The sequence below is a fragment of the Apteryx rowi genome, unplaced genomic scaffold (assembly GCF_003343035.1).
Source record: "Apteryx rowi isolate R43461 unplaced genomic scaffold, aptRow1 scaffold_735, whole genome shotgun sequence".
NCBI classification, from domain to species: Eukaryota; Metazoa; Chordata; class Aves; order Apterygiformes; family Apterygidae; genus Apteryx; species Apteryx rowi.
Genome location: NW_020451022.1, coordinates 335,320 through 405,047, shown reverse-complemented (window position 1 = coordinate 405,047; position 69,728 = coordinate 335,320). Strand labels below are relative to the sequence as shown.

The 69,728-nt window shown below is 38.4% G+C and overlaps 1 protein-coding gene across 1 annotated transcript; it reads left to right on the top strand.

Moving 5' to 3' along the window:
* The first annotated feature begins 18,438 nt into the window (after positions 1-18,438).
* Positions 18,439-58,612, top strand: RXFP2 (relaxin family peptide receptor 2). The gene is given in 22 exon segments (XM_026087804.1): positions 18,439-18,450; positions 19,377-19,586; positions 25,162-25,279; positions 27,094-27,162; positions 34,150-34,296; positions 35,769-35,846; positions 36,704-36,780; positions 36,988-37,103; positions 38,113-38,184; positions 39,669-39,740; positions 40,655-40,726; positions 41,064-41,135; positions 42,357-42,428; positions 43,551-43,622; positions 44,635-44,706; positions 46,076-46,147; positions 46,242-46,313; positions 50,367-50,438; positions 53,031-53,260; positions 54,857-55,267; positions 56,798-57,016; positions 58,338-58,612. Coding segments are annotated over 22 exon segments (2,682 nt in total).
* The last annotated feature ends 11,116 nt before the right edge of the window (positions 58,613-69,728 follow it).

Genomic DNA, 69,728 nt, shown 5'->3' with positions numbered 1-69,728 from the left:
TGAAACACAGGAAGTTCCATCTGAACACAAAAAAAACTTCTTTCCTGTGAGAGGGTGACAGAGCACTGGACCAGGTTGCCCAGAGAGGTTGTGGAGTCTCCTTCTCTGGAGATATTCAAAACCCGCCTGGATGCAATCCTGTGCAACGTGCTCTAGGTGACCCTGCTTGAGCAGGGGGGTTGGACTAGATGATCTGCAGAGGTCCCTTCCAACCTCAACCATTCTGTGATTCTGTGATTCTGAGACTTACTTGGCTGACAGTAGTATCCCATAATTATGGGATGTTAGAGGACTTCTGAGGCTGAGAGTGTGATTTTCCCTGCTCCTAAGGCATGCAGCAGAGAGTGGCCAGAACATCAGTGCAACAGATTCACATGGCAGAAGTGACATTAACAGTGAAATGATTTAAAGTTTGAAAAATACATGACAAGTTGCAAGGTGTGCCAATTTGTTATCAATAGATCTTAAATGACTTTTAAAATTGAGTGTGTTTGAGAATAGGATCACAGCACATGTTAAAAGGCTTTGCTAAATCTGTATTTTAACCATAAGCATTTTCATTTAATTTAGATTTGGACTTGAACCAAAAACCCAGCATCCAATTTTGCATGACTTAAATTTGAATTCCTTTTTTTTGGACTTCAGTGGCCCTCTGACCATTTGTATCAGCTAATAGAAGTTGGCTTTGGCTAAACTGTAGTGGGTTATTTATTTTTAATAAGTCTTAAGATTATTAAAATTGGGKTTTTTTTACTGGCTAATCAGGTAATTCAAAGCAGAGACCAATTGTATCTGCCTGTCTCTAGCAGTCTACCTGGAATCAAAAATCACCATAGCACTATGTTACAGAAGAAGGTGTTTTTTAGTTAACATTCATCAATAGGTAGAAGAATTTAAGAGTTTGCTCAAGTCTTTACCAGAGATTACATTTGTGTGCTTTATATTCATTTTTACTTCAAGCTCAGACAATTCAGGACTCTAATAAAATTTGTAGTGATGTTAATGGAGTCTTTGCATTGTATAATGGTATTTTTGAAATCTTGGCTCTCAAAATGTCATAAAACATGTAGAGATGGGGTAACTAGTAACTGATAATAAWGTTCATTGAGAAAATAGCCCTTATCTTGTTCACTCATGAACTGATTGTGATTTCTGCTTATTTGTTATTCGGTATTATTATTAAGTTGGCAGAGCAGATGGTATCTGTCAGTGAAATATCCATGTTGCATATTCTATTCAGTATTTGCAAAGATTTACTGGTCAATTAAGTATAAAGGCTATGTCTGGGTGGCCAGAATAATTAGAATTGCATAATAAAGAATATAAATAGAAAATACCTTTTCGTTCATTACCATCATAACTACTAAACAATCCTGCAGTCATTCCTGAAACATTCAGATAACGATAAAACAGCTCACACAATGTTTGCAAATAGAATGAATAAAGAAACTAATCATATGATCCAAATAAATGTACTTTAGGATTCAAACCCTATTTTTTTTATCCCTTTTTGTATAATTAGTTAGCCATAATGCTAAATAGTATCAAGGAGCTAATAAATATATTAAGTAAAACTCTTTCCTGTAGGAAAGCGGGATCTCATTGAAATTTTCTAGTAGGAAGAATTTGCTTTCTATAGAAATTTATGTCAGAAAAATCCAAATGACATATTATCTGCATAAATCTTTGTTTCTATTTTAAGTATTTCAGAATCCAAGGGTCGTAATCCAATTCCTGCCTTGATTCTGCTTTCCTTTACGGGCCCATGACATGCTCAGCCTCCAATGCACCAGACTCGGCATGGTCCCTCCCTCCCCAAGATATACTGCGGAGGCAAGACCACAGGTGTCTTGAGACCTCAGTGCACCAGGGAGGATGTGCTGCAGCAGGAGAATAAGGCTCATGAGTTCCTCAGCAACGATTCCCAGAAGGCAATGGGCTGAGTCCAGAGAATGCAAAGACGTTTTCTAAAACAGAAAATGTAAAAAAAGTAGGTGTTTTAATGTTTCATATTTGAAAACAATCAGACTTTTAGTCCATTAAAAATTTCCATATTTTGATTTTTGTCCTTGTGACAGAAAATTGAATATAAAAATATTGACATACCCCACACAATGGAAATCTGGAAAGGAAAGGGCTAATCTATTGCAGTGGTATCGTTGTTGGAATATTGAGGATATTTGCTAGGAATATGACTTCTGAGACCTAGAGAAAATGTTCTTAAAAGAAGACTGAATGAGAAATAGCCTTGCTCTTTCCCTTCTGTCTTATTCCCATTATTTCTTCTAAGCGGGATGCGGGCAAGCTGGAGCATATCAAAAACCAGTGTACAAAGCTAGCATTGACAGCTGTACCTGGACCTTACACTTCTGTTGCCAGAAAAAGCAAGCAAATACTGAAAAGAACAGAAAAGCAATAAAACTCATTCCATGGGAAGTATTGTGGCAATGGAAGGAACTGTGCTAAAGGGGTCTACACACAGATATAAGCAAAGCCATTAGTTTGGGGCTGCAGGCAGCTGCAGTGTGGACAAGGTAGGACATCAGAGGCACAACTATAATGACACATTACCTAGGCGGCACAACATGTGAAACTAATAAAGAGGGGAAGGGGTTCCAGCTCCTTTTCTGTAAATAACTATGAATTGATTATAAGCTAATTTCTTCAGATATGGCCTATGCACCATTTCTCAATTAGCTTAACCATATGGGAAGTTTGATGCATCTGTGTTATTCTACTACTTAGCTCATCTGGGGAAAGAATAAAGTCTGACACAGATGCTAAATTTCTTAACGGGCTCAGTTTTCATTAATTTTTGTTCTTAACCTACCTAGCAGATTGCATTGTAAAATCTCAGAAAATTCATTCAGCTCTCAAAAGAATATTAATACTGTTTGGGGAAGGATATACTCATTTCTCACACATAAAAGAGAGAATGAATTCCTACTTTAAGTGAAAAATAGTATTGAGCTTTATAAATCTGTAAAATTTATCAATGGAGTCACAGTATTACTTCCACAGTAATCTGAGGTTGATGGTAAACAGCCAAGATTTATTCTTGGAAGAAGCTGAGCTGAAAAAGTCCAGATTCTTCCACTGAACAAGTCAAAGCCATTTTTCTCTGGAGTATATGGTCTACACATAAACAGTCTCATTTTATTATGTCGTCTTTTTTTCACTTTGTACACTCACTTGCACCTTGTAATCATATTGTGTAATAAAACCACAGAAACTCTACGTTCCTCACAAGTCTGGGTGTAGGACTGTTATTTACCCCCACCCCATTCTTTTTACAACAAGGCACTGTGACATGTATACAAATCTTTAGAAGAAAGATTGCTAAGAGTAGACAGCTTCATTTCTCTGAAACTCAGATCAAGAATCAGATTAGATGACCCTAATACTTTTTTTTTTCTATGTAAAAGCTGCTGCATTTCCTGGTTACCAAACTGCAGACTGGTTTCAGGATGTTCTACATCTGTTGCCACTGAAAGCAGACAAAAAAATGAAAACAACAGAAAAAAATTCCAAGACATTGGAAATGACAAGCACTGTTTAACCAATATGCCTCATGTTGCAACCATTCCTTTTGTTTGGCCAATATGGAACAGATGCAGCTTTTGATTTCAAGGCTATGTGTCCTCACACGCATTGCATGCAGGACAGAGAGCTTAAACTGGAAAGGACCAGCAATACCTTGATTTTGCGTATAGCATTTACTGGTTATGCTTAATAGCTGATTCAGGAGTTGCACAAGTAGATCCACCATTTAGAAGGTCCTAACCCCACCCGTCCATGAAAGGACCCTTTGGGGCTCTGCAAGGGCAGAGAAGGGACACCGGGGCTTGACAGAGACACATGTCTACTGCAAGAGCTGAGTCTCAACTTTTGCACCACTTCAAATACAATGAAGTTTATTTAGTTTTACTGAGTTTATTTACTAGAGGAACTTAACATTAAGGTAACCTCTAGCCACTTTGATATTTGTTATGGCCCTCAAAGGACAGCTGTGATTGAACTAATTAGTATTTCTAGGGGCTTCCTGCTCTGTACTGAGCCTGAACTCACATTTAGCCATTAGTCAATTGTTTTAAACTGAATTTTTATCACATCTGAAGAACACAAGCTTACACATTCCCTACCATGAACAAAAGGTCACATTTCTCTTCACTAATTACTGTATTCAAGACTAATCATAGCAGCTATTATCATGATTCAAAAAACACAAAAAATAATCAGTGTTTAGGGGAAAGCCAGACACAGACACTTACATAAACATGCAAACTAAGTGAAATTAGGAAAGGAAAAAATTCTTCTGTACCGCCTCCGTGAATATTCAATAACACCACAATGCACTCCCCGCCACAGTCACTGCCCCCTTTGAGTATTTGCACTGTGCTGGGCATCCTGCTCCACAGCTGCAGCCTCAGAGTCTATGCAAACTCTCACCTGCTTTGGGAGGGGTGATAGTAACAGAGCTCTGCTCTTAGTTCCTGCTGTATGGGCAAGGAAGTCTCCAAAGCGACTCTCAGTACCTGACCTCAGCAGTGTCCTGTGAGCTGAAGCAAAGCAGTTTTGGTTGCTGGAAGGTTTTGCACACTTCTGCCCTTTCTGTCTCCAGCAAAGCCTGCAGGTCTCATTAGCACAGTTTATCTATTTTTGTCATATAAAGGAACCACAGAGTGCTCTAAACAGAGACTGCATTAGCCATAAACAACAAACATAAGCAACAAGCAAAGCCATAGCATTCTTCATATGCCTTCTGTAAACTTTTTCAACTTGCATTGGCCATCGTGTGTAGGCATGAACGCCGATGAAGTCTTGGACCTAATAAGGAAGTGACTTTTAGTCACTTTTAGTTAGTGACTTTTAGTTTACCTTCCTGATCTTAGTAGAAGACCATGTAGTTCCCAATTTCATTTCAGATTTACAAAGGATAAACCAAACCCAAGAAAAGCTATCTCTGATGTACCAACCTGTTGTCATTTGATTTAGCATATACTGATGTTGCTCAGCAGCTAAGCAGCTGTTTGGAGGGGCTTTCCTTTCTCTGACTCAACTTTTAGCAAATACCATATCCCCAAAGAACATGGCATCTTGCCATACTCAGCATCCACTGTAGACCACCTCCCTCCAAAGAGGGGAGCAGCTCTTCAGGAATCACAGCTCATAGTTACTAGGCTGCATTTCTGACTCTTCTACAAATTGGAGGGGGTTTATGGTCTTTTCRAGAGGGAGAACAGTTTGCCTTCTTAGCAGTCTGACTGTCACATGAATTTGATGCCTGTGAATCTCTGACTGTGAGTCTCAGTGGAGCAGAAGGAGTGTCAAACAAGCAAGAAAGTGGTGGAAATGGAACAGAGCCAAATGGGTGGCATTTAAAGATCTGGTGTGTCTTGATTCAATCTGCAATAGTTCAAATTGCTCTTGCTAAACAGAGGAGATAAAATCCCCTGAATCAGCAGGAGATTGTCTATCAATTTTCTTGTCATCAGGATCTGGTCCATAGCCCACAGCCAGTGCTTTATAAAATAATAAAACAGCAATGGCAACATAATATCTTTTGTACAATGAATAATATTGGTATTGACCACTGCTGTAACTTATCATGCTTGGAATGCTTTTGGCATTTGCTCATTGATGTACTCTGTTGGCAAAAACAGAATATTGATCAGTCGTTATCATGGGGATTGCAGAAAATCTAATCGGCATAAAATGCAGCACATTCTTGTGTTCAAAGCCGTGGAAAACAGAAAGAGCACAAACACAGAATAAAATAACTTATGTCTCATACATACTCAAGAGAGGAAGTTTCTCTGCAATTTTCTCATAATCATAAAAAAATCACTCAACTGTAGAAACAAACCAAAGTAACTAGGAATAGATAAAAAATCCAGTTCCTTATATGTCTATATTAAATTAATTTAAAATTTTTCATTTTTTTCTCCTTTCCATCCCCTGAAGAACATGACAGAGTTATCTTTACAGGATTTTTCAAAGGGCTTCACATGGGTTTAAATTTCAGGCCTAATAGATCCAAAACCTTCCTAAGTGCTAATAGTTTTGTTTGAATTTTCTACAAGGGGGTACTGTGTGACATTACAGTAAAGCAAGAGTTAAAATAAACTGAAAACATATAAAACAGTAAATAGAATGGAGTACTGTGACTAACCTTTAAATAAGAAGTTCTAGTAGCTGAACAAATTTGAGCAGTTATATCACAAATTGTGGATTTTAGAGTAAAATCATTACATTTTTCCAAGTTCTAGGGCTTGACCCAGTAGAGATATGGAGCCATCGCCAACATATGCTATATTGGCTGCAACAGTCACTGTACTATTTCCCTATTAAGCAAAAAAAAGGGTCTTTTATAGGCATCTATATAAGGAATATGTTTTTGTTTGTGTTTCAGTAGAATGTTTTCCTGAAAGAGAAACCTGCCATAAGCTTTTTTAATGTGGTAGAGGGATCCTCTGAAACAGGAAGAAGGATCACCAGTAGAAAATAAGAGAAAATACAGTCTGCAATTTGGTTATGTTTAAATGGGAATCTATGGGTGTAAGCTTCCTTTTAAAATTAATCTGGGACAGATTCAATTTTCTGTAGACAACTCCCATTAGCGATAGAGAAGGTAGGATGAAGCACAAGAAACTACCAAATTAAAACAATGAGAGCTTTGGTAGCATCCAGGCTTTAACAAAGCTCTGAGCTGGAAAGACAAAATGCTCAACTTGACCAGACAATCTTTTAAAAGCATATAAAATGTTTCAAAAAATTCTGAAATACCTTTTAGAGATTACCTTTTATTATTGCAATCATGAAACAAGAAGTGAAAAGAAGCATTAGATCAGTCCAGTTCACTAGTCATAACGCATTTGTTTGAGGTAAACATTTTTAGGGTTTATCTAGTCTAGTAAAGGTATGGATATTGTGAGACTTTTTTCCTGCATACAGAAGATTTCTCCTGTTTGTAACAGACCTTGATGAAAACAGTGTTCTCATTAATGTTCAGTGTACATTTACCTTTTTGTTATTTTTTTGCATTATATAAAAATCCATACCTCATGCACTGCCTTAATTTTTTCCACTCTTTTTATGATTCAGCTACTTCTCAGTTATTTTAGTGTGTGTCTTCTGGTCTGGCCAGTAGTTCTGCAGCTTTTACCCCATAATGCAGAAACAACTGTTACTAGAGAAAAAAACAGTAGTTTTCCACACAGAGAGCCTACTAGAGAAAAAGATGATCAAAAAAAAAACCAACAGAATATTTGCAAGCACTGGATTAGGAGTTTATGAACAATATACAACAAGCTGGAGCGTTACTCTTGGCTAAGTACTTTCATTGATATGATTGATATGTTCACTGATAGCTTCTCACAGTATATCCAGATGGTTGCAACAATTAACGTTGTGCTAAAAATATACCCCAGAGCTTCAATATAGCAGTGCTGATATGATTTATCAAGACAGCACAGGCAGCACTGGCATTCTCTATGGGGTAAATACAGGCATATTACTAAACTCAAGCCAAGGCCCTGTAGGAAAGCCTACCACTGGGTGCTTTCTTATTTTTCTTATTTTTGCTTTTCAAAGATGAGAATGAAATATAGAATATAGAATATTATATAGAATTTAGCCAAGAGAGCTGACCTAGTTTACGTATTCAGCATGGTGTGCTTTTGCCTGTTTTAAAGATGAATCTGTTTCTAATCATTTGCTATTAAAATCTATCAACATAATTTCAGCTGCTCATTTTAAATAAGGGTAACTTTTATTAGCCTTTTCAACATTTCTGACCTTAATTTCCAAAACAGGAACATTTTTCTGAAGCCTCTGGCGTTAGTAAAATGAGGCCCTAGTTCGTTCTAACATCTATGCTTACATGTTACTGTTTCACAGTGGTTGTTTATGTTTCTCTCCTCTCTCTTTCTTTCCCCTTGCCATCCCCAGTGTCACTCACCCCTGCCAGGAGAGATTTTTAACTTCTCAGTTGCTTTATAACCATATCTGTGAAATTTGTGTGTTGAAGCTTGATCATTTTTGGTATCAGGGTTGGAGATTACCCACACAAAGGCAATCAGCACAGCTAGGAGAGAGCAGGCACAGACAGCTTTGGTGGAGGAAAGGTTCACTTGTGCAGCTCATGGAATAGTAACATGCAGCCATTGCTTTGGATACTGGTAAAACAGTGTGCCAGCTATTTCTTTTTTCCCCAGAAAATGGTTGCTAGATGTTCTCTTTTCTCCAATTGCCAGCTAATTTCTATCTAGTATTTAGTTCAGTTTATCAGTTCCCAGTAAAATCATTCATTGCAGCAAATGATGCAGTAAGGTTTATATTCACATTTCACTGGATGGGGATTTATATACCTAGTGCATTGTGCAGTGAGTGACCTGCAAAATGACAACTGATTTAGTTAGCTGTGTGGTGGCCTTCTCCTGTTTTGCATTTTGGCTTATGTACATTTCAGAAAATAATTTTATTGCCTGTCACAAACTTTATGAATATGTCATATTGCTTCAACACAATACCATTTTGGATGTCAGATTGCTTTATGCAGGGAAATGATTCAATTTTTCTTCAGAGCTCTTGAAACTTAGAGATCATGCTATAAACATTGTGGATAGTTTGACAAAAAATCTACTCTGACATAGTATCTATAAAATGTGCCTTATTTTGATGCCTCTGATAAATCACAGAGTACTCTTCTTTCTTTTTCTCTCTTTTATGAGAATACTCATTCAAGAACACAGCCTTGGAATTTGAAAGTGAACTGTACTGAACTGTACTGAACTGTACTGAGCTGAGATTCATCATAAGTATACAAGCAAACTGAAAAAAAAAGAGAATGAGGTATAGCAGTTTAGAATATATTTTCAGGGGAGAGGCATGAAAACTTCCTGACCACACACAGTCACACTGCTTCTGACAATCCCACAGTCTCAAATATTAATTAACATGCTTATTGTCTTTAAGCATCTCCTGTTTACTTCAAGCCAGTTAGGTTGCTCTGTCTAACAGTCTTTTCACTATTTCTTCTGGCAGGTTTCAAAATCTTTTCCAGTAATCTTTACCATATGCTACAGGAGAAAGGTTACTAAAACTTCTTAATCAGAATTGCATTTACATCTGTTCATGTTTCAGTCACTGAAGTGTGGCTATGGAGTCATCCATGTCTATGTAATAATTAAAAAAAAAAAAAAAACTCAAAACGCACAATGCTTTTTATTGTGCAATAGACGCATTCATGTAACTGAAATTTCCAGTGGCTCTGGAAACACAGCCAGAGATTCAATCTGAGTCATTGTCAGAACTGAGCAGAGGCTGAAGGAAGAATTCAGGGTGGAGGCTTGAGGTAAGCATGGTGCCTCCAGAAGCATTGGAGAGCATCCAGGGCAGGGCTTATTGTGATAGCCTCTTGCAGTCTGCTCCCACACAAACATCAGTTCAGGCCAGGCAATGTGCAGGGTATAATAAGGTCTGACACGTAGATACACTGGCAAGAAATGAATTCTCATTGCAGGAAAGTGGCACATATCTACTAATTGCAGCAGAATTTTCAAGGTAGATGGTTCCCAATCCCACATGGGAAATCTCCACTGGTTTTGGCCCTGGACTTCTGGAAAAAACAGGCAATCTTTTACTGCCTCTCATTCAAAACTCAGTGGCATTTTGCACACAGGGTTATTATATTCTTCTTCCAGAAGGTAGTGTATTCTTCTCTTAGAAGCTCCGTATGTTTTCCATGTTTATGTATGTGTTTCAGTGTATTATTAAAGTTCTGTATCCTCTTTTCTATAAGCCAGCTAGCTCTTGAAGGGAGCAGCTCTGAACCTCTTTACCAAACAAAATTGCATGAGACCAAAGGCAAGTGGAGATAAGATATCCAAAATTAGTTGCTGGAGCAACCTTAAAACAGCAAAATGTCCTTTTGCGTTATTGCCTATTGTCTGGGAAAGACTTTCAGCTGACAGCAGTACCACCACTGGCCAAGACAAGTAAGTGTCTGAACGCTAAAAAATGATGCTTTGGCATTTTTTTTTTTTTTAACAAAGCATGCCTTTTTATCTGCCAGCAGAAAGCAGATTTATGTCCAAGGAGCAAGGGTGGGGCTAAAATTAAAATGGGGAACTTGACTGGAAAAGCACAGAATTCATTCACCTCCAGATTTTGCTGTCATAAATAAACACAGTTCAGGGTTTCTCCTTGTATTGTTTGACACAGCTAATTTTTCTCCTTTTCTGTTATAATTCTTACCGCCCTTTTCACTATGAAAAGTATTAACTACAGAGATTATAAGTAGTTGAAAAGGATTGCATATCAGTGTTGTCCTACTACACCATGAGAAAGCACCATAAAAATGCCATATGTCTTTGTACTGGCTATTAACTTCAAGTAATTTCTGAAGGAGAAAAAAGTTTGTCCTGCATCACTTCTGCAGCCTTCCTCTGTCTATTCAGGTTGTTAATTCGAAGGATATGAGATCATCTTTTTACTCATCTAATATATTTGGGATGCGCACCAAGGATTTCTTTGTAGAAGGTAACTCATTTTTAGATATAAAATACAAATAAGTAGCCTTGCTAACATGACATTCCCAAGCCAACAAGGGCAGTATTCCAAAGTACCACCATAATTTTAGTAGTTAATCAAATTACTAAACTAGTTCAGGGTGGAGGAGGAAGAAATCATGAGACTTTTGAGATTCTAATGAAAGGAGACAATGAAAGTTTTGTTTTACATGAGCACATACAAAAAGAGAGAGAGAGAATTTAAGCATGCAAACTGACACATCCAAAGAAATTTTGGTATATGTCCATGTTAAGTTCAACAAATCAGAAAACTGCCCTTACATGTCAGTCATTTACTGTGGCAGAGTTCCTTTCTAATGGAAGTGAGGGGAAAAAAACAAATGTTTAAATGTGAACTCTAACATTATCTTTAGCTTGCATCTAGTTTTAGAAGACGAAAACATGTTTAATCATGTGCTTGGTATGCAAATATTTGTCAAAGGCTTGTGGAGTTAGGAAAACATGACACAAGAAGAGGGAAAGTGTTGTGCTGGGAGGAATGACATGCAGAGGGCTTTAGATGTAGTGGTTTTGAATTACTGCTCTTCTGAGGCCCACAAAGAACAATGAATTTGAGAACAGCCAAAGACTTGCTGGGAGCTAGGGAACTGCTACAGCTATTCTTGCAAATCCCCTAACCAAACCCCTGCTGATAACCTTTTCACTGGCGTTTCTGGAACATCTACTTCTTGTTTCTATCAAAACATTGAAAATGCAAATTACCTACTAATTTCTTATATTGTAAAGTAAAAATGGGGACAAGAATACGTGGACAATTTGCTTCTAAAGATCAGGGTTTTGAGCTTTACTAGGTATGTTTCTAGACATCAAATCAAAAGGCATGTGGTTCAAAGACTCTACACAAGATATTCTGGACAACTGCCTACCTTGTGAGATAAGTAACTTTGAGGCCTTCTGAAGGCCTAACAGATCTCACCTATGAATTTATTTTAAAGCCAGCCTCACAGTCTCAGTCTACCTAATGTTAAAATAAATAGCTGTTTCTTCTATTCATGATAAGGCACTTGTTACTGAGGAAATGGAAAGCAAAAATAAAAATAACCTTATAGGAACGGTATGCTGACCTGGCAGAAACAAAGTGTAATGAATCCACTTTATTCAGCATGTTACTGCCAACCCTGCAAGTACAGCATACCTTCTCCCCTCCCAGTCTCCTTCCACACCTCATATGGACACATCATCCCTCCTCTGTATGAACTTTTCTTTCAATCACATCTCCTCTTGAATATTCTCCCTCTCAGCACAATGCCTGAGGAGTAGTCGTGGCTGGGTAGAGCATTCTCCCATTGGGCTACAGCTGTAAAATTACTACAATCATAAGCAAGATTTGCTCTTTTTTGGGTAGAAGGAATATGATTCTTCAACTACAGGTGATTTGAGTGCTCATTTGGAAGCAAAAAAAAATGGGTTTTCCTTGGGGGGTTGTTTATATATTTCATCTAATCCCTATTACAGCAGAAAGTTCTGAGAATAAGGATGGCTACAACACTGAGGGCCCAATGTGTTAGTACCTGGCCCTGCTACCTCCCTCTCTTTGCCTTCACTTCATTCGCCAGCAGACTTTGAATTTCTCCATGCAGAGAAGCACAACTTTATAGGAGGCATGGAGGTTAGCCTTTATACAGTAAATTAAACAGTGTGTGAGAATGCAATGGTCTGTATTGTTATTTGGAACACTTCTGGCCTGTGACAGCTAGCAGTCTCCTGATTCTCAGACACAGCTAGGGTGTTCAAGCATCTAACAGTGCAGGTACAGTTCCAGGTAGGCAATTTGGACACCATTGCCCTGTTAAAACAGGGCTTACAGAGTAAAGTTTTACTAGCACAGATGTGGGCCAGTTTGTACTAGCTGGACTCAGTGTTCAAGAACATTGCTGAGGGCTGTTTGATTTGCTCGTAGAGACACAGCTGGAAACTGCTCACTGCCTGGCCTATTAAGGCCAATAGCCTTGTGATTCAACACACTTGCGAGAGCAGTAGGTGTCAATCCCTGCATGCTGAGGAGCAAACTGTATAGAGGCCTTCTCCTTCCGATGTGCATGTGCTAAGTAATAGGCCATCACATAAAAGGAGGTCACTGCTGCTCTTCTGCCTCTAGCTGGGTTTTGAAAGAGAAAGTTCAGTTAATTGAAAGGTAGGCTATAAGTGTCTCTCTGCAGGACAGCAGAAGCCTGATGAACAGAGATGCTTCAATGCATCTGAAATAAAGTGCTCACAGACTAGAGGGCCACAGGGGTTCAAATGTTCTTCTGTTCTCTGCATATCCTTTTGAAAGCTGCCTGCTAATCACATTGACTTCGAGTGTGAGTCAGTGAGCTCTGTGTGTAAAAGCTGGGGATTGTCATCCGGGGAAGTCCAAATTTCCTTAAAACCTGTATAAAGCACTAAGAACAGGTGTCTGGATTTCGCTCTGGTAGGCTGGATGCTTCTATGTTAAGTGCTACTTTCTGGGTGGCTGAGACAGAGCTATTGAGGCCAGCCTAAGTGTTAAAGCGTAGCTATTTAGGACCTTCATCAATCTGTACTTCCTTGAAAAGAACCAGAGAAATTTCCTTGACAAATGTCTAAGGCCAGAACTGACACTTAGGCCCTGTAACGTTTTCATATCCAAAAGATACCAATGTCCTTCATCAGGTATATCAACACCATATATCAACTAGAGCTCTGGGTAGTCAGAATGTAGGCAGAACAAGTTTAAATCTCTGAAAGCAAAATAATACAGTCTCTGCTAGAGTTAACCATACAGTTTGTTTTGATTACCTGTTGTGTTAATTTGGTGATCAATTTAGCCTATTGATTAAATTTTAATTGTAAACTCAATATGGTTCTTGCACTATTACATCTTTAATTTGGCTTCTTCAAGTGTCTGTTGATTTGCTTATTCTTTATTTAAAATCCAGGAAAAAGTAAGTCGACTCAGCTTATGCTGATTTAGTCAAGTCATGACATGGATCATAAACTCTGAAGGCACAAGTAACCTCTGGGTAAAAAGTCCTACTTATTTGGTTCTGTTTACAAATAAAATGCAAGTTCCATGGAGTTTCTTTGTACTTGTCAAAAAAATATATATATACTAGCCTGATTACGATAGAGGCAGCGTAAAATATTTTCATTAATATTTTATTTCCATTTTGTAGTGCCTGGGGGCTTTGTGAGTTATGCAGTTACTCAGAAATTTTGGTAGTTTTCAAATAAATATATTTTTAAAGCATTTAGTGTGATATATTTTTTATATTTTAAATCTATGCATATGGGTCTATTGTGTTAAATCTTTCAATAATTCTTTGAATATTTCTTATCTTTGACTTACTGTCACAAATGCTTTGGCTTATTATCATATTCCATAAAAATTTTCCCTCAGGTGTCATATTGATTGTATTTCACATCCCTCTCTAACTCACAAAATTTCTTTTTAATATTTCATGTCCCTTCTTATTTCAACAAATGTCAGCAGTGATGCATGCAGATTTCTTTATTTTTTTAATAATATCTCTATTTTTAATTTTCATTAAATGCCCTCTAGGTAGCTAACCAATACTTATACAAAATTTGGAGGAAAATTGCTGTGATTCAGATGAGATGCTTCTACCCTGAACTCAGCAATTAAAAAAAAACAGCTTTCATTGTAGCAATTCAGCCTTTAGCCATATGATGAAAGTTCATTCTTCCATGTGTAGCAAACACCATTTCCCCAATGTTAGGGTTGGAATTCGCTTCACCTAATCTTGATCTTGTAGTTTAAAATCTCTTTTACTTTTCCACAAGTATTGTAGCACTGTGTTTGCTCTGTTCTCTGACTCTCTCTGTTTTTCTTCTGGCTTCTTGCATGACGACTGCACAGTATAATGCACTGAGTATGGCATAAGCCTTAGCAGGCAACAGCTAAGAGCAGGAGGTACATTATTAGGGAGGGCATCTTTCCCCTTGAATGGTTGTAGACCAGCTTTCAAACAAATCTATTGTAACGCAAGCATATTTTGAATACTTCCATATTATGTGGATATGTGTTATTCAGCAAGTAATTTTGCTTGTGACATTACATCTCTCTGGTTGTCAGTAAACCTGTGCTTGTGTATATTCATGTATTCACTGGACACCACTTCACAGGCTCTGTCAGAAAAAGCAGGTACATGAGCAAAACCCCAAACTGGAGCTGCAGCACCATCTATGCCAGGCCATGAAAAATACTCACTGGCCTCTCTGGCTCAGTACAACAGAGTAAATGTTGTATTCTGTGTAACATACTGGGAGAGGTACTGAGTACTGGGAGAGCTTGGCTGGTTGGGAGAGGTACTGCACACTTGGCTGGTTTCCAGCCACCTCATTCTCAAGGAAGCAGAGGAGGCATTTGCAGTGATTTGTTCTCCTGTAGAACACTTATAACACTGCACCTAATCGGCTCTGACTACAAATGAGGGATGACATGATATTTGGTATGGGATTGATAGAGCAGACTGTAGCTTTACTTGTTTATATATCATGTAAAATTAAACAAAAATTAAAAATCCAGTTCTTGGATACTTGATATCACCTAGTTAGGGATCCCTAAACATGAGACCTGGTCAAGAGAATCTGTATATCTCTACCAACTTTTCAAGGCTCCATATCCCCCTGTCGTTTTGCAGATATTCCTAGCTCATGTCCCACAGTCTGCTCGCACCTTCTATTGATGGCTATGAAAAAAGGAATGTCTTTGTAGGCCTAAACTAGTTCTTCTTTTCTTCGTCCATGGAAATACCAACATCAGCATAGCACTTAATATTTCCTCCAGCCAGCTGCTCCCTTCCTGGAGCTTCCTAGGGAGGGAGCTTACTACTTGCAGCTCTGGAAGCATGAGAGATGATCTCTGGGTATACCAGTGCCATCCAGTCTGTTCTGCTCCCCTTTGCTGACCAGCTTCCCAAGAAAGTCCTCCATCTTCCGTACTCCTTATTTGTACAAGAGAGTAGTCATTGACATATCTGGGCACAGTCATTATCCAGCCTGCACCTGGGACAGCCCAAATCTTGCTCAGATATTGGGCCATCCCCAACTTTGCCAGCATTCCTCTGCTGCTTCACAGCTTGTCATGTTTAGTCTCAGGCACTATTCCTCCCACTGTGCCCCCAGCTTTATATAAACTAGGAGAGGTAGCAGTAAATTAGCAGTAAGAAATGCCTACGTCTAGTGATACAAAAAATGATTTTTTTACTCATCACTAACAAAGCCTGGCTAAAAAATTGTGCTAGAGACTATTTTCCTGCTCTTGTTTGATAATCCTTGATAATCTTGAAAAGAAGTTCTCATGGTGACTCCTGACAGGAGTAGGTTGACCTGCCTGCCCCTACCTGGTCCTGATTGCACATTGCCACCACTTTCCTCGCTTCCCTGGTGCTCAGGAAGCTAAACCAGCAGGAGCTGGAGATGAGGGGCCAGACCAGCTCACCGTCAGGACACCTTGGCCTTAAGAAGAAACCTTACCCTTATCCAGCAGCCTGGTAACACAACAATTAAAGAACAAAACATTTATCAGGGACTTGTGGATACTGCTAATTACTAAGAACAATTGTGCTTCCTGCCTGAATGTCCCTGTTCGAATGTAGACAAGCCGAGCTAACAGTGCAGCTTTGAACACAAATGCCTCTATTGTCTGAAGTCTCAGTTCAGGTCTCTCACACACTGCTTGACCAGACACAGGAAAATGCTCTGAACAGGACCTAGAGGCCATTTAAGTATTAGCATGGCATAAGCTTACTCTGCCAGGATCCATTTTTTGTTACAGGTGAGCCAGGCAGCTGCTGTTTCTTGCTGGCAGGGCCAGCTTAAGCAGTATCGGACGCTCCCCAGACTCCCCATCACTTATCTTCACCCTTATGCTGACCTTCCTGTTGTATTGACAAAGCAATCTGTAGGCTGCATGGCCATTTGGAATGGGAAACCTGCCTGGCTCCTTTGTTGCCAACCTATTTTTCAGCTGGTTCACTGCTCAGCTACACAAACACTGGTGCAGAACCAACAGAAGAGGCAGCCAGAGGGGTCATAAAAAGTAGGCATGGAGAGGAGCTCTCGGACTGCTCCGGCCTGAAGATCTAAGCACAGCCACAGCCTGATCTGAGCGAGCACTCCAGGCCCTGTGAGCACAAGTGCACAGCACAAAAATACTCTCATAACACCAGGAACACAACACAGTTGCACATAAAACTGAAGGAACAGTGCTTTTTTTCCTGCCAGCACACTGTGTGCAGGTGCTGGTGCAGCTACATTTCATATGTGATGCTTTTGTAACACAGGTATTAAGTGTTCCCTGCCAGTAACAATTCATCTCCAAGCTTCTCTGAGTGCTTATTCTGAAAACAACCAAATGGATGGGCTACACCAAGGCTTTTTCTGAGAATTCAGTGTTTGACTGAAGTGTAATGAAGCTGGCATCTTCAAAAATTTTGTGTTTGAACAATGTACATACTACAGTCTGTGAAAGAACCATCAGTGTAACATATAATGCTATGAGAAAGCTGAGGAAAGATTAGCAGAGTTCCCTTTCACCTCCCCAACCTCCCAGAATTGCTATTTGAAATATCAGGTAAAGGGATATGCAACACAGCACAYGTGGACCTGCCATGCTCAAGACAACTGATTTATCATATACCATGCTATATATAAGCAAATTATTTCATTCCTTTTACAAATTATATAACAGTTATCCACAGCTATCTTGGACAAAAATATATATAAAAAAAAAGAAAAGAAACCATCTAACTCTGGGACTACACAGTTAGAATTCCTGCTCCTTGATAATAACCCATAGAAAAACACTTTAGATGTCAGTCTTTAATGGAGCCCATTTCAGTTTCACTGAGATCCCAATTCTCCATGGAGTTCCTCGATGCACTCAACAGAAATCAAGTCAAGATCAATATCTGAATAAACTGTGCTACTGCCTTTAAAAAAAATCTCAAGACTTCCAGAAATCTAGTTAACATGAACTGGCAGGGAGGATTAGATATTAGCGGTAAGATGAGTAAATTAGGTTGGTCCAGTAGATATATGATGAGCTAATAGTCAAAGGCATAAAAAGTGATGATTAGAAAGACCAGAAACTGAATCAGTGAGTCTCCTATGCCAGCAGCGGGTGAAAAGTTACAAGTAGGAGTTCAAGGATAGCTGCAGGTATGATTTTTTTGGCTTTGTTTTTTGCTAAGGAAGATATAGGCTCTTTTAGGTGTACAGGGATAAAGTAACTGCCAGAGAATAAGGTGACAAAACGCTAGACTGTGAAATAAATGGGAAAAATTGCAGAGAAAATTGGCACTGAAATGGTAGCACATTCACCAATCTATTCTAAAGACAGGTTTACTAATTTCTTTCGGGACTTTTTTGGACTTTTTCTCATGACGTGGTGCTTCACAGACATCTCTGTCCTTACAGCCTCCATTAGGAGTTGCCACCCCAAAGCTATTGAGCTGGGTACAGGCTGCAAGCAAGTCGGGTGCCACAGGCTCCATCCTGCCTGAGCACAGGAGAAAGTGGGTCAGCAGGGGCTCCGCGGCCAGCATCGCCCTGGAGCCACCCACAATGAAGCAGAGGGACACTGGAAAGCCACTGCCACCTCCTGTCTACAAACTGAGGGTAAAACCATAAAGGAGAACAGGGAGCTTGTAGTTTTACGTGGATTATGGGAATATTTAGTTTTTAACATAACCTGAGATAGGGGTGAAACACTGGATATCTAAAAGGATGAGAAGGGCTGAGCTCACCCACCCGGTCCTAGCTCCATTCCCCGGCCGGGGCTACCACTCTCACCAGCCACTGAGCGCTCGAATAAGCTGATCCAGGCTAGCCRCAAGAGCCAGTTTTGGCAGCCCGGACCATGGCGCCTGCGGTGAGTTCTAGCAAGTGGCTCAGCCAGCAGTGAGAAGGGGTAGGCGGCCCTGCACCGCCGAGGCTGACGGCCTTCCCGGCAACGCCACCATTTTCACTGAGGTGAGGAAAGGAGGTGAAGGAGGGGCTGACTTGCTGACAGCAGCCAAATGAATCATTCATAACAAAACCCTGAACATTGCATTCATTCCTCCTTTCAAGCTAGGTGACAGCTCTATCAAGCTCTATTTTTCCACAATTCTGGTGAATTTTTATGCATATGGTTGTCACAAACATTACCACAAAGATCTATATCGAATATCTGAAATTCAGGTTGGGAGCATCACGAAGACTGTGTGGGACTGCCTCTTGTTCCCGACCTAGACGGCATCATTATTGTATGCATTTCTGAGCATACAGGTACCTAAATTCAAGAGCATTCATTTTTGTTTTAATACTGGTGTTAAACATTAGCTGTGAGCGCTTCTCTTCGGTGCGATCTGCTGAGAAGGCTGGTCCGGACGCCCCTGTTTCACGCCCGGCGCCCAGCCTGAGGCAGCCTCGCCCTGCCGGCCGGGCGGCCGTGGCCACAGCCAGGGAACGTTCCGGAAGACGCCGGAAGGGTGCGCTCGGGGGGGTGGGGGGAGGGCAGCGAGGCGCCATTCCCAGGGGGCTAGCGGGGAGATCAGTAGGGCAAGGAGGAGGAAAAGGAACATTTTCTTGTGTGATTTTTTTTTTTTTAACAGTGGGCAGTGCTGCTCTCCTCAGGAGCCAGCAGGTGGCGCGAGGGAGCCTGGCCAGGGGCTGAGGGGCTTGGGGCAGAGGGCAGCCATGTTCTCCCAGGCCTCTGCCTCTCAGCCACAGAGCTCATCTTTTACATTAATGACATTTTTAGAATTGATGTTTCCTTCCAGTTTCTCATGCAAGTTATCCCTCATGTTATTCTAGGTCCTCTTTGGCCACCTTTGTTCAAGGARCGTCTACCCACAGTCAAAGCCACGACGGCAGTACGAGTGCTGGAAGTGGCCTGGCCATGGCCTCACCATGCTTGGCGGGGCTGCTCCGCCATCCTCTGCGTGCTGCCATCTGCCCTGGCAGGGCACAAAAGCTGCTTCCACAAGAGGCTTACAAAGAGACTTTGAATTTGAATGTTATCAGGTAGGCCTGCAGGAATGAGGAAGGGTTAATGTGAAACAAAGGTGAGGAATACTCCAAGTTATTCTCAAAATTGATACTGGAAAAGGAGGTGTGGATGAGTGCATCCCGAAGATGCACTGTATATGGGGKTTTTTTTTCAGATAAACATCTGAAAATTGGTGGATCAGACAGACAGAATTTTTAACATTCCACATATATCACAGGTGATTTTTCAGGTGACCTGTCAGCGTCTAATTGGTTTTCAACTTCATGCCAGCAAAGCACTGATGTTCTCAATCAAAAGCAAATAGTTTGTTTCTTTATTTTCATAAAGTCATATGTAGCTAAAACTCTGATTTCATGAACTGAATACAGATTGCAAAGATAATAGACTTGGCAGTACAATTTTCCGCATACATTTATTATCTCGTTCAACAGAGAGACACTGCAGTGTCAACATGGAGAAGCAAAGCAAGTTTTCAAACATGCCACCATCATCACCATCTACAAGAGAAAAAGAGAAAAGACAGATGGCAGCAATTACCGTGGCATATCACTGTCTCTGTGATCAGATGGGACAGTGCAAGTGGCATCCTGTCTAATCCTTCTCCTGTCACAAATGGTAGAAGACCCAATAGCATGAAGGCCCTAATGCCCTCTCACATTTTTACACAGCAATGCTCTGGTACAACAGGAGACTTCATTGCTAAGATTCAGATGCAGTTGATGATCTAGAAAAACATTTATCCTTGGCAGACTCTGGAGCCCCCAAAAGTCTTTGGGGCAATTGTCATGGGATACTCACTAACCCCTGGAAGCACATGCACATACGCATGCACACACACCTCTCCAGGTGAACAGGTGTACCAGGCCTGCTGAGAGTCTTAAGCTCACAATAATTCAGGGAAAAAAAAGGGTTTTTTTTATCAGCTTGCACTGAATAAGTTATATACAGACATAGCTGTTACAGTTGGCAAGACAGTGGTTGAAAAACACGTAAGCATTTTGCATCCTTTTATTGAATTATACTTTCTCACACATGTAAGTGGCAAATCAGATTAGCAGTGCCAATGCATATTTCTTCAGTCAGTTATGAGAAAGAGGTTGGAAGCAACACAGCACCAAACTGTAGACTAAATTAAGGGTCTACTGAAAGGCAGTTCTGTCCAATTTGCCATACCACTGTAAGCAGTGATCTTATTATCAATACCATACATGAATTCTAGAGATTTCCTTTGTATTAAATGCATACCATACTGCACATCATCTAGCAGGTCTAAATGTGCAGTGTGAAGCTTTGGAACTTACCACTGTTTCACGATTGAGGCCTCAGCCAGCACAGCACAGCCATGCTGGGACAATTCACTTCTACAGCGTAACCTACAGAGAGCTGATGCCCTTGCTGTATGCTGAAACGAAGGAAGGAATAAACAACCGAAGAAGACAGAAGAAACATTTTTTAAGCGTTATTCCTTAAACAGTGATACACAAAACACAACTTCAAACACGGCGATGCTGGCAAGCAGCAGTTCAACCTGGAGTGAGTCAGGTTGTGAGGCAATGCCATATTAATATCAAAATAAAATGCAGCACAGAAAGCAGCAACAATTTCAACAAACAGAGGCTTCAGTTTACTCTGACTACACCTGTTTCCAGTTACAAAAGACTACACATTAAAAATATCAACTACTTTGTGTTTAGGTAATACTCTTAGAGCTTTCTTGGATATACCAAAAATGAACATGCATCTTGAACATGCACATGCAACATGCTCATTTTTATATTGTCACTTTCATTTTTAATTGACTGCAAAACCATTTTTTTCCTATTTCCATGAATTGAGGCCTCAGACACCTACAGCACAATCAGTGAACCCAGCCATTTCAACATTCAAAGGAGTCAGAGATTTCAATTATTCCCTTGCCTGATGTTGAAACATCAGGCTTTATCTAGAACTTTGTGTTGTCTTTCATGGAAACAATGACTTGGTGATCTGGCCTACTGTGGCAGCTGAACAGTTATCTGAGCATATTATTGACTTCTTAGAAGAAAGGGTTCCCCCTGTGAAACTCTTGAAAATGATGAACAATAATTAAATTTTACTTCCTCAGAAATCACTGATATCTGTCATATTCAGCATTGTGTTATTCTACTTTCCCATTTAAAACAGCAATGTATTTGGGGTTTCAACGACTTGTGTTAGATAAGTACAACTACAAGTGAATGGAGTAAAACAACATGGTTTTAAGGGTACATGGCTCAGCCTATAATAAAGCATGAAAACATATCAGTTATTGTCCCTGCAAGTATAAAGAGTTATTAAAATGGTAAACCAAGAAAATGCAGACAGCATCATCTCATAGCCTGCCTGAAGCCAGTCCAGTACTTTTTGAATAAGAAAAGTACCTGATGACAGCACTGTGGAATGTCTCTTATACAAGGAGGGCTGACCTGATAGCACGTTCATCAACTCAGAAAACTCCATATTACAAATGTTGCCAGGTAAGATTTTAGCTACAGGTAAAACATGGATTTTTCTAAAATGGTATAGCTCCCTAGGAAAATAATCATGAGACATTCCCTACAAGTCTGCTAGCATACTGAAAGTGTTGGGGGGAAAAGGAAAGCTGGTGTTATGAGCCAGAAGAAAAAAGCCAAATAAAATATAGATGTCAAAAATTACTTCAGGAGAATGGCAGTAAGAGTACTGAATATCAGGTGTCAAAACCCATTTATTTGGTTTATCCAGTGGGAAGAGCTGAGTAACCAGATGGTAACTCAATATTTGAATAAGGCCAGAAAAAAATGAATGAAATGTCAGAAATATTTATATTTGCCAATACGAAGAGAAATAGTGGGAGAAATCACRTGAGTTGTCCTCTCAGATAGTTGACAATGACGGAACCTGATAACACTGTTAGGCCAGTTCAAGACTGTGTGCTTTAAATGTGCTGTTCATGCTTTACAGATATCTGATGCTACCTACTCCTATCTGCTGTTCAGAAGAACCACAGTATACAGAGACACATTTTCAAGGGAAGCTTTGAAAATCACAGCAAGACAGGGCCAAAAACAATATTCCTATTCCAAAAGGTTTTTAGTTTGCATTGGTTTCTTTTTCAGTTTTGATGAAGAATTCTCTCCTGGAGCCAAGAAAGATTTCCTGACAGAAATTTAGTTGAATAAATATTTAGCTGACACAAGTCTGAGAAAAAAAAATTCACCAGTTGCAAATCAACAGTTTTGATGCTTTCCCTTAAAAAAAMCCTAACTAGCTCTAGTCACATCACAAGAACATGATAAACAATGTTATTTGAGAAAATAGACTCAGAAAACAGAGTTAAATGAGATCAAAACCCTGCACACCCCTCTCACTGTACCAGGAAAACCCTGCACAAGAGAATGCCTTGTCTTGTCCACACTGCTATTCCAGCCATGGTGATGGGTCTACAGTGCTGCCTGAGATTGGGATTTTTTTTTCTGTTTGGGGTTCCCTGTGGCTTGGCAGTAGAGAATGGAGGAAGCAACTATTTTATATTTTTAAAGGATTGAAACAGGTATAGAAATAATTTCTCCCTGTGACTGTAGAGCCACTGTCCTGATGCCAGTTTTTAATTAGCCAACAAACAGAATATCATCAGAAACATACAACTGTTCCTCACAGCCTGATGAGAAATAGCAGTGACTCCAACACAGCAACATTCAAATATCACTAAACAGATTCAAAAATGTCAGAAGACTGACCTGAAGTCATGAGTTTCCATTTTCATTTTTTTAATCCTATCTTGCAGGTCCATTTCCTCAGGAGGAATCTCATGTCTGTTTCAGGGATTCAGTATAAAATGTCTAACATTCATGGGGGACCTCCTCCCTTCTATTTTACCAAGGTTCTTCTTCAACATCTCCCCTTATCCTCCTGAGCGTCCTCTTACACTTTTACCACCAGGAGCACCTCAGTTATTGTCTGGAAACAAGGGACTCCTGCCAGAGCAATACACTGCCTTTACTCCAGTATCCTCCCTTGGCCTTGCTTTTGCTCAACCTCTCCTGCAGGTGGGCTCAGTTCTGTCATGCTCTCTCTGTAACCAGGAACACTGGTGTAACCACTGTCCTTGTTGACACCACAAATGATGGATGCCCTTTCTTCTGGTTTTCTATTCTTCCTTCCAATTAGCTCAATTTTTATATCTCCCTTCTCCAATTCAGGACATTGCATAGCTTCAACCATCTTATTCATCTGTGCTGGCAGTAGACAGGACTGCTGTCCTAGTTGCTGAGCCTGCCAGCAGCACTCTCTGCAATCTAGATGACCCATTGAGTGGGGAAAGGCTTCCTCTGCACACCAACCTTTTATGACTTCAGTCCACACCTTTCCTTCATATCCAGAATGCAGTTTAAGAACCGTTAGCTCAAAAGCCATGCCCCTGTGTTTCTGGGCACAGTCTTATGTTGCTTTTTCACACCCCTATCTGAACACTAGCTGACAGGATCGAAGGTGAATGTCTATTCAGTTCTCAGTAGACATTTTTCCCTTGCTCCCTGCCTGTTCTGCCTGACATATCAGCAACTTTGAAAGGGGAAAAGGGAGATTACATAAAATTGAGAAGTGTTGGTAGTGATGAGAATCTAGGCAAAAAAAAACAAAAAACAACACCTAAAAGGGCTGAGGCCTCTACGGAAGTCCCCTGTGCAGAACACTGCATATTTCATCTGTGCAGAGACCAACATTTAGGCTGCATGTGTCATCTAGATAATACTATACCACTGTTCAAAAATGCAACTCAGTAAGTACACAGGCTCAAACCAAGTATAGCCAGGTTCTTCTATACTGAACTCTAAGGCAGAGCTCTATGTCAGGACAGCAAAATCAGCCATGACCTTCCTTAATAGGTATTTGCCCTTTTCATCATTGGTGTGATGGTAAGCAGAGGTATAAAAGATTCCTAGGGATTTCATCAGTCTCACCTCTACCGTGGACATGGTGTTTATCACTGTTACTTTTGTGACTGACACATCCCTGAAGGCCTAAATTTCTGTGTGCAATCTGTAACAGAGTCCCAAAAGAACCTGAGAAGCAGCGTGGCTCTTTTCCTTTTTAGCTAGTGACTTGTAGCCACACTGCTCAGGCAACTTGCTGAGTATAAACTAGGAACGGGATGGCAAGAACCAACAAGGAGACTTATCAGTGTTATTTCACTTTTTTCATGGGATCCCCAGATAGGTCTGCATGACTACTATTATCTATTACACATGTCACTTCCATGTGCTGAATCTAAATGTTGCCCATCACCCCTCTTAGGCTAGGAATTCTTCAAGTGCCAGYGTGGGGAGGGTAGTTATGTAGGAAACAGAAGGAGAGCCAAACAGTGCCAAGACACATGTGAATTTAACATGCTGGCTAAGAGCCTTTAGACCTTTCCACCAACTTTTGCTTCACACGTCTGCCTTCCACATTGCAATGTTGGCAAATGTACATATTTGCTTCTGTTGTCTCAGAAATTGCGGAAAATCTGCAGTGCTATACTGCAAGAAGAAAAATGTGTGTGTGTGCTGTGTACTGCTCCCACCTTCATTCACCTCCCATTCTATGTTGCAGTGTGTTGTGATCTCAGATGAGGCAACAGCCCACTACAGAGTAAAGTCCCTCCTCTCCACTCTGCTCTTCCCATCGATCCAATTGATATCAGATCTGCATATATACCTGGTTTTCAAGTGGGCTATACTATAACATTCACAGTTATCACATGATGTGTGTTAGAAGAGACTTAAAACTAAATGCACTTCTGTTCAGTCCTCATCAGGTCTACTCACATTATGGAAGTAAGGAAGCAACAGATGCACATTGGATGAGGAGGCCTATGAGTTACTAGGAACAGGAGGATGGATGGCATATTCAGACAGAAGTGGGCATACTCTTTTACCATTGGTGCAACACAAAGGCATTGATCTGGATAAATTTTCCCTTCAGTTCCTGCTAGGAGAACTCTGCACATGAGGGCTTGTGGCACAGGTGACTTTACATAGCCGCTCCTTTACCTCCCTTGCTAGCACTCCCAGACAATGTGTGGGTTAAGTGCAAGAGGTGGGTGCATCACAGCACTCTCCTCCTACAAGCAGGCAACCATCCCCAGGGTCTTCCTTGGTTGGCACAACTTAACACAAACAGGAAAACCCCCCAAACCAAGGCAAGCCTGCAGCTGGGCTGCAGAAGCTGGCTCGGCTCCTCAATTCTGCCCCAGAGTGTGCTTTCAGTTCGCTTAGAGAACAGTTCAGAGCAATACAGCCAGTTTCTTATGCACCTTCTCTCATGCTAGATTGAGTTATCTTTTTTTTTTAATTCAGCATAGAGAGATCCTAACTTTTATAAAATATCCACCATCATGAGCTGGGATGGTAAATGTATCCCAGATATTACTATTACTGAAGTCAAATACTTTCTTGTATGAGTATCCCTCTGTATTTTAATTGTTGGCTGCCTTGCACAGATGTGAATGGCAGGCTTGTAATTTATGCAGTGGACCACTTGTACGATTTGCATTTCCTAGCCCCTATTTGGGGAAATTTTTGCATCCCTGGTGTTATCCCATTTATTCTCAAATATCCTAGACAAAAGCTATCAATAATTTCTGGTGAGATTTTATGCAAATGCATTGTGGTCTTTATGCATTTGCTTTCCCCTTTTAAATCAAAATACACCGTGGAAGAACATGGAGCCACTAGTCGGACATCTTAATGAAATGCACTGAAAACTTATACCAAATGACATATTAATGCTATGGCAATGTGTCTGGCCTATTTAATTTTAAATGCAGATAGTGATGTAGGAAAAGATCTTCTAGATGTCTGTAGTATCCTCTTTTGGTAAAAAAAAGGTTTCCTTAAGTGAGGGGCACATATAATGTAAGGCTAGCATAACATGGGGCAGAAAAAGTGTAAACTTTTCAGAATAGTAATTAGGGAAAAAAAGGTAATAATCCCTGTTTGAGAAATTCTCATTTCAGAAATCACTCTTGAAGACAATTAAGTAACTGGGTTCAGTGATTACCAACTCTACGCAATGTTTAATTRCATGTTTAAATATTTGGATGCTAATACTTAGATGACTGTATAACTAAAATCAAAATGTAATGCCAGTTGCCAAATAATAACAGCAAGCTGTTTAGAGATTTTCATCTCCATTACAAAAGTAATTTACAATTATTAGAAAAGAAACATCTACTATATCCCAAAATTACCCTGTCAGAAATCACGCATGCATCCAGTAAAATTAAAATCCTTTACACCCTTTCTCAGACACAGCCTGTAGTAACCCAGAAGCCCAACAAAACTGTTACTATGGTTTAAATAATTGCTAACAACCTGATGGGTGACAAGAGACTTTTCCCTTAGAGCTGGTAAGCAGCAGGCTGTGAGCGTGCTCAATGGCATAGGTAGCCGAACCGGAGATTTCGTTATGAGAGCAGCTACTAAGGTGTCCAGAGCTTAAGTATCATTCAGTGGCCGTAAACATACTGTTACTCCTCTCTCAATCTTTTTAACTTCAGACTGTCTGCAATGTTATTTCTGCTCCATCTTGTTGTTCTGTTAGAAATCAAAGGTAAGACCACTTCCTTCTTAATTCTTTGTTACCTTTGCGGATCAGTAAGGAATTTTCATTTACAGTAAGAAATCAGTAAGGAGTTTCATTTACAGTAAGGAATCTGTAGGGAATTTTCATTTATATGATTTTGTAAAACACAGTTCTAGAAAAAAAAATTGTTTAAAACAGATGAAGAAACTTGATTTCATGAAATGACTGAATTGTCCAACAAGATTACTCTAAATTTTGATGAAAGGAAATTAATCGAAGGCAAGACTAAATGATAAATCAAGCCTTTCTGAAAAAATACTTTAATAAAACATTACRGTAAACAGCAAGCTTCATACCACTAGCATAATGAATTTTCTACATATTTTGTGAAAAAATAAATGTTTAATTTAGCAACTGAGTTTTCATAGATATTAATTCATTATTTCTCCAATTGCAACAAAATTTGTGGTAATTTGGCCATGAAATCCTTTCAGCATAAGCACATTAAAAATTAGAATTATATATTTGAGAAAGAATTTTGAATATCAGAAGTAATTGCCTAAAAATTTGCTTCTATGAGAAAAGTTCTTTTTCATAGAAACACTGGTTTAATAATAACATACAAGTAGAAGCACCAGTATTTCATTTAAACAAAATTTTCAAAATTAAAACTTTTCAGTTCCTGCACAATTTCATTTTTAATAATGAATAGTTTCCTCATACTTAATCATTCCTGAAGCATTACAAAAAAGTGAGTAAATGGTTCTTACTGTAATTAGCTCATGAATGGTAATTTCTCTGCTTGTGAAAAGTTCTTTAATTAAATAGGATTTTTTTTAATAATGCATAAAGGTCTGGATATAGTGTGATCAAAGTTAGAAACTTAAATAGTAAATACATTACTGGGAAGAAAGGGAATTAAAAAAATTGCTGGCCTGTTGGAAATAAAAAATAAGTATTGGAGAATAAATTATTTGTTCTGTGGACGCCCTGTTACAAGGGAGTGGAATATACAGGAGGCCATTGAATTTTATTAATTACTCTTTCATGAGAACTATTTTTAAATCACTACATTTTGTTATTGTTAAAAGACATTTTACTCATATAAAACTTTTATTTTAAAATACACTTTATTTTGTTATTCCACATTTGCTTTAATAAAGTGTGATTAATAAAGAACATATAATGGCACACCTTTTCATTACACAGATCAACATATTCTTTCATTGTCAGAAGTTTGATTAGCAGAAACAAAAGTTTGAAATAATTTATTAACAAAACGCCTCTTATTATCTTGCCTATTTACAAACCATCAAACATATGTTTATTTATTTATTACTGTGATAGAGAGAATGAAAATATTCACCTTACCATTCTTTCAAATTGCTTTTGCCATAAATAAAACTGCAGAGAAGGAAATAGCTGTGTTACTGAGAGCTCAATATTTCTTATAAGCTTCCCAGTCAATAATAGAGGAAAAAGATCGAACCAATTTTGCAATAAATTATCTTGATTTAACAACAAAGTCTTCATTGACATTAGCCAAGTCAGACTAGTTCAGGCTGCACTAGAGGAGGAGTGAATCCAAAATGACCGGGCACTCAGAGACATTGCAGCCTCCATCCTAAACAGGTCGCAGCTCGAATGCCTTGAATAACCACAGGTACAGGCAAAAGTCAGGGAGGAAGATCTGTCTCAGAGCAATTTGCCTGTGTGGACAAGTCCTTGTGTAACTGTGCTCCAGGAGGTACAGAAATGCAAAGGGAATGACTGCTCAGCTCCCACGCATTTTTAGTCTTGCCCTCTCCCCTTACATATAGCTAAAAAATGTATATGTTAAACATAGCAACTTTGGGAGTGTCAAAGGACACTGTTTGCGAAACCCACATCTGCATGTTTCAGGGGAAAAAGTCTGTAATATGAAATGGGTATTGAATATGGGCTGTTTAGGCTTTAGATATGTACTCTAAAATTCCTAGCACAAATATATGATCCCACTCTAAAAGAGTGGAAAATATCACTTGATTATAAATGCTGTTGATTGAATGGCTGGTCAACCTTCAAAAGGTGCCCTTAGAATTTAGTGCTAGTAAACTGAGGAAACATAAAAAAAAATGGTATTTTACTGCCCTCTAATGGCTGGCGATAAACAACTCCGGTTTGCATCGTTTATGCCCCAAAAACTCTCTCCACTGTGACACAAAGTGTTCCAGCCAAAAGGCGACTTCACAGACGGCTCCCGAGCGTGCCGGGACCTGTGGAAAGTAGTTACACCGCATCCAAGGCATGCTGGAGAAACGAAACTCGGGTGCTGCTGAGTGGGAGGAGAGCTATGCGGATCAGAGCCCTAACTTTGCCATGCTGTGTCATGCAGAACTGTGGCTAAGACGTCAGCACCTGAGTAAGTCTTATTAGCCTGAATTGATAAGAAACTCAGGATGATCTTCTGTCGTAATTGAGAGAATAGGTATCTTTAACACTGGTTTCAGGCTTTTTTTATCACTGCCTAGAGATTCTATGCTTGACAAATTTAAAGATAAGATATTTAAACACCATTTTTAAGCCTTTTCTTTCTTTGGTGAACTGCTGTTCACAGCAGCTATAGGACTTCTTCAGTGAGTAACTGCTTCTCAGTGTCAGGAAGGGATTTACAGTCTGGACCTTAATAATTATGCAATATATTATGGTTAAGCAATAATACCAGTACCAATGCAGGCTAGTGATGGGTTATGTTATCAGTTCTGGTAATAAACAACTGGCTATTATAAATGTGACAATGAACCATTTCTAAGTGTCATACATCCACTGAGCATAAATTATAGTGTGACTGACTTTTCCACCAGGGGAAAAGAGTAACCTGGTAAAGGCTCAATTTATTTCAAAAAGAGAGTTCATGTATGTTGGTTTACTGTGGAGTCCTGCAGATGAAAAGTCTGCCACTGTAGTAAATGTAGGAACCCTAAGGCAAGCATGTTTTAGATTAATGCACACTCAGATGACTAGAGCCAATTTTTGCAGATTTTGTAAAATTCACAAATGGGCAATATCTAATTTGCATTGTCATTTTAGTCCTGCTTACTGTTCAGGCCATTACATGGACAATCAAAAAATAATTCTCAAAATTCTGTGACACAAGAAGTTCTGGCAGTTCATCAGACATCATTTTAACATGTAGTTTGAATCTATGGAGTTGTTTTTTCCAAAGAAAATTTGATATAAAAACAAGTCTTTCTTTCCCTAGCTAAAGAAACATATGGGGGGAGGGAAATATTCATGAAAACTTAGATTTATGCACAAATAAATAATTTTTTGTGTGTTTTAGTGTGTGTCTGCATTGAAACCGGATCCAGAAATGTGAGGATTGCTCTCTTCATTTTCCAATTTTTTCCATCAATCCCATGTGTTTATAATTCATTTTTAATCACTTGATTGTTTTCCTTCTTTTCCCCTCTGCCTCTTCTTGTACATTCCTTTCTAAGCAGTATGTGAACTAAATGATAGCTGGGCTCTCAAGATACAATATTTCAGTGATTTTGAAGCTGAGTAAAGCAAACCGACCTGTCTGCTCTCACTGTGACCTTGGAGAAGTGACAACGGGATCAGAAAAGAGTCTGTTGTCATCTGAAATGTGCCTTATTTACATCTGTTACAATGGCTCAAAGCTATTAGCAAGGTGCTCTCACAGTACAGATTTTAGCCTTTACTGAAACATCTGGGTCTGTCTTACTGCACCAGAGAGCAGCATATGTTTCAGTTTTTCTGCTTTAACCAAAACTGTTCTTAAAACCACAACCACTGAAACAGACCATATACCTTACTTGCACTATACTAAATTTGCACTGAATTTACAGACTTGTTCCATTAAAGCATGCTGAATAACAATGACATGTTTGAGAGCTGTGCACATGTTGTTTGAACCTCCCTGAGCCTCAATGGTGTGTAACATGGTTTGGTCTGTTTCAGTTCCTCAGAAATTTGAGATGAGATTAGAGAATTGGAACAACTCCATCATAGGCAGAAATCTGAAGACTGAATTTTATCACATAGTGAATGAAAACTGCTTTTATGGTATTATTGCTCTGAAAGAGAAGCTGCCGCTTTTATCTGTGTGTATTCATCAGCCCAAGTGCTATCTGTGGGGGAGTAAGTCAGGAGTCTTACAGACAGCTTCATATACTACTCCAGACGCTGATGAGAATGGATGCAGATATCCAACAGATGACACAACTGTTTGTGTGTGATCTTTAATGGAAAGTGTGTCAGAAACAATTGCATCTGTCAGTTCTGTAACTACACTGTGCTTGATAAAAGAGCAAATTAAGACAAGTTAAAATGAGTTTGGAGACTCAAAGAGAAAACTAAAAGAGCAAGCCCCTTCTGTTGGGTAGTAGCTGATATCTTGTCTATAAGGGCAATTAAATGAACGCTGAGAGTGAAGAGGCTCAGGATTAATTTTCAGCTTCACTACCACACATTCATTCTGTTGTATCTTTACTTTTCTTGGGAATTAATGCATACACTCAGTTGTTTTGAAACTGGCTGTCAAGCCACACTGAACATATATGTGAACTTTGAAAGAATGTTTCATAACAGTGCTTTTTCTATTTCTGAATTGATACAGAAAGAAAGGGTTCTCCAGTACCAGAATACCCTGCGGCTTAAATACAGAGCATGGGGCCTTCCCTTAGTTACTAATCTCTACAAATCTGGCTTTAAACTGCCCTTCAGTTTGGTAGAAGCCTGCCATTCCAGTATATATTTCATCTGGGAACTAGTCATAGTGAAGTAAGTTTTATGGTATTCTTCTCTAGGAATGCATCGGTAAAGTCATTCATAAACAGTTGCAGCTGTTTTATTCCGTTTTCCCCTCTGTTTTATGCAATTAATCTATTTCAATATCATGGCAAATCATGAAATGGTTTACTTCCCCCACCTCTTGCTGAGCTGTAAATTGCCTATTTTTGCTAAGTTATATTCATTTATATATACTTTTAAAGATAATTCTTTTTTCTTCAACCTACTTATATACATATTTTATATATAATTTCATATGAACAGCTTTGTAAAGTTTTATTTCTTCACATTATGCAATACTTACAGACATGCACAGCATAAAGCTCTTGGTAAATAGCTTTGTTTATATGATTGTCTTTACCACAACAGTGATTAGAATGCAGTATATAATAAGAATGAAACCTTTTCCAACAACTATGCCTTTTTTTCTTTGTAATATACCCAAGGCTGATGTATTGTACAAACTTATAAAGAAGTTTAGACTATTTTACTCTAAGGAAAAATCTTTCTCTGATATGTGATACATGAAAGCATAGGTCCAAAAAATAAAAGTGCTGACAGTATCATAAGGAATTTGATGAAACCAGCTAACTATCAGAATCTAATTGTAACATTATTCTAAACACTGATATACAAAGATCTATAGCTTTACCAGTCTAAACTATCTGTTTTTATTCACATATTGAATTCCAGCAAGATCTTCCAGAAAAATTAGTTTAAAACTCTTCCTCAGTCTGTAAGTGTTGTAGCAAGAGAATGTTAGTGGTATCTCACTTTGAAAGGCAAGGTGTATCTTGACAAGATTTTTTTTCCCCCAAAATGAATCTAGTATTGAAACTCAAGTCTGTCTTTGAAACCAACTATATATTTCATCTCCTGTCATCTTGTGCCCCAACCTCAATTCTTTGCATCATGCAAAAAATAATATTATTAGGACAGTGTTCGTTAGATAAAACTAAAACATACTCACTTGTTAAAGATTACTGTTTAGCTGAACTCCTACCCTTTCCATATGTGCAGATATTACATAGCTCCTAATTGTCCATTGGCCTCACAGGAATTAGATTACTTCCTTTTGTTTCTGTCACTTCTCCCTGTAATTTTATCCCATATGCTTCACTTTAATCTTGTACATAGTCCCAAAGGAGTCTTGTTTAAAGTCAGCCTGTCTGTCTTTGCAAGGTGGGTCCATAGACCCATCAGTTCAACAAAGACTATATTTGTTTGATCAAATTTGAACTTCATTTTTCAAAGAAGTCATTAATGAATAAAAACCATAATAACCAGTTCTGTATGATGGGGAGAGCTTTGCTATGTATTGTTTGTTTTGCTTTTTTGCAGTTTTAAAGTTATTTCATTAGGGTTTTTTTCATCATAAAAGCTCCTGTAGACTTTGTGGAAAGGAAAAAGTGCTTTTGAAATGGACATATTCTTCATAACTATGATGAAAAGATATAGCAGATTTTCAGCAAATGTTCTGCAGAATTCCAGTCATCTGTGATGTGTGCTATACAGGAAATAAAAACCATTCTCCTGCTTTGAACATCTTGTCTAAATGATTCACAAGACTATAAATCTAATTCCATTATTGTAAAAAATCCCAAAAGAACAACCATAAATCTGAGACCACACTTTGCAGATTCGTTCCAAGATTTGACTTGCAAATTGCCCAAAGCTTTTACTGTAACTGGGAGCAATGATGATTTTTTTACAAGTTGTATCTCTCTAATGGTTAAGTGGATATCTCTCCATCACTCAGCYGCCTTCAGCATGGGAAATGGCTTTCCACATGCTCCATCTGGAAACTCTCTTCGCWTGAGACTTCCATTACTCCACCTTAGGAACACCAAAATACCACTACCCTGTTCAGCAGCTGCCATGCAGCAGGGTTTTGCTACTTCATGCCCACACCATCGAGGAATCAGTCTACCAGGAAAGTGCACTGATGATTTTTTTTTCTAGCTAGCAATTTGTTTGCAGATGATGGAAAAAGAGAAGAAAAACAAACAGAAACTTTAAGCTGTCCTTTCTACATTTCAGTGGTGATAAGCCATTTCTAGCTGATGCCATAAAACAAGTGCCAAAATTGAAATGACATACAATGTACATTAAAGTGAGAATGAAATTATTCCACTGCTTGCTGTGGTTGCAGTTTTATCAGACCCTTCTAGTTCATAACATGCTCTCATATACAGAACATGACTTCCCATATTTTTTCAGCATCCTGGCTGATGGAAGGCATTTCTGCTGGTGCTGTCCGCCAAAAGGGTTATTTTCCATGTGGAAATCATACAACATGCCTCCCACAGGCATTTCATTGTGATAGTGTAAATGACTGTGGGAATGGTGCAGATGAAGAAAACTGTGGTAAGTACAGCAATATCTATAGTATGCAGAAGCCAAATCTGGTTCTGGGATGTGTTCCTCCAGCTAATACACACTGCATCACAAATAGTCTTCAGAAGATCTACAAGCCTGAGAAGTCTGGGGTTTCAGTGTAATTTCTTTATATCTTCATTTCTTCAATGAATGAAGGAATTACACTATGCTGGGCAAGAAAGAAAACAGAGTGTTTAAAGGCATGTCCCAGGCAGACTCCAGTGGTGAAATTTCTGTGGAGTCCTGGCCACATTAGTCTCTGCTGGTGGACAGTGGATAATCACCCATGTCTGTGTGGGGAAACCTTCAAAGTGGGTGCACTGACTCCCATAGATAAATAAGGGTACTTCACTCCATAAGGCTCTCTACTAGTGAAAGAGAAGAATTTTTATTATACTATGATTTCAAGTGTTGTAAGAGTCTTAGACTTAAATATGTCAATATATATGCATGCACACATATGCACCATTCCTCTCTGTCCTACTGATCTCCATGGCCACCCTCAATCCAAAAGAGCAATGAGTAAGTCAGAGCAACAAGACCACTCTCCTTTTTTGCCTAATAAATGATCCCTATTTTGGTGCATGGTTCCCCCTGCATTATATTTGACTTCTTTTGTGACTCTACAACATGTTGGGTCAGAAGCTAATGTGTCAACTCTACTGTTATCTCCTGCTCTCAATCCTCCCTCTCCACCTACTTCCTAGAGAAGTTACAATTCTTTCACTCCTTTGCGCTAGATATCTCAAATCCCCTCCATATGCTTCTTTCCTTCTTCATTACTATCATCTCTCAGCTACTAACTTTGGATGTGTTCATGTGTTTTGATGGCTTTCCACATCGTACCTTCTCTGTTTACCATTCACCTATGTACTAGCTCCAAACCACACCCTGGTGTACCAACAGTAATTGCTCCAAAGGCTGGTACTCTGCACATGTAGGAGAGACTCCCATCTTCTGCCAATCAATTTAAAATAATTTTCCATGCTTTATAAATTTTAACTGATTTCCTCTCTAATCTCATATAACTTGTAAAATTGCCAATTCATTTAGCTATTCCAGTCATGATATGGCCTCATTATTTTCCATTGTTTTGCCTGAAATTTGAGGTCTCCATGTGTATTCATTCATTGAGTCCGGTGCAAACTTTCTGTTTTCCCAGAGTCACTTTCTGTCTTTCAACCTTATTCTAGATCATCTCCATTTTCATATAGATTTTTCATATATTCACTGCAATTTCTTTCTAACTCTCTGTGCTGCAATACCAGTTTCTCTGCTATATTAATCATCCTGTTTTAATATTCAGTTATTTTTGTAAACACATCTTTTAATAATATTTTGCATCAGCTCATTAACTTTAGATTTCTCTCCCTCTCCCTCTTTCACCTTTGCTCTGGTTTTCATTTATAAACTGATATACAATTTAAAGTACAGCTGACAAATGGTAATACTTTTTATAGGAGATAATAGTGGATGGGCAAGTATCTTTGGTATGGTTCATGGAAAGCCTAATTATCTGGATTTAACAAAAGAATGCTGTAAGTAATTGCTGTCTTTCCATTTCATTGCCATTCTGACTTAATCCTAAATGCACTTAAATGCCTTTATTAGTATCCTTAATCTATTTTACACTTTTAAGACTTTTCACTGCATATATGTATATATATTTGTATACATTTGCCATAATTATAGAGATATCTGGAATTTTAGATCAGCTCAGGGAACCTCTTTAATTTCCCAGAGCTTTGTACCTGCACACCGGAGCAGAACAGAATGATGCAGTGTGGAATGTACTTGCTACTGGCAGGTTGCTGCTTTATAGAGTTGCAGGAAAATGGTAATTAAATTTCTGGAAACTTTTAGAAAGTCAACATTCCACTCTGGAACGATAGAAAAAAGAAAGGCTTCTCTGTGAAACAGCTTTTTAAAAATAGATTTTAAAAGCTTGAAGTGGTTTATGTTGATTCTTTCTAAAATAGTCTTCTTGTCTACTGATGAAGAGTCATAAGCCCAAAAGCCTAAGCTCAGTCAAAGTATTACAGCTCTGAGACAGGTGTCCAGATGGACTGCCAAGCTGGGGTACCCAAAAAGCCCTTGCATGAAATCCCAAAAAGCAAGGACAGTGTCATGACAAGAAAGTGGCAAGTTTAGTTGCTGTGCCCCTCTGGTCTGCACTAAAATCCAGTTTCTCTGTGAAGTGTTGTGACTTTAAGAAATCTGCATTCTCCAATGGAAACTGTTCTCAGATGTTCACATTTGTATAGGGGGGTGTACACACACACACACACAAATACACATGTGTGTGTGCATATATATATACACACACGTATATATATATATATATATATATGTACATCGAGCACATATTGTTTTTCACTTACTTACCCTTATCTAGCTGGTATTCTGCTTATGGAGAGCAGGATCTTAAATTTAATTTATCTTTTACTTGTGTTTGCTTTCACTATGTTCAAAGTACTGCAGTCCCAGAATGTGCAACATCAGTGTTTATAGCCTTCCTGATAAGTGAACCTTACTAAGGTAATTCTGGATGTTTTTTTGCATCTAGATGTTCAATCCCTTCTATGAAGAGATCTCAAAATGACACTCCATCTGGTCAGAAGTGCTTGGCCACTGATATGTTAGATATACAATCAAGAAATCTTTCATCCCTTTTCCTAGGTCTCCACCAATACCCAGAAATTTGCAGAAGGTTGCAGCTGCATAGAAACAGAACTAGAATGTGCTGCTGTTAATTTAAAGTCTGTTCCACTTGTTTCAAGTAACGTAACCCTCCTGTAGGAAGAGCTCCCTCTGCTCTCAGACATAAAGCTGCTTTAGAAACGAAGAGATGGCTAAATACACTTTGCATACCTCTGTACTACCAAATATGGACCCTCAGCTTTCACAGAGAGATTGCAGAATGGACCAGCCCACTGTAGACATTTACTAGGTGGCTTGAGGATGTAGTGACTGCTGTGAGTGCTTTGCTACAAGGTTCACTTTAGGGCAGGGTTCATCTGACCAACTATATGTGTCAGCAGTGTAAACCAGTCATCTAATACAGGTCATATGAATTGCACACAGAACATGTTTATTTCTCTCCTCTAAAGAGAATTTGGGGTGTTAGCTGAGATGTGGGTATTTGTACTGCAGATGTTTACAAATAGGTAGGCTGAATGCTATTCTTTGGGTTTGCCATTCCTGTTGCTTAAAGTTTGTCAGCCCCAGGCCACTCACTAAAGATCACTGGTTGCAACCAGAAGTTGGGTAATGGGCAGCCACCAAAATGTACCGAAGTTACCAAAGAGGGAATTTCAGGATTATTGGTTCTTAACAATGACTAACAGCTCCCTATTTCATGTTGCCAGCTCCTATTTTATAAGTTGTCAAAATTTACATAAGGCTGAATACTTGTTAGTTTGAGAAGTTCTCAAAGATATATCTGGATGACAGAAGCAAGGAGAATATTTAAAAGAGTAGTACTTGAAATTTGCTGGCCTTCAGCTAGCTTGTTCAACTGTCAAATACATTTACTTTTCAAATAGACTGAAGGGAGGACTGTCTTCTCTCAGCTAACCCTGGGAGGGCACTCAAGCCTGCATTCAGGATTTGAACAACAAGAACTGATGATGGGGAAGCTGATGTTACCCAGGCTTCACAGGCAATGTAATGCACCCAAGGGCCTTTTCAGGCTCTGATCTTTTGTCACTTGTGCCCAGATCTGAGGTCTAATTTTTGAAAGCTGCAACTCTGACCAATTAAGACCTAGACCTAATTTAAATATCGGTTCCCAATTTTTTTTAGGTCACTTAAACACAGCCAGATCCATTTTCTTCCAGATGAAGTTTTCAGCAAGTATACAGAAGTGAAGAAAATGTAAGTATTTTGACAGTTTATTAAAATATTGCATGGGTACCGGCATATATGGAATGCATACAATCAACATACAGTCACCTGGGTGATCACCTTTTTAGCTATATAGCACTGCATTTGTTTTTGAAATTGATGTTTTGATCATGTTGGTCTCCCTGTCTAGCCAAATGTGCACAGATGCAGGCAGTTTTGTAAGCAATACACAGAGATCTGGTCTCCCTCCCTGTCACAGAAAAATAAGTAAGGAGAAAATAAGCTTGTCTTATAAGTAATACTGCCATTTTGTGGTGAAACTGCAACTTACTGTTTTAAAAGGTTAAATAATGCAACCTTTTCGGTTGTTTCCTTTTTTCTTTTTTCTGGTGCTAGGCTACCACAGAAACTAATTGCAAAATTATGCAATAAGCTGTAAACACGGCAAGTTCTCCTGTGTAGTCAATCCTCTCATAGACCACTGGTACATTTTTTCAAGCTGGGTGGTGTCTTCCACGTTCTTTATATAGTAAGATGGCCTTTTTATTGGAATTTGACTTGGAGAGCTTTCAAGTCAGCTTCCTCTAAGTTCCTGTAGGAACCAGTCTGCCCTTCACCAAGTTACAAAGAAGGGAAACATTTGTATATATCACATTGTGAGGCAGAATGAACTGTGTTCTTTTTAAGTACAGCTGTTGCTAATAAAAAATCAATGATGTGCTCCGTACTTGGCATCTTTCAGATAAATTCTTACAGAATTAAGGCACACATACAAAACTAGCAGGTATGTCATCTATATGAGAAAACAGTGAAGAGTAAGAATTCATATACCAGGCATAAAATAAATCCTCACAAATCCTCTAAGCACACAGTATCTGAGTTTAGCTCTTGATTCCTATTTGAAGGTATATGCCTTTTGTTAGACAGTTCCTAATGACAGCTCAAACTGCTTTCCATTCAGAACAGATTAGGAGTCTTCAGAATATAATGTATAATTTGAAGAATGGGCAAGAACCAAGTGGGCAAACCAAATGCGCTAGAATCAATTTTATTTAATCAAAATATATATGCCACTAATTTTCAGCTGAGGTGCATCACCAGGCACAATCTACATTAATATAAGTGTGCCAAGAAGGACGGCTAACGATTGTTCACAATTCAAAATAATATACCTGTGTTCTGGAATAGTATTGGCTTTTCTTGTCAGCCTCCAGTGCTTTCTATTTTATATCTTCTTTCTATACCCTACAATCTTCTGTTCCAAAAGTATAATCAAGAAAAGGGAAATGACACACCCTGGAGACAGACACACAGAGAACAGCTTCAAAAGAAGTCATTAGAACATTCTGTTCTGGTGGAAAATATTGAATCTGACTTCCGTGGTGTTACACCAGGCATTAATTTAGTAGTGCGCTTAAAATGGCAGAAGGGGATAAAAGTGGGATTATGAAACATCTACAATTCTAAGTTAATGAAGCATGATTACCCTGGCCTTCTTATCTTATCTGTACCAGATTTCTATAACATAATTGCTTTCAAACAATATCAAGGAAAGCATTCTTTGGACTATACAAGCTTCAGAAGCTGTGAGTACAATATTGCTCTATTTTGCCTTTTCATATAATTGATTGCCTCTAGGGCATCACAGAGGAAACATCCTTCCACAAAAAGGGGGAATTGCATCTACACTTCAGCCCTTCAAACATTCATTCAATCACTATCCAGCATAATCCAGTAGCTCGAGAAATATGTTAGAAGTGAGCACTTCCTGGATTTTTACTCCTACTGTTACTCTACTTGTACTTTGGGGCAAAGACAAACCGTGGAACTTTTTTTCATACCATTATTCACCCATCATAAACTTCGTTTAGTATGTTTACCTGACAGAGCCTCAGTAGTTGATATTCACAAAGCATATTGGCCAATTTTTTTTACATGATTATTAAGCAGTATTTCTCAAAATCCAGGTACCTCTACTACTTCCAACAGCTGATACAAGCTCAATGCCTTTGAAAATCAGACTAATTTTTCAGGTTTCTTATCAAGTTTTGAATAAAAAATAGTTATTGGCATTTTGATAGATTAATGTATGTAAACACAAAGCATTTTTATTATGTCTGTCTTACTCTAAAAAGGATATGTTTAAGACCTAGGCAGAGGTTGTTCATTGAATCATCACAAAAAACCCTGTGCAGTCCAAAACTATTCATAAAAGCACATTTTTCTAATGCATTACCCATTATCATTCCAAAAATAAAATATTTAAAAGATTAAGTCAAATGCTATTGCCCTAGCAGTAACAGACAGCCTTTTATGAGCCAAAAAGCTTAAAATGTTTTCAGTCAGCATTCTAAAACCAAACGTTGCTTGCCATAGTTCCTTTATCTTTCTGGTTGTTCTCATCAATTATCTGAAAGCTTTCTGCTCCCTCCCATTAAAGTTAGTCTATCCATTTTTAGACAGCATTATTTTAGTTTCAGCATTATATTCTTTTCAACAGGTATCTCAGTCATAACTGTATCACCAGTTTGAAACCTGGGGTATTCAGAGATCTGCACAAATTGAAATGGCTGTACATACTGGTTTTCTCTTCATTTGTAAAAGCACTCCTCATCAGTGGTAATGTATGTCTATGCTATTGATCTAAGCAGAAAGGAACAAAGCAGTAAATCTGTGTTTGTAAATGGCTGTCTTCGCAGAATCTTGTAAATGACTACCACAGCTTGCAACTCCTTATCATTGTTACAGAGACTACGTTTTAATTCCTGGAAATAATATGTAGATCTAGTTATTTTGGAAATGCAGAGGAGAAGCTGTCATTTAGCTTCCTCATGACTTGTTCATCTGAGCTGTTTTTTCATTGTTTTTTTATATTATTGTTGATTTAATAAATTATTATTTCTTTCCAGAATTCTAGATTATAACCCAATAATGAAAATTTCGAAGCAGTTATTTACTGGGCTAAAGTCTTTGTTTTTTCTGTAAGTATTACTCTTGCACATTTTCATATTAGTATTGTTCAATCTCCAAGTAGCTTTCTTTTCTTTCTTCTTTTTCCTCTAAGTTCTTTTTTTTTGCTAAAACTTTCAAACATTTTCATGAAGGAATTGCACCTGTCAACTCCCCATACTTAAATCATCTGAATTCAGATTTGGATTTGGATTTCTCATATGCATCTTTCATGCTATGACAATCTTTACTATGCTTCTGTTAAAATTAAAGTACATCCTTGAAGTTGTAAAACTGTTTACAATCATATCTCCTTTCTCAGAATGCCTACCAGAAACTCATGATCTAAACTGAAAATTCTTGGGTATAACCAGGAGAAAAACCTATCCTATCCTTTTAGAAAACAGAAATAGTATTTAGGCACTTAGACAGTTCTCCACACAGATACGGCTGTGATGACTGTAACAGAAAAATCAACATTGGGTGGAGCTTATCATAGGTAGGAAGGAGAAGATGTTAAGTCCTATAAGCTCTTTCCACCATCCTCATGAAGTAAACCGGCACCTGAAAAGTATGATCTCAGTTTCTTAGAAAATATAACAGCTCTTTATCCAGGGAGATAAATGACTGGGTTTTGCTAATGGAAAACAAAGATTTCACTACTAATCCATTGGTTCAGGGCAGAGGAGATGAAAAACTTTGTGTCTTTAATGAGCCAATGAGTCAGCTGTCTCACCCAAGCTTCTGGAAGGCAGTGGCTGACGTCACAGCTGTCTCCAGCAGCCTTCAGACCAGACTCCACAGAGCCAGCACTGAAACAAACTGGGGAGGAACCTTCCACCCTTACCTGCTCCCACCAGAAATGGGTTGAGGAAGGTCATAGAGTGTGTGGGAAACTCACAGTGTTAGTACTGAGAATGTAAATTTTTCAATGGACAACTTTTTTTAAGTCGGTCAATTTAGCATCTTTCTCAGTCGTTCAGTGTAATCATTCCTTAAAAATAAAACACATTAATAAGCTAGCATCAAAAGATAATATAATATGGTTTGTTACTGTAAACTTAAGAAATCTTTTTTCTTGTGTAGCTTCTATAAAATCTAAATTTACCTCAAATTTTAAAGTAATATAACTAAATCGAATCCCAGCTGCTTTTCTCAAAAGCTTTCTTTTTCATATCTTTGTTATACTTGCATATTTTGCTATAAAGTATGATAAAATGTCTTGTTTTCTAATCATGTTTTATTTTATGAAGGTCAATGATAAACAATTCACTTGAGTCTCTTCCCAAGAAAATCTATACTCAAATGCCTCTTATTAACTGGATGTAAGTAAATTATGCAAAAGTTGCCTTTGATAAATAAATATATCTTTTCGGTGAAGATAAAAATTCCACATTTGTTTATTCTGTTAGACCAAATCACTTTTAAAGGTGTGAAAATCTAAGAAGTATAACCTTGAAAGTTGAACTCTACTGTGTTTCAAATGATGATCTGAAAATTATCAATTATCTGCCAATATAAATCCTTAGAGCTGCTTCTTGTTCTCATGACTCTCATGTGTTTAGCAAAATTCCGTCTTTCACTTTAGTTTTCCAATAAAAACATCAGTTACTGCAAATATATGTTTATCCTAAGTAACTCAGGATAAACAGACATACATTGCAATGGACTAGTATATAAATATATGTTGAAATCCCACCTGGAACAATTGTATCAGAACTTTCTTCAAAGTAAAATCAGATGGAATAGGGAGCACCAGGAATTCAAAACGTCAATGTTGGCATTTCTAAATACCAGCATGTACCAGAACATGCGTGTGTAGGTACATATCATATATATGCACATACTAGCATAATACCTGGGGCAATCACAAAAAGCAGGTGGACAATTGCCTTTTTATTAGTCATAATCTATACCCCAGCTCTTGAGAATCCATTCTGCCCTGAGAGCTTCCTCCAAGTAGACAGGGTAAAACCAGGCACAAAATGTGTGCCTGAATTAGCTTTCCCCCAGAGTCTATGCATTAAAARTAGTAATAATGTAATGTTCTTTTATATTACTTAAAATATTACTTCATTCTAAGAAAAAGAACAAAAAATTAAATGTAAAATCTCCACCTAGTGTTCTCTATTTTTCCCTGTATACAGACTACACTTAAGAAATGCCACAGGTATTGGCCTATTATTGCTGAAATAGGGGGACAACGGGGCAGGAGGAGGGAATGGGTTGGTGAGCTGAGCCATAAACAGAAACAAAATCATAACAAAGAAAAAGGCATAATTTGCTTTGTTTGATATTTACCTTCATGTTCAGAAACTAGGTAATGAACTGGGGCAAATTTGAGAAGAAATAAATAAAGGAAGATCCTAAAAGACAAGATGAGCCCAGAGCTTAAACTCCCTCCTTTGAAATTATATTATAAAACCACTTTGCTTATTGTTATTTAGGGATTTTGAAGGCAATTGTATTAAGGCCTTAACTAATACCACTTTCCTGGAATGTGATGCACTCACTGTATTGTAAGTAAAAAAAAAGTATAAAAATAAAACAATAAAACCCTTTTCAATATGTGTGACTCACAATGCTCAACACAGGATTTGTCTCAATTTATAAACTTTAATCAAAATAGTTGTGCTTTTGTCAAGGAGGTATTCATTATAATTATTTAAATTATTGTATGGAACTTTTTGGCAATTGTCATGATATCACATGTTCCAACAAACAAAATAGTTATACTGTATTATTTCTGCCTTGTGATCAGATTGTGAGTTCCAGAGTGCTTTTAAGCTCTGCTAAGTCCTTTTACTTGCGTTCTGATCACAAAGCAGAAACAATATAGAGTGTCTATATCTCAACCTGCAGATATTTTTTTTGTTGAACTAGTACCTCCTTCAGAGTGTGCTTTCCCCATGTAGGAAACATGAGCAAAAAATCTTGTTCCTGATAAAATTAAATATATTGGTATATGGTAATAACATTCTATCATTTTAAAAATTAACTGTATCCCTGTATAATTACACAGGACAGGATAAACAGAGATTGAAAGAGGATCATGTTCATGAAGAAAAAGTTCTGCAGATTAAGAAATACAAGATGTTCCTTGGTGTTATATATGTGATGTTTTATCAGTGAGGAAACAGAATTCCCTAAAGTAGGACTGTATGAAACTCAGCCAGAACAAGAGCAAAAAATCTAAATTTGAACATGTAAAATTTCTGTCTGGACAGCAAATCCCAGGGCCTTTAATCAAACAAAATTCCCTATTGCTCTTTTACTTGTTACTTATTACTTATTGCTTACTTTTAATTAAAGTTAAGGAAAGTTCTACTTAACTACTTAGCCCTGTATAGGTTTCTTTTACATTGACTACAATAATAGGCCCTGTTACAGCTTGTAAAAATTAACTAGGGTCCTATGTAACTTCTAATACGACTAGGAAAAGTAAAAAGCTAAGCAGTCATACCGAAACATTAAACTCTCTATTAAAGTGAATCATTAAATACTTATTCTAATATATATTTAACTTTACAGGTTTCTTCATGGAAATCAAATACACTTGGTGTCTGCAAATACCTTTTCCTCATTAAAAGATTTGGGTGAACTGTGAGTTTTCTAAAATCTATTTTTATATTATAGAGTTTGAGCTATTACATATCTGTAATTTGTGAGTGTATTTCACCTCTCCTGCTAAAGCTGGGCCAGGAGGCCATGCAGAATCACAGGCACAAGGCCAGAAATATACTGGGCCAGGGCGAGCTATAGATAGTAGTAGGGCAGTAGTAGGGAGAGAAGAACCTTATAGTTCTGATTATAAGACCGCCTGTTTTTTACAACAGACACAGTCCAAAATGCATAGGCTGAAAAACAAGGTCTCTCTGCATCCAGGTGAGAATCAGGCTCCCTCCCTTCCGGGCATATAGTTTTTCCACACCTAGAGTAGCCCAGCTTCATTTGGGTCCTCTGGAGCCAATGCTACGTTTTTAACTTCTTTTGGATCACTTGCTGTGGATACCTAGATTCCTTGTACAGCCTACAGAAGGATATGTAGGGCACCCATGAAGCCCTGCTGTGCTTTGGAGGTGAACCAATCTCTTCCCCATCAGCTGTCTGGGGAACTTAGGTACTTATTTTAAGATTTGAGACTGCCGCTTCCCCCCAGGGATAAGCATGTATGCATTAGCTTCATCTGCATATAAAGTAGTCACACAGCATCTGGGGTTTGGTTACCTCATTATCTGGCATGACATGTTTAGGCAGAAACATAAAACGGCTGCAGAAGGTGTAGAAACCTAAAAAAAAAAGAGAAAGCTTAAAGGAGAAGGGGAGCTGTCAGTGACTGCAATGACAGGAGTGACTGAAACAGGCTGTTACTAGCTGTTGAAGGAGGGTGATAACTAATGTGCCTTGTTAAAGGCACTGGTTTGCTGGGTGAAAACTCCCAGGAAAAGAACAGGTCATTCACTAATGCCAGTTTTCAGTGCTGAATTTACTGAGGAATTTTTGATGGGTGTTTTTTGTTGTTTTTCCATATTCTACCTATATTAAATGTGAAAACTTCACATCTATGTAATTAGGACTTGCATCATCTCACCTCTTAACAATGATTAAGTTCATAAATTATAGAGGAACCCTCAGGCAACCAGGTTCCCAAATTAGATACCTCAGCTGAATTAGTTATGATGAATTAGAGCTAAAAGATCCATGTTTAGCAAACACCAAACATCAGTGCCTATAGTGGCTGGCTTCAAAGTGACTTATGGATAAAATTAGAGCAAGAAAGTATTGGATGAACTGAAGTAATGATAAAAGATAATTTTTATGCTACTGAAATGTTAAGTGAGATAGCTTGCCTCCTTGCCTATAAAAATGGAGAAAATTTGTGTCTTAGAGTTCTTCAAGTTTGTAAGTTGAAATGGATGAGTGAAACACTGATAATGAAACTGATTGCTTTTGTTCTCTGTATTTCTCCAAGGGATCTGTCCAGCAACTTGATTACAGAATTACCACATTATGTTTTTAAAGACCTGAAGTATTTACAAAAGCTGTAAGTTATAAATGAGAGTTCCTCATTGAATTTTAGAATATAACTTATCTTGCCTTTTTTTCTTGAAGTAAGAAACAGTTTTGATTTCTTTTAGCAATCTGTCTTTCAATCCACTCTCTCACCTCTGTGAGGATCAGTTTGAAAATTTTCAGCAACTTCAGTCATTGTAAGTAAAAATTGAAATATTTTACTAACATAGTACACTAAATAATATCAGACATGTGAAGGCATGTGAAGTATTGATCATCATTCTATGAGATGCTGGATGTACTTTTAATTTTTATTCTTACAGGAGTGCTCAACACACTGAGGTAGCAGGCCCAAATGCACAATGTACAGTTCACTAAATTTTACTGTTTTTCGCAAATGGTGAGCCTAGGAGCAATCAAAACACATTAAAAAAGAGCAAATTATATAGCAAACACAGTTAGGGTACTTGGGCAGATGAGAAGGACATAAACAAATATAACAAGTATTTTAGAACCTCGGTGAACTTTTCTTTGAGGTGGTTCATAAAATAATGACTTCACAGGACTGATGATTCAGCCACTTTATTTTTTTAAACTAAGTATTTTACATAAAGCTTGAATTCAAAAGTTTTCTTGTTTCTTCTTTAATTTGCATCACTCTGGTGGCTCTCTAGTAAATGTGTGTGGCTCTCTGCGAAGATTCACACTCATCTAAAAGAGCATCTTCTAAATTCACTGGATTCAGTGTTGAAAAGCAAGAGGATATCATCTTTTTTAAGATTAACTGCCATCCTGTGCTATATGACTTTTTCTGGAAAATCTCTTGAAAGGAAGAACCAAATGTTGTTTTTAAATACCTGGGCCTCAATTCACTCCACTTTTTATTAAGCAAAAGACAAATAGCTTGAATTAATATGAATGTTCAAAATGTTCTTTGAGCAGAAGTCAGGTTTTCACTGGAAATACTCAGATAATTCAAAATGGAGCTGATTACCCAAAAATTGTTCTTAGTAGCTTTCCTGCAATGCGTTGTTTGATATTTTTCTCCTATGCCACACAGTGAAAAACACTGATGGTGTTTAAGTATGTGAGGAACTCAACACATAGGGTATTCAGCTCCTCTTTGTAGACCCTTATTTGTAAGTGCCCAAGGGTAGCAAGGTGAGCAAGGTGTCTTAGGTTCCCATTATAGTAAGAGGAAATTTAGGAGATCAGCTCAGTGCCACAGATCAGATGTCTAGTGCTATGTGAGATCCCTAAAGTATTTTACCTGGCCTCCAGCTGCCAGTCCAGAAAGGCTTTGGTCTCTCATAGGTCCTGTGTCATATCTGCCTGCCCACACAGACATCTCAGATACCACAGGACATGTCAAATAATACTAGACACCCATGATCAGATAAGTGAATCAAGCCCTAGTCAAAACAGAGTCTGGAGAGTGATTCAGCTAACCAAAAGCCAGTCTACACTGACATGAATTGTTCTCCAGATCTCACTGACTGTGTTGACCACTGGCTTGTTCAGCTGCCCACATGTGGGTGCCTGGTGTCATTTGAGGTGCCTTGGATATCTATCCCACCTGGCCATCAGCTGCTCCTCCAGGAGGCCACAGGTCTCCTCTAAGTCCTGTGTTGTACCAGCCAGCTCCATATGGATGCCTCAAATACTCCAGAAACTCAAATTATTCTTGATAGATAACTGAATCAACCATGTGGCACCTGCGTCAGATTAACTTTTCCTTCTAGATTCTTTTTGAAGAGCATTACAGCCTTTTGTCTCATTATTATTCACAGAATTAATGCAGCAAATGTAACTGTTACTATCAGTATTCCAGTCCATAAGCCACCACAGGGGCAAGAGAGTAATCATAAGACAGGACATTGTTTTGAAATACGGATGGGATGTGCTTTGTTGCTATATAAACCTTGACCAGCTAGGAAAAGTGCAGTTATTTTTAATCTGAGAGCACATTAACTGTGATAGATATGTTACTGCCAATGTAATAGTACCACCTGCCTGCCTGTCAAAATGATTGTCTGATCTGCGTATTCAGTTCAGAACATGCAATACAGGAACAAAGAACACAAGACAGACATAGTGTCAACCTCCAAAAAATCTAACTGGGCTAGAATTAACCAGGACAAAGTGATCTCAGTAACCATTCATTTTTCCAGAAGCCATGTTGACAGGATGACAGGCATTTTTATTTCATGGGATAGACAGTATATAATACAAAACCAGAACTTTTAAAGTGAAAATCTCATGAAAAGAAGTGAAGCCATGTCACTTGGCAAAGGGCAGAACAAGAGCCAAACCAAATCTCAGTCTAATCCTCAAATAAAATTTGAAATTCTTGTGCAACAGAATCTCCCCTGTAGCTTCCTAGAACTGAGACAAACAACACATCAGTTTCTCTAACTACAGTGACAAGAGCCTTAATTAAGTTATCTTAATTTCATAAGGTGTCTTCAGTGGGTGCTGGGAATAGCTGAGGCAGGAGTATCTACTAGGTCTTTGGAAATATAGGGATTCCTGGTCCTGGATTAGGTTTCAAATGCATGTCTGCCCTAGGGCCAAAGTTTTTCTGAGGTTTATGGCTTGGGGTTTAATCTTTTCTTATATCTGATATGAGCATTCCTATGGTCTTCTTGACACAGCCGCAACYGTGTTGGTTATAAGGCCTTGCTAGATGCTACATGTACACTGTCTTGCCATTGCTGTGAATCAGTTTCAGGTTATGCCAGCAGTATCTTATGAATAGAACAGTTAGGTTTTTGTTTTTCATGTTGCTAGAACATCCTTGACAAGATTTCAATTCCTGTCCACGCTTCTACTATTTCATGCACTTTTTTTGTGAAATATCATTAGTGCAGATAACATAATCTTTTGAAAAGCAATTGTCCAACTGGAGAGGTGAAAATGATAAGCTGCGGGCCAATATACCAGTACCTGTACTGAATGTCTACAACAACGGACACACTCAATATAGTAGGTTTCTATATGCATTTTCATCTCTGTCAGGTGGCTATCTGTCACTTTGCTTATTCTCTGCCTGTTTGCATCACAACTAATCAAATAATCCATTCAAATGGCTTCTTTGCTTTTTCCATTATAGCTAAATATATAAAATAATGAAGTTGTGTTGCTATTTCTGGCCTTACTGGGTTTGCTAATCCTCACAGCACATGCACTCCTGACACTGAATTTGTAGACCAAACCTCTTTCGAGATGTTGCAGCATGAAGATTTGCTTTCAAACACTTCAGGAAATCGTTACTGAATATATTCAAGTACACAAAGTGTCTTTTCATGGCTCTGTCGCCATTAGGATTTTTATCAAGTTGAATGCTTTTAAGGCTGATATTGGTTTTGCTTGCATGCATTTAATAGAAAATATTACAAAGACCTTTTCTTTTGCTGATATTTAATAGCGTATTTCCCTGTATGGAGTGTGTGTCCTCTCTAGTCAGCAAGTCCCACTGAAGTCCTTGTCACAGGCAGGAGGAGGGCTATATTTCTCCAGTATTTTGTTTTTGCTGTTCTTTTTAATTGCCATTAGCATTCGCTCAGGATCTATTCAGATAGTTACATACACCCATTTCGGTSCTGTTCTTGTTTGTATTACAGCAAAACAAAACCCAAAACCCTGTATAACTTTTCCACTTACAGGTGCCCTCTGGCTGCTTGCCTTGCACCTCTACACCCTGTGCTTTCTTGTTGGCCTGCTACATGGGCAAAGTGGGTTGCCTCATGGCATGCCATACTAACATTTCTGAGCGCTCAGCATTTCTCAGCATTTCTCTTGCCTTGTGTAAGGCAGTCTACATCTGCTGTGAACATGCCACATCCACCCTTTATTACGTTCTTCTGGTCTTTATGTGCTTCTCTGGCACTTGTGGGAGTTGTGAGCAGCTAAGCTCAGCACCTGAGGAAAGAGACCAAAAAAATGCCTCTGCAACTCACTTCTTGTGTTTCTGTTAATAGATAGCGCATTAGCTGTTGAATAGCATAGCTAAAAAGGGAGTTTAGGCTGAATGCATATCCCTATGACACAATCTTTCATTAAAAAACTCTATGTGATGGAAAGTAGTAGGATCGTTCTTACTGAATATATATGGATTTTGCCATAAAGGAGTTTCTTTGAAACCTATGATTTAAGAAAAATACTTGTTTGTTTAATTCAAGATATGATAACGACAGAAAGCCCTGTTTCATATAATTTGTTTACATATTATGACATTACATATTTTCCAGAGACCTGAAAATGATTGAGATTCCAAATATAAATACAAGAATGTTTCAACATATGAAGAACCTCTCCCACATGTACGTAGGCAGAATAAAAGAAGACACCATGATAATTCTACCATTTAAAAATGTGCAAAACTGTTCTGATGCGTTGCTTTTCCATATTTCCAATATTTCCAATATTCCATATTGGGAGCCCAGTTTCTTCAACATCAGATTAAATGTTTCACTATTTTAAGGAAACAGGAGAAAGGAAACATGATCCTCATTTAGTTTCCTCATTTAGTTTCCTCATTTCTGCATTGCATCACATCACTTCTTTTTCTGCCCATTGCATGTTTTTTTCTGAGTGAAATAGGATAAATGCAACCCTGCTCACTTGCTTGGAGATACTGTGGCCTTAAGGCGAGCAGACAGAAATAGAAAATCACATTCAGGTGCACCAAAAATGGGAAATGAGTTTAGAAATAGAAAAGTGCTTATATTTTGGACATGAGTAAAAGCCATATAGGTTTATAGAGAAGATGAAATGTGTTCTACATAGCCATTTTACTGTGCTGTCATAAAACATACCTTGTTCCTTCATAGTATCAGGAAGAGTGTTGCYAGCAGGTCGAGGGAGGTGATCCTCCCCCTCTCCTCAGCCCTGGTGAGGCCMCATCTGGAGTACTGTGTCCAGTTCTGGGCTCCCCAGTACAAGAGGGATGTGGCACTACTGGAACAAGTCCAGCGAAGGGCTACAAAGATGATTAGGGGACTGGAGCATCTCTCTTATGAGGAAAGRCTGAGAGAGCTGGGCCTGTTCAGCCTGGAGAAGAGAAGGCTGAGAGGAGATCTTATCAACGTGTACAAGTATCTGAAGGGAGGGTGTCGAGAGGATGGGACCAGACTCTTTTCAGTGGTGCCCAGCGACAGGACGCGAGGCAACGGGCACAAACTGAGACACAGGAAGTTCCATCTGAACATGAGGAAATACTTTTTCACTGTGAGGGTGACAGAGCACTGGAACAGGTTGCCCAGAGAGGTTGTGGAGTCTCCTTCTCTGGAGATATTCAAAACCCGCCCAGATGCGATCCTGTGCAACGTGCTCTAGGTGATCCTGCTTGAGCAGGGGGGTTGGACTAGATGATCTCCAGAGGTCCCTTCCAACCTCAACCATTCTGTGATTCTGTGATAGTATGCCACAGCAACATGTCAGTAATACTGAGTGCCTCTGAACTTTAGTCCCTGATTTAAGGCAAAGGGCTTTTGGAGTGTCATATTTTTGCAGTTAATGCCAGTGAGGCTATATACTCAAACGTCTTTCACCTCTCTAAAGTAATAGTTAAAAGGTCATTCTTGATGATAAATCTTAAGGCTTTTTTTTTCTTTTTTCTTTTTTTTTGATTTTGGTCTTCAGTATAGAATCACTCCCAGATATAAATATTTACTTCTTCTACACAATGAATAAGCATCTTGATCAACAGTGCAGCGCTCTTTCTGACTTTATTTCTAAAGAGCTCATATTATACTCTGTTTTCCATTCTTTACTACTTCTTGAAAAATAAAAAATAAATCAGCTCCTGTCCATCCCCTTATCTACCAGCAGAGGGTGGATAAAATCAATAGGACCACACCAATATGCAAAATTTGATATATAATTGTTCAAATATTTCAGTTGTAATTATATCACATTTGAATTTTACCTGCAGATCCACTCTTCTTTTTTTTATATTCTTTTTTATTTTTCATCAGCACCATTTCACAAATAAAATGAGAAGTTTTTGAACTAAAGATAAATACAAGAACAGGATTAAGTATTTGCTTTTTGATTCTTTTTTGTCTTTAACACTGAGTCACTACACAGCAGTTTCCCAGTATAAAAAAGCATCATTTATAGACAGGCTTAATGTTAGACATCCTTAAATCCAAGTACTGAGACAACACTAAACCATATGTTTAAACCTGGCAGAAATCAATAGGATGTAAAGATACATTTTAAAAGAACCATGTTCTTGCAGGCTTTACTGTATTAGAACCTTTATGTCCTGTCCCACAAGCCTTTATGAATGCACTTCCACTGAAACAGAGGACTATGCTCAAATAGTGAACAGGGAACTAGGACACTTAAGATCTGATACAGTGAGATCCTTAAATGTTAATTACCAACTTTAAGTCATTCCACAGACATTCCACAATCTGTAAATGTAGGCAAAATCCTTCTGCCAAGGGGTGATAAAAGATCTGCTTCTTAAGCACCTTAGCATGAAGCACAGCAGCCTGAACACACCAACAACAAATTAAGAGTAGCAAAGTCCTTAAAAGGCTGGTGAAAACAAAACTGACCATTCCTCTCCTGTCAGGAATCAACAAACAGCAATGCCTTACTTACATATTACACTGACCTAAAGGAAATCAGAGGCAGTTGCAACCACAACCATTATAGCTAAGCTTCATTATGGGGGACCAAAAGGATATGAGCTGTTATAAACCTCCTAAGCTCCACCTTAATAAGTCCTCCCTTGATTAAACACCTCTCACATCATACCTGTTATATGAGGCATGAGGAACGGTTTTGTTAAAGTTTCTTCTCTTCTAATTCCTTGCACCTGATTGCATAACTGATATATAACTATGACATTGGCTTGTATTTGACCAAGCTGTATTACATGTTCACTTCTTTACTTTCAGCTACTTCAGAAAGTTTCAGTATTGCTCCTATGCTCTGCATGTGCGAATATGCACACCATTAACAGATGGTATTTCATCATTTGAGGACCTCTTAGCTAACAATGTTCTGAGAGTATTTGTGTGGGTCGTAGCTTGTATTACATGTTTTGGAAATCTTTTTGTCGTTGGAATGAAATCATTTATCAAAGCAGAAAACAAGATTCACACCTCGTCTATCAAAATTTTGTGTTGTAAGTATATACTAAAGGGATTTATAATAAATTGATGAGATATATAATATTATGTATGCTCCAAAACTATATATTATATAATATGTATAGTACAATATATGATATTGTGTATATTCCAGTATCTTCAATCTGCATTATGGATACAAACGTAAGTGAATATACTGGTATCAAAATTTTAATCCTATGTATTATTATCTATTTTTGCAACATCTTCTTATATTCTAAATGAAAAGGAGTGTAACAAAAGAACTAAGGTCGTTCAGTTCCTTGACTTCAGATAGTTAAGATGTATACAAAGAGCCTACAAAGCTTAAACATTTTTATTTATTAATTATTACTGTTCATTTTGCCTTAAAGATTATGCCCAAGCTAGCTAGCATTAGACTACTTACTGTTTGTATTTATTGTGTGATGTGTCAAATCATCATAGTCTTTTTTTGACACAGGAACTAATAAATCCTTCTGTGATTTTTGAATTGAATATTTCATAATTATCCAGAAAATGCGATTACTTCCAAACGGTTGCACAGTATTTTGTCCAGCAGTCATTTTCAGATTAAGAGACCTGGAACCAATAATAATGTAGACCAAATTCAGACTTGCTGAGACTGAGTCCTACTTCATTGCAAGTTCATGATGTGATAGCGTGATACTGTTCTCTGGTGATTAACCCTTTAAAAAGATATGGGACCTATTACTACTTCCAGGTTAATATCTCTTTCTTGGTTCAAGTAGGCCAAGCCTATAAGCTTTATTTTCTGACTGTATGTTAACTTCACGCAGGAAAGGTTTGATTTTGCCTCACTTAATGATGCTTACAATGCAGATGTGCATATATGAACTAGTCACCTTGAGCTCTCTTTATAGTCAGTGGAAGATGTAATTTATCTAATTCTAAACAAAGATATTTAAAATAGGCCAGATGAATCATGTCCTAGAAGTATCTATTGACTTCACTAACTGTGAAAACAGGCAAGGCATGACTGGCTCAGATCCTCAGCTTTGTAAATGGCTGAAGTCAGGTAAAATGAATTCACCTTGTTAGTAGTTATATATTGTGGACGCGTGAAATTAGAAGAGGTGAATCCCTGGCAAGGTGTCTGAAATCTTCTGTGTATTTATTATAGTGCCATAGACCTGCCAGGTCTGCACTGCCTGAGACTCCTCCAGTTTGCTCCTGCCTTACACTCTGCCACTGTAGTGTCTGAACCATGAGTGCTGCCCACGCTCTGCTGCAGGAGTGCTCCAGGGCTGCAYGCTTATGTGCCAAATACAGCCAGTGAAGGGGTTCAGCACCCTGCTCTCTACAAAAGCTGCAGTACTGGCTACAGCAGGGAGTTTTACCCCAAATTATTGCGTGCTCACGGAAGTCCCATTAGGCAACACTTCCTCTCCCCACATCCTCACACCAGCTTCCACTCTCCTATTCATGACCAGGGGACATGTAGCCCCATAGCACATGACTTCTGATGCTGCAAACACAGGGTTAACTTATTTTTGTATACCAGCTAGAGTTTGGCTAGGCATAGAAGTATACTATACATGAAGCATTTCACTGCTATTTTCAGTAAACTGTGAAATCTGTTTCTTAAATAGGTGCTGGTTTTCTAATGGGGATGTATTTGTTCTTCATTGGCGTTTCTGACGTTAAATACCGTGGACAGTATAAAAAATATGCTGTGCTGTGGATGGAAAGTTTACCATGTCATATCATGGGGTTCATCGCCATGCTATCTACAGAGGTCTCTGTCCTTTTGTTGACATATCTGACCTTGGAAAAGTATTTAGTGATTGTCTTTACCTTCAGTAATATCTGTCCTGGAAAGCAGCAGACAATAGTGATTCTTATATCTATATGGATTGCTGGATTTTTCATAGCAATAATCCCATTTTGGGATGAGGACTTTTTTGGAAATTATTATGGGAAAAATGGCTTTTGTTACCCATTGAATTCTGACTGAATAGAAGAAATTGGAGGCAATGGGTATTCTCTTGGTATTTTTCTTGGTAAGTTGAATTTTTATCAGGTTATAATTACTCATTACACTATTACTGTTCATATTGTAATACTTTCCAAAGGCACAAAACAGGACCACAGCCTCATCTGCTGGGTGCTGGCTGCACAGACACTTACAAGGGTCTGTCAAACGAAGAGTTTAGGATTTAATTTTAACAAAATACAAGTGAGTGTAAGAAAGAAGAAGAGAAAACATTGAAGAGAATTTGGATAACAACAGTGAGGTCATGCAATTACTTAGCTGTACTGGGTGCACAGCACAATGGTTTGAAAACTTTTCATTTTAAAAAATCAGTAAAATCAGCAGCCTTCAACTACCACTCAGAATCATCTTTATTGTGTTGCAGCGAACTAAGATAATATAAATAACATGGGATGAAATTATAAAAGTATAGCTTTATGTGCATTATAGTGACACAGAATAATGACTGATCAAATATATAGAATAACCTGGAAATAAACACAATAAAAAGCAGAAATTCCATCCTGAAATATGTATGAACTGGTTACGTTCAGCTTCAGAGCACTCACTCACAGCAAAAACTGAGCATTTTTCAAACTGCTATAAAATGTTCTTCTCTCTGACCTGTATTTGCTGTGCTGTGTGGGTTATGTAGCCAATACATATACATTTAACCATTATTGCTGGTTTTGTCTCTTGATATCAGAAAGGCAAAAATCCCTACATACCAAAAGATAAAACTGTTTTTTGTTTAGAATTATACTGACTAGAAAGTAAAAAAGGCAACACATATGTCAAATGATATTCAAGCAGCAATTTCCCATCAATCAGTAAAATTATTGTTATACTTTTCAATTTGTTTTGTTTATTTTCATCCATACTTCTAAGTAACAGCCTGTTTTCAGGTGCTAGGATTTTGACATAAATGGTTTCTCCAAAGGCTACCACCTATTTATTGAAGATCATTTTATATTTGACAAATGGGAGCTGCCATTTGATGAGTGGTTGAAAGTCCTGTTCTGAAACACAGTGTAGGGTGATTCTTAAAACCCAAGCTGCATAGCTCGCTTTGCATATATTCTTCCACCAGTAATTTGGGATGGATATTTTTACAAAACTGAAGAAGCCGATCTGATATCAACATATGCTTTAGATGGGTTTGTCACTTTGATAGGGAATGTGTCATTCTTTCATTACTGTGAGAGTCCTACAGGAAATTTTGTTTCAGATTTATTGCAGCATTACTAGTCAGGACATTAGCTCTCCGTGGAATCATGAGACCACCCACACTGTGCATTAACTGTTTCTATAGTAACTTCTTACAACTTATTCACATCTCCCTGTGTAACAGATGGGAACACGTGGCATGTGAGTAGGCTGTGTGACTCTTGACAATATTTAGCATCTATTTCTAACATAAAATTGGTATCTATTAATGTTTATTGGTAAAAATTACAATAAAATTACAGAAGAGAATGAAACAGAAAAGTGGTGGGAGAGAGGGGAGAAAAGAAATATCATTTTAATGCCTTTTGCTTTGAATCTTGTTTCCCCACAGGTGTGAACCTGCTAGCCTTCATCATAATAGTGTTTTCATATGTCAGCATGTTTTGTTCCATTCAAAAAACTGCCCTTCAGACATCAGAAGTAAGGAGTAACATTCGTAGGGATGTTGCTGTTGCCAATTGTTTCTTTTTTATAGTATTCACTGATGCCATCTGCTGGATTCCTGTCTTTGTCATTAAAATCCTCTCCTTATTCCAGGTGGAAATTCTAGGTAATGCTGCCTAAGAGTGTGATTTTTTTTTGTTAATGATTCAGTTTAAACCGGACTGATTCTGCCAGCAGAATTCTAGCTAATCATGGTGGGGGTGGGGGGGAGGAGAGGAAGTATTGCCCAAATATTTAACTTTTTCTTCATTCTGAAATTGAGCTTTAAAGTATACGCATATCACCTCAAATCCACGTGTGTATCTGAGAACCAGCACAAGTTATCCAGTGAAGAGGTTTTCCTCTGCTACAGCTGCAAAATCTCCTTGTATTATATATGAATAAGTCCATTAGTTTGACCATTTGGAAAACAAAACTGTAACAAGAGAGTTTTTAAGCAACCCAGATTGCACATACGTAAGCGCAGGCAGTGATTTGCAGGGGGTCCTGAGGAGGCCACGGGCCCTCCCTCCTGCCACACGCAGGGCACGCTCTCAGCTACCGRACAGTGGAGGAGTCGCACAGTTTCGCAGCTCTCCATCACTGCTCTGCCTCTGCAGCCCTGCTAACCCTGCAGCTGCTAAATGATAACACTGTAATAAAGGCATCCTGCTTTCCTGTTATAAGTCTAGAAAATGTATATTTCATGTTTGTAGAAAATTAGGTAAATAATTCCCCATAATATGAAAGGCATTAAAGAAATGAAGTACATCACTGTCAATTGTTTTAATGTAAAACCTATTTACCCTCATTAGTAGCACCAAATTCTGTTTGTGTAGCCAGGTGAAAGAGATTACATGTAGGTAGTTAAAAATAAAACATGGTTGTCATGAGAGTGTTCAGATGTACCACTATGGCCGGAGCGGGATTCAAGGTGCCTAGGCCCTACACACAACTCAGTCAGGGCCTTCTGAACAAGTCACTTCGTTCCTCAGTGCTCCAGTTTCCCCTTTGTGAAGTCAGAATAATGATTGCTCTTTGTAAGGCATTTTGAAACCTACTGATGAAAATGGCCATGTAAAATATAGGTATTACTGAAGTTGGTTTTATGACCAGGTTTTACTGAGGTATGGAATTTGAATTTATATTAAATATGATCATAAAGAGGGATAGACTTTAGCTCATGTTTAGTGCTTTTATTAAATTCCAGTAGACAGAAAAAAAGACATACTCTGATCAAAGAAAAGGTCCTTTTTTTCCCTTCTCATGAAAACCCATTGTGAGCTTAATGAAAAATACAATGAGTAATGTTGAATTCAAACCCCTTTCTTGTAAAAATGATATTATGGTAGAGTTCTGCAGAAATGACAGAAAGCAAAGGCTTTACATGTTTGTTTCTTTAGCATTCCTACAAAAGAACATACTAAATATCTTACATTTTTTCCTAGACACTGCCACTTCCTGGATAGTGATATTTGTTCTGCTAATAAACAGTGCCTTGAACCCCATTCTCTATACTCTCACAGCTACTTTCTTTAAGGAGAAGTTAAAGCAGTCACTGGACAGACGTTGAAGGAGGGCAGTTTTCAAAAATGACAAAAAAACCTTGGCCACTTCGGTCCTGTGGACAGATGATTCCCTCACCCATAGCTCTTCATTTAAGCTTGGATTAAAAAAAAAAAAAAAAATTCCTGAGGATGGTACTAACTCTTATAATCTCTGAGTGGTTGTTCCTCAGCAAGATCATGGAAACCAGACCTAATTGCATTACAGCTGTATTAATCTCTTTCTTTGACATTTATATGTAGTGTCTTTTTGGCCATTACCATCTCTGTATTCATCTTCCTGGAAAATAAAATGACAACTGTTGCATTTATCATGTGAGATTTGTGTTACAGTTTGAAACACAGGCATACTGTGTACTGGGGCTGAAGACAACAATACTTCTGTACTATTCATCCAGCTTCCCCAGAGGGTCAGTGTACCTGTACTTGCCAAGAAAGAGTCTTCTTAACATATATTAAGTTAAGGCAAATGACATTTCAAGAGCATTTGTCTCATTAGGACTGTACTACCAATTTCAGGATATATCCTTGGGGAGAAGTATTTCTCCTAAGGTTGAAGGTTCCTGGGGGAAAAGGCCAGAACATTCTGTGCAGCATGAAAATCTGTATTAATCCTGTAGGATTTAATATGTGGGCCCTGAAGAGAGGTGGATGTCTCTTTGTGCACATAAAGTCACTACTCAGAACTGCAAGACCCGAGTAGTGTTGTTATAATTTTTTTAAGGTACTAAAAGTCAAGTGAAATTTCCTGTGCAAGCAACAGAACCCAGACTGAAATAAAAATTAAATAATGAAACTCTCAGAATGATCCTTGAAAGCAGTCAATTCAGTTTTCATTGCATCAGTTTTTACCAAGCATAGGCATGCTGGCAGCATGGGTAAGTGCATATTTGGGGGACCATTTATGGGACTCAAGCACTTTTAAGGAAGAACAATTCACCTTTATTAGTTATGTTTTCATTACCATCTCAGCTGTATTTCGGCTTATAACATATGAGCTGCCAACCTACTACAAAGAAAAGATTCAAGATTTTAGAAAAAGAGTAAAGCAAAACTTTCAGCAAACTTTAACTTTTTTTTTAATATTTACTAAAGTAAACTTCAGTAAAAGTTTTAGAAGCTCCAGTTCATAAATCATTCTGAAGTGTTATCAGACAAAAGGAGTTCGGTGCATTGATGATCAAGAAAGAGAGAATAACCCCAAAGTGTATGGATATATCACTGAAAATAATGAAGAGCCTGAACAGTTAACATTTCTCAACTGAGATGAAAAAAAATGAATATGTGATTCAGGCCCACCCAGACTGTGAAATTAAATGTATACGTGTGAAGGCAGGCGGTCAAGTCCAATAATAACGTGATGTACTGTGGCAATGAGCCCACCTTTGAGGTTTGCACCCATGCATTTGCACAGCACACATTTCAGCATGGGATTCTGCCTGATGAAATCTAAATTAGCCTTTAGGCATCTGAAGATCCCAGACAGTGATACAGACCATCTACTTTCCAGTACTGCCTAACCCATTTGGCTCCCTAATTCACTACGCCATCCCATTTGGCCTGAACGTTGCCCGGGGCCTTCTGGTTCAGCATTTACCTGGTGATGGCAGAGCAGGACTCCAAGCAGCTACAGCAGCTTGCAGGTTCGTAGTGGTGGTTTTCTGCTCATAGTTGTGCAGGCGAAGTAGATTCTGGCTGCCTTAAATGCTGTAGGAAGAGTCCTCAATAGAGGCAGCAGCACTTTGGATATGCCCGTGCTATTACAGTGGATGGATATCCCAGGAAAGGAGCAAAGCAGTCCCACTGTTGGTGCCACAGAAAGGGTGGTCGCATGCTGAAGTCAGAGGGGAGCACCCAGTTAGGCCGCTGTGCTGCCTGAAATACATATTGCCTCTGCAAACAGAGGTGCTGCCAGTTACGGATCAGCCAGATTTCTTGTGGCTGCCCTTGAGAGCTCTGTAGAGGCAAGTCCCATCCCTACATACACACTCCTAGCATCCCAACTCTTGCCCTTCTGGAGCAAGCCATGGGCATTTCACTAGATAAATAATGTGGAAGAAAAGGGAAATTGGTCTTGAATATGCCTCTCAGGGCACATCCTCTAGAATAATATAGACATAACTATGATGTTTTCCTCACCTCGACAAAATCTTCACTTAAACACAACTGGTTCTTTCTCTTGAACTTTGGGTTAAAGTAGAACTTGACCTTTATCTAGCCATGAAGCTCCATCTAAACTTGCTCTATATCACTGTCTGGGATCTTCAGATCTGAAGAAACAGAAGGATATTTTTCTACACCCATTGGTAATCTGTTCCAACAGATTTTTAAAGTACGCCATCTATCAAAAATAAGCAAATCAATTCAAGTTTGTGTTTGCTGTTTCCACTTGCAGTAATTGAATTTCCTATGAATGTGAAAGACTAAAAACTTCTCACTAGCCTAATTCTCATTGTTGAAACTTTATTTCATTTTATACATTAAATGTTAAGGGTGTTTAAATTAATTTTGCAACACTAATACTCTTTTTTATAGGTTGTGAAACTTAATGGCCATGTCCTCCTCTGATAAAATGTGAAAAATGAAAGACAAACAGTTAAAAGGAAAAAAAAAGGAGAAGTTATACACAGAATCACACAACTGAATGAGATTCCTGTTTGCCCATTTTGCCAGATTTGAGGTCCCTCTGAACGGCAGCACAATCATCTGTTGCATCAACCACTTCTCCCCATTTTGTACCATCTGCAAATTTGCTGAGGGTGAACTTTGTCCCATCGTCCATGTCATTAATGAAGATGTTAAACAGTATTGATCTCTGTGATACACCACCAGTGACTGGCCTCCAGCTGGACTTTGTGCTGCTGATCACAACCCTCTGATCCTGGGAGTTTAGTCAGTTTTCAGTCCACCTCACTGACCACTTATCTAGTCCATATTCCACCAGTTTGTGTATGAGGATTTTACGGGAGACATTTCTGAAAGCCTTACTAAAGTCGAGATAAACAACATCCCCTGCTCTTCCATCATCCACCAAGCCAAGTCTTCTCATTGTAGAAAGCTATTGGGTTGGTCAAGCCCTTCATAAATCCATGCTAACTACCCCAATCACCTTCTTGTCCTTCATATGTTAGGAAATGGTTTTCAGGATTAGTTCCTTCATCACCTTCCTAGGGATGGATGTGAGGCTGACTGTCCTGTACTTCCCTGGATCCTCCTTCTTGACTTTCTTGAAGATACAGGTGACATTTGCTTTCTTCCAGTCCTCAGAAACCTCCCCTCATATGAACTCACACAGTTTCTTAGTATATAAAATATTGTGTGGGGCTAAGAAGATTTGTAGGATTTTTTTCCTTTCTTACTGTAACTCTTTATAAATTTTCCGTGCCTTTTTGTCTACTTTTTAATTAAAAAGAAAAAAATAGAGTAGAACAAACAGCTGTGCCTGAACAAATATTGTTCATATAATCGCCCACCATGAAGAACTGAAAGGAGAGTTGCCTTTGTACTGTGTTAAATATTTTTACTCTATTGTCACTGGCATGTGTTTAACAAGCAAATAGAAAAACCTAATGGCTGACTTCAGAAGAAAATGTTTTTGACAAATCACAGTGGTGAATAAAATCATTTCTTGTCCTTCACAGTCAATAAGTGATCAAAGACAATGAAACATAGGAGCAGGAACTGAAGACAAATAGTGAAAATGCCAAGTGCAGTTCAATTGACTGCAACACAGGGAAGTTTTTTAAGGTTCTGTGTTACAAGCYTGGTAGAAGCAAAGAACAATCCCTTGTAGCTTTACCAGTGAATGGCTGACCAACATAACTTTTCAAGTCTTGGAAATCCTAACAGCTGATACTCAAACGCAGAGCCAGATCTTTTAAACTGTAATAATTTACATTATCTCCCTACTTGAAAGAAAAGATAAAATGGATCAGACAGGATTGGCTGCATGATACAAAACTGTGTCCAGAGGATGATGTATTTTAAAATGGAGATGCTCTTAGATGAACCCATTTTATTCAGTATTTTCAAAGTTTAGTGTTTTACAGTAAGTATGTGCCCTTAGGATAGTTCTAATAGACTTTGCATTATTCATTGTTTGTCCAGGATAAAAGTATTTAGTTTTCCTGTTCTGAACGAAGATTGTTCATGAGGCGTACTGTAATATAAACAAAGGTCTCCTCAGGACAACACATGAATAATGGAACAGAAAGTAAAGTCAGTCACCTTCCTGTCTGCATAAATCTACAAAATGTACTTCAGTATGATAGATGATGGTGGTGGTGGATTAAATGCTGAACCACATCTCTGCATTCAAATACACAGATGCCTTAAATAAATTATATCTCAAAAGAGAGTCTCTTAATTCTAAAGAAGTGTTACATCAAAAACATATTCATGACTTAGGCTGCTTTTTCCTATTATTCTACTCTTTAGAAATCAATAATATCAATAGTTTCTGAAAGGTCAAACACAATACATTCAGTGGTGTGAGCAGCATTTCAACACTATTTGTTTTGTAGCCTAAAAATGTAAGAAAAACAAAGCACTGAAATAGCCACTGCATATATGGTAAAATGTTGATGTGCTGATGGTACACATCAGTTGACAGTTATTTTTTAAACTAATGTGTCTGTTTATGATTCAGTATTCACTAATAAAAGCAAAGGTGTAAATAGTAAAAGCATCTCCTACATAACATCCCTCCTTCCTTGAAAAGAATAGTAAAGCCCAACAATATTTTGGGAATTTTGCCTCCACCTAGACGCAGAGTTTTAGGGATTGTAACCAACACTGCACATCCTGAAGCATGGTGTGATTGAAGCTTGTTATGATGCTACCTATCTGTTTCATCATGTTATTGCAGGACAAGAAAGAAAAATAAAGTTTACTGCGAAGAGGCAAGAAGCTCTCCTCTTTTGAAGCTTGTTAACTTTTTTTTATGCTCCCTGCTCTTTACTGTCTTTTCTCCATCTGCATTTTATTCCCGTATTATTTTTCAGCTCTCTGCTTTTTGTGCACTGATAATAACATCATGTAACTGAATGAAATACTGCTTTTCAGAAGCTGACATTTTAGGTTCTTTTGCTTTGCTTTTGCTACCACACATAGAAAGGGGCAACAGAATGACAATAGAGGAATTGGCGAGTGAATAATCCTGTTTGTAAAGGTTCACCAAGCAGTACAGCACAGATAAATTAACAAGATGTTCATGGCAGCTCTGCTGGCTTTGCTACAATAGCTCCTTAATCACGTCTCTAACATATGGGAGATCTCCACTGTGAGGGAAAAGGTATCTCAAGAAGGGAGTTCACTTTTAGTAGAGATAACTTTGCCCTTCATGATAGCACTATTAAAAATAACAGCAGTCCCAGTATCTTATTGCAACTTAATACGTATCATATACTCTCCCAGAGACTACATCTGTAGGGGTGTCTCAGACATCTCCATGTAGACTGTCCTGAACAAATTTACCATATCATTTATCATTTAGCATGAGAGGCCCTCGGGCACTAAAAGTGCACCACCAGGGCTTGTGGCATCCATGACATGTCCCATCTGACATCAGCTCTAACTCACACTCCTCATCGTGCCCTGGGGTGCCTCCATGCAGCTCCAAGGAGCTGCTTCTGCTGCAGTCTCTCAGCATCCACACTGATCCCAGAGGTCACCACGTGACATACCCATGAAACTGAGAAAAGGGAAAAAGGGGTGCTGGGTGCTTCAAATAGCTCTAGGCATTGGCAGAAGCACCATCTGTCGCTCTACAATGCCAGATGCATAGAATAACTGAGGCGTCACACCACCATAATTGAGACCAGCCACAGTTTGGGTGAGGCGTTCCCCAATGCATTGTGAGTATGGCCGAGGGTTATCCAAGGGCTAGCAGGCAAAGGAAAGAGGCAGGGAATTTATTCTTTCGGGAACTGGCATAAGCAGTATAACAAGACTGTAGACATAGCCAGTTAGGGTTTTTTTGCATCAGTCAGCAGCAGCTGGTCATGCAGCAAGGAGAGTTCCTGTGTACCTATCAAAAGGGTAAGAAGAGAGCTATGACTGCAGCGTGACATCCCTGAGCACTGCAGGAATTTGAAGTCCTTTGCCACAGTCTGGTCTCTCTACACAGGACTGTGCTGGTCAAGAACAATCCAGCTCCCCAGGGACTGCTTGTTGTCTTGCTTTTCAACACAGGCAGTATTAAATTTAAAAGCATCAGAGGCATTTGGATTATGAATAATATCAACTGTAACAGACTAGAAGAAACTAAACTGTAGGTAGGGAGTGATTTTTAAAGTGATATATGTAGATACAATACTACAATACCATATACAATTTAAGTGCAAAGAAGTTATTGAACATTGCATTTATCAGTATCATTATAGTGAAAAGTGTTAATGACATAAATCTTATAAATCTCCTATACATAACCACTCAGACTGAAACTTGCTTTTCACCCTAACAGCTACTGAGGGAATAATGTCTGGGTAAAGCGTTCTTTGTCAGCCCATGTAAATATTTTCTGAAGATTCTTTTTATTGCAGAATAGTTATTCAAAGGGAAAGAGTCCCTCAGCTTCACTTTTGGAGGTTGGGTGGTCCTAAATGAGCTATTTAGAGCTAGGAAGTTTCCCAGATGGATGGGATAAGATGGGAACAGGGCTCTCCAGCTGTGAGATTCTATGAGAAATTCAAAGGGACAGAGATCCAAAAGTGTGGCTTTTGATGAAAAAGCAGGAGCGTTTTACATGAAGTATCTATGAAATTTTTCTTACTACTTCTTCTCCTTCAGTCTGCTGTGCAGCTTGGGTAAGAAAATAGTCAGAGAAGGAAATGTCAATCCACTGCCATCTACTACAAAACTGGGCCTAAGTTCCCTAAAATCAGCTCCACTTAGTGCGAGAGAAATGTTATTCCAGCGTTGGAATAACCAAATACAAAAGCTGCAATAACACACTGCATCTCCACTGTTTCATGCCTACAGAATAGTTTACAATTTTGTTTGGGGGTGTAAAACTCTTCTGCTATGATATCGTGGGGTTTTTTAACATCAGTCATGTAAATCAGTTTTGAGCAGGCAGAGAAGCTGGCAGAGGATCAAGACCCATTGCCTTAGTTCAGCTCCAGCTCTCTCCATGGAGGAGTGTCTAGGGATTTCTGTCTCCAAGTGGTTTTGTTGGAAGGATCCTTCTTCACAAACACACAAGCAGATCCTCTCATCAGTACACGGCTTCAGCAGATGGGCTATGCAAAGAAATACTTTTGGTCAAGGTGCTTCCCTGCACCCCGTCTCCATTCCTTTCTGCTGAAATGCTCTTTGTCCTTCTTGCTCCACCTTCTCGAGCTGTTGCTGTCCTGTGGGTCATCCTGTAGGAATGACATTTAYGTGTTTTTAATATTATTCAATATCATAATACTCCAGGTTCTACTAAACCAAAACAGCTCTTTCAGATTTGTGTCTTGCAGAAAATTAGCTATATGATCATTTTTAATTCAGCTCTGCTTGAAAATCCTTAGTGAATCTGATGATATAGGCTATCTTATAGAGATGGAGTTGACTACTTTCAGACTCCAAATTGTAGGCTAATAATGTAAGTTTTCTTGTGATGCTATGGAAAGGAAAAGATAGCAAAGGAAGAAATTTTACCTAAATCACCTGACCAGCTTTTTCTTTTAATGGAGACTGCAACAATTCTCAGCCAATCTAAGAGCTTGGTGTTAAGTTAGCTTTTTCTGCATGGCTACCGTTCAGCCACATCACTGCCCTGATTCAGCTCACTGAATAACCAGACAGGAGCTAGCACTGCAGTAAGGGGAGGCCAGGAATCAGCAGCCAGTGCTGGGGGAGAGTATGGGCCACTTTTGGTTGCAGATCACATTTAAATCGGCTTACACAGGCAATGGGAGCACAGCTGGAGATTCACATAATGCTCCTTGAAGCTGCAGTCATATAAGTTTGATTATTTGTGCTAGTATTTGCAACTGAGGGGAAAAGGAGGGCCAAAGACAAAAGCCTCCCTTCCCCTCAAACCAATGCTCATGAGTACCCTAACAAAGGATGAAGAAAAAAAGAATGAAAGAAATATTAAATATGAAAATAACTAACAAATATTTTTCTCCTACATGTTACTGTTCAGTTGTAGATGTGAAAGTCATTATTTATGATTTTTTTGCAAAATCCATAATTTTTCATTCAAATATTCCTGTGCTGCATTATAATTAAAACTGAGTATTCAGAGAAGATATTTGGACTGAAACAGACTGAAAAAAATGTTGTTTTTCATCACGTAAGCCAAGTGAAATTCAAATAGTAACTAAGCAGGCACAAGTAAATAAAGTTCCTTTCAGTGTTAATATTCAASATGATATTAGTAACAGAGTTAAGCAGGAAGTTTTATAAAGTAAAAGGTTTTATTGACAATGTCCATTCAAAAGCAAATGTGTATTATAGTGTGCATTTTTCAACAATATTTATAATTATAATTTCTAATGAACATGTAGATAACAGTATCCTCCAAAAGCTACATATATATTCCTGGGCTTCTACTTAAGCCCTAATCACTGAATTCCCAGTTCAGCTCAAAAGCCCTGAATATAAGTGATGAAAACATTTTCAGTCAGATTTCAAATAGCATATCGGCTTCTTAACGAAATGTCCCAAAAAGTCACATTTTATGACATTATTTTCATGTGTTAGTTTAGTAAATGTATGCAAGTTTGGGGGTTTTTTTTTTAGGAATAAGTTCAGCTTTTGACAAATGGAAATATTGATGAAGCCTCCATGAGCCAGCAGTTAATTTCCAACCAATTTATTAATCTATTAATCTAAGCATTTTTTTTATTTTGTTTCCAATGCCAGATTCTTATAATGCTAAGACCCTCAAACCTCATATGAAATTTATTTGCCTAATTTTCACCTATAACTAGAAAGATGTATGAATAATACAGAGCAGTATATAACTCCTAGTGACTGATCTGCTCAGAGCGTTATATCTAATACATTTTCAGTACACAGAAATATTCTGTTGCATGACATGTTTGTGTGCTGCCCTTCAGTTTTAAAAAGCAAGTATTTTGTGCACCTGTATAGAAAACCTGCATTCAGGTTTTCAATCTTATCTTCGAAATATCCTAAAGTCAGTGAAAATGCTATGCAGCTTCCAGGAGTGGCATTTTGGTAGCCAACAGCAGAACCAACCAGGAATCGCACAGAAAAGTCCTGTTATGCAGCAAGGCTGGCCCCTGGCAATCCACAGGGAAGCCAAGTGATGGGAAAAGGGCAGGACATTTGGATTGCAAGCACTGTGCCACATACTCCAGCCAGCACATGAATCAGTATCTCATAATTTTGCTAATCCAGCAGTGACCATATTAAATCTGATGAAGTATATACCTTAAACTGGTTCAAGTTAGCTCCTCCAGAGGATCTGGTTCTGCAGAAATCTATTTTAACTGCTCATGAAATCCATAGTCTACCACATATTTTGACCATGAGATCTAAAGAGTCAAGAGTAACCCCCGGTTCCCAGTACACTTTCACTTCTGAATTCTGGTTGTGGTTCTAAAAGCATTGGACTTAAAGACTTTATAATGATTTCCTGGCTCTCACTCTTTACCCATTCTTCCTTCTCTCTCCCTCCTCAATGCCCAGCCATGTGGCCCCACTCTTATTGTAAACTCTGGCTTATTTTGCATCAGCTCTGGCATTTGTCAGTCCTCCTTGGGAGCCAATTCAAATTGTAACTCACCAAAAAGCTATTCAGTTTCCCACTGGACTAATTTTCTATCAGGTTGGTAAATTATACGAGCCTGTGCAGAGTTCAAAAAGCACTAGAGTTGGCATAGGGTAAATAACAAGAATGTGCAACCAGGAGCTTGGAGAGGAGAAAATGGGCAACAAGGGGAAGTCGTCTTCCTTTTGGCAGCAGCAAACCATTAGATCAGTTAACTGAATGTAAAACCACAGTGTCAGTCTTTGCTGAATTCTACTCCCAGTCCCTTGAGAGAGGGACTAGAAGCACTTGCAAACACTTTTGATGGCTCTACTGCAATCAGGCATCTCAGGATCCCCCAGAATTCATTTCAAATTTCTATTGCAAATGGAAGATGGTATTGATGCAGTGACAAATATGTTGTCAAATGGGCTTTAATAGAAGAGGCTATAAAATAATTGCTTCCAGAAGAGGTAGAAAAACACAAAATGAATGAATCAAAAATTGCAATTATGTAATTCTTTCTAACTGTAGAAACCTTTGTCCTTATCCTTAAAACACAGGGCATAATTTGGAGATTAAATTATATCTTTGATTAGAGGATTATTGTACTTTAAGTACTGTATAAATTTATGCCTCATTTACTTTGCTGAATAACTGAAACAATGCTTCTGAAATTGATAAAATTACTCTGAATTTTCAGTATAAAAAATGAAATCTGAATCTGGCTTAAAATACTTGCTTCTTAAAAGCTCAGGTCTGGACAAAAAACTAAATTAAACAATTCCTCGTGTTAAAGATTCAAGGCCTTCCTTCCCCACATTTATTTCCATCAAGCAGACAGACATCAAACTAGCCTCTTCAAAACAGGAATGACAGAAGACAGCAAAAGAATCTCTACAAACTGCTGAGCAAAGTCCCACTAAAATTAAACCCCAAATGAACATTAGGACACCTACAGCCTGGAAATGTGTAACAGAGGAATCGTGCCAAACAAGGCCTTGCCAGAAAGGGGGCAATTCAGCCACCTAAACATAGGTGTCTAATGCCATTTGAGAAGTCTAGGTACCCTGCCTGGGCCCTAGGCGGGTGGGAGACTCTGCAGTTCCTGTACCATACCTGCAACCTCGTGCAGGTGTCTTAGCTACCACAGGGCTTCTCAAATGGCATTCAAGCAGCTGGATCCCACTCAAAGTGTCTACAATGCAATTAAGGATAACTTGAAATTCCTCTGTACGGACACTCTGGAATGAAAAAGGTAACTATTGTTAATTACTAATTTTATCCCATAGACAAAACATGTTTAAAGAAAGTGGCCTTATTCCTTATTTGAAACATCTAACCACTTTTTAATCTATCTAAGCATAAGTTTTTAGGTTAATATGTTCTGTCAATGGCCCTAAAAATTACAACTTCCTACTACAAAGATTGTATTGCATAAGAAAGAAGAGACCTTAATAATAACCAGTTTCACATGAGGATGGTGACGCACTAAGCATTTATGTAAAATGAGCCTAAGCAACAGAGACCATAAGATTATTACAGCAGAACACATCATGTGATGA